Source organism: Capsicum annuum, chromosome 2, assembly GCF_002878395.1.
Source record: "Capsicum annuum cultivar UCD-10X-F1 chromosome 2, UCD10Xv1.1, whole genome shotgun sequence".
Classification (NCBI taxonomy): Eukaryota; Viridiplantae; Streptophyta; class Magnoliopsida; order Solanales; family Solanaceae; genus Capsicum; species Capsicum annuum.
In genome coordinates this window covers 64470680-64523667 of record NC_061112.1, presented here as the reverse complement: position 1 = coordinate 64523667, position 52988 = coordinate 64470680, and the positions used below count along the sequence as shown (strand labels likewise).

Genomic DNA, 52988 nt, shown 5'->3' with positions numbered 1-52988 from the left:
GCTAAATATACTCATTAGTTCACAATTGCTCAAGAACAAGAAAACCCTAGGTGATTAATTTCAAATCAAGAACTCAAGATTTCTCCATTAAATTTCCAAAATTCTTTAATAAAGGTATGTAAAGTGTTCATCCAAGGGTCCCTTCTACCCTTGGATCTCACGAAACCCTTTTCATAATATGAGTTTTGAATTCCATGTTGTCGGTTTGATTGTATACATGTAAATGCTGTGTTATGATTTCCAAGATTGAATCTTTATTGAATTTTCATGACTTTATGATAGTATGTGGATTGGAATCCTTAAATTTGAAGTGCTTGTTATAGCCATAATTTATTAGTTGTTGATTCATGCCCTAGAAAAGGTTATGCCTTCCATGTGTTTGTTAAAATGCCTAAGTGAATAAGAATTGTGTATTATGACCCATTTGTGATCCAAATGATGCTCATGATGTACCCACTTGTTCAAAATGACTTCCATGCTAAAGCTATGTCTTGTAATGATTTGAGGAAATGCTCATAAGATTGAAATTGTGAATTTATGATATATTGCATGCTTTCCTATCCATGTACAAGTTTATGACTTTCAAGTTCTTGTGAAATCCCTCAATGATTATTGTGAATTGATGACTATGGTCGTGTGTTCAAGAATGGTCATGTCTTATTATTTTCATGCTATCGAATCCTGGGGGTATTTAATACCCAATAATTTAGCTGTGTTCCTAGAGCCAGTGTCAGTTTTCAAGATACTCTCATTCAAGCCATGATCATTACAATTTAGTCAGCTATAGAACTCAAGAAAACTCAGTAATCTCAGTGTTAGTCCAGTCCCATTCAATAGTCAGTTAAGTCCTCAGTAAAACTCAGTCAGTTATCAGAATTCAGTAGTATTCCGTCAGTCAATGGAACTCAGGAAACTCAGTCCATTTCAGCTCAATATAATCAGTTCAGCATCTATTCAAATGGGAGTAGGATTCAGCACCAAGTAAACCCAAGGAAGGGAACTCACCTGCTAGCAGATGGTGTAATTCTTAGAAGCAATCCTTGCGTTCTAGAACTACGTATCTAGCGTAGGTTGAGATATCTAACCTTTTAGATGAGGGTTGATGAGGTGGCTTAACCTGTTAGGTTAGGGTCCCACCATTCTTATTAGGGTACCTGATAGATGAGGGTCACTCACAGCTTGTCCTTACTAGTGGCACAGTATTGACACCCTTTTAATTGGGGTTACAGATTGGACCCCTACTCAGCTATATTATCTTATTTAGGGAATGTTGGTTAGATGACTACCTCCCACAGTCCCAATCCCAGTCTTCAGAATAGAACTCTGATAGTTCTACAGATTTCAGGACTGTCAGATACAGTCACTCAGCTCAGTACGGAACTCAGCAAGTTACATCAAAATTAGGACTGTTAGACACAGTCACTCAGTTAACAGTATATCAGTTATCAGTTATATAAGTTATCAGTAACCCATGTTATCAGTATTCAGATTCAATATTCAGTGCTATCATGAATCTCCATTACAGTTCATGTATTCATACATGCATTCTCACGCAGTCATGTTCATGTTATTCAGTCAGGTATAGTTCATGCATACGAACCCTTGCACTCAGCCTACCTCACTTTTCATACCAGTACATTCTCACGTACTGACACATATTTTTCTCTTGCACTATGGTGTCTTATACCATAGGTTCAAAAGCACGTGCTCTAGAGCATCCTTAGTAGTTCAGATTCAGTCAGCAGCAGTAGATGTAGCAGTGAGTCCTCATCCTTTGAGGATATTCTTTCATTTCATTATTTTAGTACTTCAGTACTTAGTTTCTTTCAGTAGTTGGAGTTAGTTGGGGACATGTCCCATCAACTCCTTATTCAGACAGTTTAGAGGCTTTTTCAACTATAGCATGTTTAGACAGTTATTTCAGTTTTGGTATTGATATACCTTATTCCAAATTTATTACAGTATTGAACCTTATAGTAGTTCAGCCCATTATTTCGCATATTTCAGTATTATTTTACAGTTATTGCAGCAGGTACCAGTCATGGGTTAGCTTGTGGTCCTTCGGAATTATGAGCATCTTGTAGCATCTAGGATACCAGAATCGAGGCATTACACATGGAAGACCAGTTGAACCAAGCTCAAGCTAGAAGGAACTCCAGCTCATAAGAAACATTACCGATTCTTCGTAAAACCTCATAAGTACCAACATACCGGAGACTGATCTTCCCCTTCTTACCAAACTACACTACTCCCTTCATGGGAGATACCTTGAGAAAAATCTTATTCCCAATCTCAAACTCTAAGTCTCTATGCCAAACATCTGCATAGGACTTTTCGCAACTTTGGGTAGCCTTAAGCCTCTCCCAAATCACCTTCACCTTCTTCATAACTTGGTAAACCAAGTCGGGACCAAACATATCCGCCTCACCAAGCATAAACCAACCAATAGGAGACCTATACCTCCTATCATACAATGCCTCAAAAGGGGATAGCTATCATTTTAAGAAAATTCCACCAAAGGTAGATGCTCAACCCAATTGCCGCCATAATCAATCACACAAGCCCGAAGCATATCCTCTAATGTCTAAATATTTCCCTCCTCTTACCCATTCATCTGCAGGTGGAAAGCAGTACTCAAACTAACCTTAGTCCCCAACCCTTTCTAAAAAGAGCAACAGAAGTGAGATGTAAACTGCGAGCAATGATCAGAAATAATCAAAACAGGCAACCTATGTAGCTTCACAATTTCTTGAAGACACTACTTTATGTAATCCTCTACTGGGAAGGTAATCCACACTGGTAAAAAGTGCACAAACTTGGTCATCCTATCCACGATGACCTAGATCAAACCAGATTAATTCTTATACCAAGGAAGACCGGTAATGAAGTCCATATTGATCACTTCCCATTTCCACTCGGGTAATTCAATTTCTTGATACAACCCTTCTAGCCTCGTATGCTCAACCTTAAACTGCTGACACAACATGCAGTGGCCATAAAATCAGCCACATCTCTCTTTATGCCATTCCACAATTAGATCTCCTTAAGATCATGATACATCTTAGTTGAGCCAGGATTAACTACATAGCATGATTCATGTACCTCATCCAAAAGCCTTTTATCGCAAACCATCGACATCAGGAACAAACAACCTCTCTTGGTACTGCAAAGACCATTACTACCGATCTTTAATACCACTATATTTTGCTCATCAATGTCACTCTTGATTTTCATCAAGATAGGATCCAGCACTTGTTTCTCCTTAATCTCTACACCAAGAGATGATTCAACTAGTTCTTGCACCATCACACCACCATCCTTGGAGTCCAAGAGACGAACTCCAAGATTAGCCAAGCGATGAATATCCCTCACCAATTCCTACTTGCCTTTCTCCACATGATCTAAACTCCCCATAGATAACCTACTAAGAGCATCAGCAACCATATTACCCTTACCTGGATGATAGTGAAGACTCATTACATAGTCCTTGAGAATTTCAAGCTATCTCCTCTGCCTGAGATTAAGCTATTTCTAAGTGAACACATACTGTAGGCTCTTATGATCAGAAAAGATATCCACGTGCACACCATACAAATAATGCCACCATATTCTTAAAGCAAGCACAACCGCCAATAGCTCAAAATCATGAGTAGGATAATTCCTCTCATGCACTTACAACAGCTTGAAAGCATAGGAAATCACCTTCCCATGTTGCATCAACACACAACTAAGACCTACTCGAGATGCATCGCAATAAACGACGAACCCATCATTGTCTTTCGACAAGGTCATAATTGGATCTGAAGTTAACTTATACTTCAAATTCTCAAAACTCCCCTCACAAGCATTAGACCAAGAAATCTTGTCCTTCTTCTGAGTCAAATTAGTCAAAGGAGCAGCTATCAACGAAAAGCTTTCCATAAATTACCTATAATACCCTGCTAAACCCAAGAAGCTCCGAATGTTGGATAGAGTCGTGGGTCTAGGTCACCTCTTCACCACAGCAACCTTTTGCGAATCCACCATAATCCTCTCACTAGAAATAATATGACCTAAGAAAGTTATAGCATTCAACCAAAACTCACACTTGGAGAACTTGGCATACAACTGTTGTTCCTACGAAGGTGATCAGCATGATCCACCTCACTCTTTGAATAAACCAAAATGTCATCAATAAATACAATAACAAAGAGATCCAAAATACTAACGAAAAACCTTGTTCATCAAATCCATAAATGCCACCAAAGCATAAGTCAATCCAAATGACATCACTAAAAATTCGAAGTGCCCATACCGAGTACAAAAAGCCATCTTAGGGATACCACCTCCCTAATCCTTAACTGATGGTACCCAGATCGAAGATCTATCTTAGAAAAGAACTTGGCACCTTGCAACTAATCAAACAGATCATCTATCCTTGGAAGAGGATACTTGTTCTTAAGCATCACCTTATTCAACTACCTATAGTTAATGCACATCCGAAGGGAACTATCCTTCTTGCGCACAAATAACACCTGTGCACCCCATGGAGATACACTAGGATGAATAAACCCCTTATTTAGAAGATTCTTAAGTTGTTCCTTGAGTTCTCTCAACTCAGCCAGACCCATTCTATATGAAGGAATAGAAACTAGACGAGTGTCTGAAACCAAGTCAATACCAAACTCTATTTCCCTATCCAGAAAAACACCATAAAGATCATCCAAAAAGACCTCTGGAAACTCATTAACCACTGGAACTAACTAGAAAGAAGGGCCTTTTGAGTTAGAATATTTAACTCGAACAAAGTGATAAAGACAACCTTGAGAGATTAACCTCCCCTATGAGCTAAAACACCACCCTTCCATTCTATAACCGATTCATCAGGGAACCTAAAGATAACCCTACGAGTTTGACAATCCAAGAATGCGTAACAAGAGTGCAACCAATCCATACCAAAAATGACATCAGAATCTTTCATACCCAACTCAAATAGATCCACCAAGATCTGCTTGCCACCAACAGATACCACACACCCTCTATAGACTCTCTTAGTCATAACACAGTCACCTACTAAGGTAGAAATAGAAAAGGATCTAAAATAACTTTTGGACCAAAACCAATAGATACAACCACATTAGGAGTCATATAAGAGAGAATGAACCTCGGATCAAGCAAACAATAAATGTCATAAGAAAGAAGTTATAATGTACCAGTAACGACATTAGGTGATGCCTCGAATTCCTATTGGGATGCCAAAGCAGACAACCTATTTCGACCAATACTAGAACCAGGAGCAGTAACAAAAGTAAATGCAATACCACCAAGTGTAGGAGCAGAAGTTGAAGCCACATGAATCTTATTCGCCTCTATAACCACCTTATTAACCAAACAATCCCTGAGCCGATGGTTTGCCTGGCCATACTTGAAGCATTTTTCCTTTCCTTCATCACAATAACCCCAATGAGGACGACCACAGAACTGAAAAGGAGGGCATAAAGAAACAGACTGACCTCCGTTTGCTTGAGATTGGGCATCCTGCGCATGGAAGTTATCACCACCTTGATGATGCCTGTTGCTCGACTGGTAAGGAAAACTAGCAGAAGAGAAGGAACCAGAACTCCCCCACTTCTTTTTTTGCCATTTGCCATAATCCTGATTACCCTGAGACTGGGCACATTTCTGGTTAGAAAACCTGCTCCTCTTACCATGTCTATCCCTAAACTTTGTTTGATTCTTTTTTTCATCCTCTGCCTACTGTATATGAATAGTCAACCTAGAGATATCTATATATTTAATTAGTAAGGCAGTTTTGCTCTCCAAAATTAGATCTTGATTCAACCCAGAAGTGAACTTTCTCATTCTTGCCAGTATGTCAGCAACTAAATCAGGAGCATACCTTGACAACTGGTGAAACTTCATGGCATATTCCTTTATAGACATCCTCCCCTACTTGAGGTTCAAAAACTCTTTCATCTTTGCTTCTTTCAACTTTTGGGGAAAGAACCAATCTAAGAAGGCCTTAGAAAAAGTATCCCATAAGATTGATTCTTCCACATCACCCCTATCCATGTACCACTCTTTATACCACTGATATAAAATATCTTTCAGCTGATATGCTGCAAAGTTTGCCCTCTCCATATTGGTAGCCTGTATCACCCAAAATATCTTTTCCACTTTATCCAAGAAGATCTATGGATCCTCTTCCACTATTGCTCCAGAAAAAATGGGAGGACCCATCTTCATAAATTGGCCAACCCTTGAGGCCTTAATGAACAAAGCAATAGTCGCACCCCGCTTAGCCTGCGCAGCAACCATCTGAGCAATAACATGAAAAGACTGACAAAATTCTACATTAGTCACCTCACCTTGATAGGGACTAGTAGTAACCGGTGGAGCTCCAGACTATCAAGGACAGGACCGTAAGATCAAAGGTGAACCCCATAAGTAGGATACATCCCTTCATTATTACCTCCAAATGGGATAGAAGAATTTTTTCGTGTTCCAAATCTATGAGGCATGATCTTAAAGATGAACAAACAAGGATTAGAGAATATTCTAGGATTGAGACTCCAAGCTTGAAAATGAATACCAAGAAAGTGAGGCATTCTTAAATGCCTTGTAGCCTATCCTTTATGAGTGTAGCATGATACACATCCTTAAAAGAGACTCTACTCAACACGGATTTGTGGACTCCTAATTGACCATGAACCTAGTGCTCTGATACCAACTTGACACGACCTGCTTAAGGGCCTTGTCGTAATGGCCATCCCAAATCTGACCGAGATCAGAGACCACCCCCCATTACTCAATCCAACCTCAAGCTTCCTGTCCTAAATTGGATGAATTTTGAGTATAAAATAAGATAGTATAACAGCTCACATGAAAACTCTAGGATAGGATCAAAACTGTGACTGACCCAATCTAAGGATTGACTATCAGGCGTAAACTTTAGGTTAATAACCTCGTATTCCAATATTAAAAGTTCCATTAGCTCTGGAACGTCAATTTTAGGCTAGAAGGATCTTGGGTTTGGGTCCCAAGGCTTCCAAACTCATTTCAAGCTATTGGATAGATTTTGATAAAATGTCCTTTGGGTGTGGGGCCCATATTTCATCAAAATGACTTTGGATAAAAAAATTTAATAGTGTCATTGAATTTGAAATGTCAAATTTGATAAGGTAGCTAGTTCATTTGTGTTCATGGGATTCTGAATGCATCCCTAGGGCTTCATGGAAACTTAGCAAAATCCAAGTTTTAGCTAGGGCATGAACTCAGCTGATGCAACTGTTTAAGCATCCAATAGAGTCATTTTTACAGCCAAGAAAGGTCCCTACCTAGTCATTTTAGCAAAGAACTAATCACTTTAGCAAAATCACTTAAACAATGTATTGTCCACTTTAGCGAAGGTAAGTCTGGGGCATAGGTCGCTTACGCGCTTGGCGGTGATCGCTTAAATAGTCAAAGAGTCACTTAAACGGTAACTTCCAAGGAATTTATTTCACCTTTCACCCATTTTTCTCTCATTATTCTCAAGCTTTAAGTCCATCAAAATCCTAGAGAGCCTATAAAACTAGGAGATTGATCATTAGGTAATCGTGGGGTGTTGGTGAGCTTGAAAAAGTCATTTCCTCATCTTAATCCTTCCAAGTTCCATCTCATTACTGATTTAAATTCTTTAATTTAGTCTTAAATCTATAGTTTTTGGATGGGTTGAGTTTGGTGTCCTTTGAGGTTGAAATTTATTCATTATTGAGTGTATACAATCCCTGAGCATAGAGTAGGGATGGACATTCGGTTTGATTGTTAAATATCAATTCGGTTTTTTAGTTTTTGGATTGATGAAAATGACAACCATAACAAAACCAAAATTATTTTGGTTTGGTTCAGTTTTTACAAATTTAGTTTGGTTATTTTTTTATTTTGGTTTTAAAGATTAAAGTAGTGAGTATTTAAAATTGTTGATTTTTCTAGAAAAATAATCTTTTTTCAAACCTATTTTTCATTCCCAAATATAATTAATTCAACACACATAAGATAACCATAAATATCAACCTCATTGAGTGGTCTTCATTGGCGTGACAGCAGTGGCTGCACTCAGCAACGACTGCCAATAGCAGTGATGAACTAAGCAAATGACTGTAGATGGTCTTTGGAGATATCAAAATTTCAAATGAATGATGAACAGAGGATGGCTGAGCACCACTGTAACCTTCACGTTAATGTTAGGGTCTAAAGCAAAGCAATATATTAGGATTTAGGGTTACAAAATGATTATAATTTATATATTTATATGTTATATCATATTTAATGGTATTTTCAAGACTGTGAGAATGCCTAAGGCTTGGAGATAGAGTAAGATGATTCCATTTTATAAAAACAAAGGTGACCTTCAGAGTTGCAACAACTATAGGGGTATTAAGCTATTGAGTCACACTATGAAGATTTGGGAGAGAGTGCTTAAGCGGAGATTAAGGAGGGTTGTGTCTATTTTGGAGAACCAATTTGGATTTATGCCTGGCCGTTCAACGATAGAGGCAATCTATTTGGTGAGAAGATTGGTGGAGCAGTATAGAGAAAGGAAGAGGAACTACACTTGGTGTTCATCGACCTAGAAAAGGCGTATGATAAAGTTTTAAAAGAGGTTATTTAGAGGTTTTTGGAGGTGAGAAAGGTCCCGGTAGTGTACACCAGAGTTATTAAGAAAATGTACGGTGGAGGGAAGACCAGGGTGAGAACGGTGAGAGGAGACTCAGACCATTTTTTGGTCAAGACAGGGTTGCATCAGGGATTGACTCTTAGTCCGTTCCTATTTACAATAGCGATGGACGTGATGATGTGGAGTATTTAAGGCGTGGTGCCTTGGTGTATACTATTTATGGATGATGTAGTGCTGATTGATGAGATGCTGAGGGGCATGAATGACAAATTGGAGGTTTAAAGGCAAACCCTTGAGTCGAAGGGGTTCTGGTTTAGTAGGTCTAAGATGGAGTATTTGGAATGCAAGTTTAGTGACTTGAGGCAGGAGGACGATGTGGTGGTGAGGTTAGACTCCCAAGATATTTGTAAGAGGAATAGTTTTAAGTATCTTGGGTCTTTGATCCAGGGGAATGATGAGATTGATAAGGATATCACCAATCATATTAGAGCAGGTTGGATGAAGTGGAGGCTCACCTCGGGGGTGCTATGTGATAAGAAAGTGCCCCTTAAGCTTAAAGGCAAATTCTATAAAGTGGCAGTCCATCTGGCCATATTGTATGGCATGAAGTGTTGTCCAGTCAAGCACTCCCATATCTAAACAATGAGGTTGGTGTTAAAGAGAATGTTGTATTGGATGTGTGGGCTTACTATAGGGGAAAGAATTAGGGATAAGATTATCTGAGAGAAGATAGAAGTGGCATCGGTAGAGGATAAAATGCAAAAAAGAAGGCTGAGATGATTTGGACATGTGATGAGGAGGAATGCGGATGCCCCAGTGCTTAGGTGTGAGAGACTAGTGTTGGATGGATTTTGGAGGAGTAGAGTTAGGCCAAAGAAATACTAGAGGGAGGTGATCGTACATGACATGGAGCAGCTGTATCTTACTGAGGACATGACCCTAGATAGGAAGGTGTGGAGGTTGCGGATAAGGGTAGAAGGCTAGCGGAAGGGTGTGGGTTGTAGCAAGCCACTAAGAGAGATTTTGTGTAGCCAGGTTAGTAACCTTAGGTCTATGTCTATAGGTGTCTATGGCGGCGAGTATGTGTTACTTATACGTGGGTGTCCCTTTCATATTTTCTCAGTTGTTATCTGCTTATTTCATGTTGTTGTATCTCTAGTATTTTCGTATTACTCTGATTTACTTTTTATTATTCCTTACGCCTTTTCTGTTATGTAATCCATCTCCTTGTCACCTATTCTTTATCTTGAGCCGGGGGTCTATGAAAAGAGTCTCTCTACTTCTTCGGAGGTAGCGGTATGGACTGCGTACATCTTACCCTCCCCAGACCCCATTTTGTGGGAACACACTGGGTATGTTGTTGTTGTATATGTTATATCAGATTATATTATATTTTTAGTATATTTAAATATATAATAATATATATATATATATATATGTATAAACTATAATATATTATTTATATAATTTTGGTTTTTAGATTTACCCAAAAAAAAAATTGAAAATCCGAAAACCAAATAGTTTAACCGAATTTCTAAAATTTGAAATCGAAACCAATCCAAAAAAATAAAAAACCGAAGCAAAATTAAATTTCGATTCATTTTTTTGACTCTTTCAGTTTTAATCAAAATATGACTAGCCCTAGCATAGAGAACATGTTGACAGTTTCAAAATTGTGATTTTGCAAGTGGGCCCCACATGAAATTTTGACTCAATTATGGACCCGAGGCATTAAAATGTAATATGGATATCATTATTTGCATATTAATGTGTAGATCAATATTTTGATAGTGTGGCATTATGCGGAGGCTTCTAGATAGGAAAAATCTCCAATTTATTGTACTTTACTAGGCATTCTTCGGCGTCCAAGTAGGCAAGGCTTACTCTCCTTATAGATTGAGCTTTATCGATATGATATTATGTTACTCTTGCATTGGAAAACTATGAATCGGTTGTATATTTAGAAAAATTTAGGTTATTTAGCCGGTAAATTTAACCTATCCATCTGTTTCTTGGATTGAATGGCGACCTTAGGACTTAATGAGACTTATTTAGTACCTTGTAGTGGAATTTGGAACCTTAGTCTAGCATGGGGCCGAAAACGCCTTAGAATGGACTTTCAAGGTTAGAAGCGGGCCCCTCCGACCCACTTTAGATCACTATTATAATTAACTCCTTATAGACTTAAGAGGCCCTCTTCTATCATCCTATTTATATTTTTTAGCCTTAGAAGGATTTAGACACTTTCGCACTTTTGACTAGACTTGTACCATGAATTTCTATGAAGATCGGTTCAAGTCCGATAATTATCTATAATAAATTAAAAGTGTGAAGGCCCTTAGAAAAGTGATTTAAAATTTTTGCCCTTACTTAAAAAACTCCACAATAGACAAAATTGTCTTTTTGCTATTTTTAAGAAAGTTTCTTTGTTTAAAAATAATAATAATAATTGAAATAAAACTTGAATAGGTCTTGAATCCTATTTTAGTTCTATACCTCCATGTTTTTTTCTTTCCTTTTTTACATCAACTAAAACATCTTTTCTTCTATAAATTGCAGACTCAAACATAAATCTAATATATAGGACTAGGTAATTTCCCCTCTCAAGGTCAGCCATGGAACATAGTATGCTTTTTATTCGTCATGATATCCTATTTTTCATCTTTATTAGGTTATGTGTTAAATCTTTGAGATGATTTCAATCTGTTTTCAACCATGAAAAGTTATAATATGATTTCAAACTATTTTCTAGCCAATTCTATAGCCAGTCGTGTAATAATTTCTAGCAATATCAAAGTTCACCATGGCTTAACTGGTCAAAACTCACCGCTGATCAATAGAGATATATTCAATGTTGATATTATTGTGTTTCTTGACCTTAATGCAAATATATATATATATATATATATATATATATATATATAATACATAAGGTGTACATGTTTTTTCTTATCATGACTTTGACATATATATATAATACATAAGGTGAACATGTTTTTTCTTATCATGACTTTGACCAAGCTTTTTTTTCCTCCAAAATAGTCATTTTTAAGCTTTTTTTTCTCCAAAATATTCAATTTTTCTTAAACATTCTTATTTTTAAAAAGTCAGTGTTTGATCAAGCTTTTGGGAAAAAATTGTTTAGAGATTTATAATTTTTCAAATTATTTTCTTTGTCTCAATTTACGTGGTATAATTGAAATTTTGAGATTCAAATTAAATTTATTTTTTTTATTGTTTAAGTACATATAGCATGTATTTTAACGTTAATTGCAACCTTTTAATAATGTGTTCTTCTTATGGATATATTTTTAGTGATCGATGTGACTCACACGTGCAAAGCACGTACACTAAGCTAATGATACTAATACTGTCTGGTAGTTAAGATATTATTTCTAGTCTAAGTATGGTATTTACGATACTATTTTCAGTTTGAGTCCAGCATTGCGAGGTTACTTATGATGATTATGGAACCGGTTCGAGTCCGGTGTTTATGGTATGGGAGAATCCACAGTTACAGTTTTGAGGTTCGAATACTTTAAGATTATCATTATAAGTATTTCTTTCCTAATAGCATCCATCGGGCTTATGGGGGGGTAGATTGTATTATTTACTCTTATTTGTGCCTTCTGATCATATGAGGGCCTCATTAGACTATAGTTAGTTGCTTTTCTTATATTATCTACTCGGTTATTTATTTTTTGTATTTGGAGCATTATTCTAGTTTTATCCCTTTTCTTGACTCTAGTTTACCATCTCGCATCCTATTGTATTTTTATTATGATTTATCTCAATTGGACGATGATGCCTACTGAGTATCCAATATTTTGGTACTCATACTACACTTCTGTATTTTTTTTCTCATGCAAATTCGAGTACTAGCTGAAGTTGTTGTCGTCCGTACTAGTGCGGATTGAGAGTTCGAATATAGGGTGAGATTTCCAAGTCGGAGCTGAATTCTCTCCTTCTTCTATTTTTGGATGGTCTTTCTACTCAAGACTATTGCATATTTGATATTATTAGTACTCTTATTCTTTTGCTGGAGGCTCTAGTACCAACATTATTAGGTCATGAGATACTTTTGTTCTTTTTCTTATTTATCTCTAGTTGTGTTATCATTCTTATATTTATGGCTTGTAAATAATTACTTGAATAATTTTGATATTTACTCTACTTTCTACCAACCAGCCCATTACTTATCGTCCTGGCCTATGGTTTGGCTTACCAACTGGTGGTTAAAGTAGGTGCCATCATGACTCGTAAAACTGGGTCATGATATGAATCAAATTTTTCTGTACATATTGTTGGTTTTGTAATAAATGATCAATATTGGCCTCTTTTGATTAAAAAAATACATTTCTATCCAAATAATTCATTTAACCTAGAGAAATATATTATGTAGATACATAGGATTGTAAGTAATTCATATATGGAGTAAATGGACAATTCATTTTCAACCACTGTATTCATAACATAAAATAAAAAGGATAATTACACAAAAGTACAACTACTTTATATTTAAGTAACCAAAAATATACTTTACACTTTATAGCCCGTCATTCACTCTAAACTAACTTTTCTTTCTAGTTACATAGGGAACAACACTTCTAATACCAAATTCCCAGTTTCTTCTTCATGATATTTACTCCAATTCATTCTCAATTCTCTCCCAAGAAACTTCAAACAAATTAGTGAAAAAAATCAGCATTATTTTGATTTTTTTTACAATTTCAGGTTTCAGTTTTTTCATAAATACGCTCTATTTCGCGTGGTATAGTTGTAAAAGATTGGTTATGTATTGGAACTCAAATTTGAAATTTTTTATGATTTGGTGTAGTTTTGAGGTGCTCTTGAATCAATTTGATGCTTGAATTCGAGGAAGAAGTGGTCTGTTTTTTGCACAGTAGTGTATATATTTGTATATTGCATTGTATATTATTGTATATATTTGTATATAAAATACAATATTTTTTGTGTTAGTGATTTTCTTCTTCCTCTCCATTTTATATACACTTATACAATGTAGATACATTATAAACATTATATATACATACATATATTTTTGTATAATTTTCATATTATTGTATAATTGTATATACACTTATTATACAACATCATGTAAAAGTATATAAAAGTGTATAGTATATTCATATACAATACTATACAAAAACTATACCTGTGTCTTCTTCCTTAATTCCAAGTGGGCCATGCCATACGCAGTATTTGGAGTTACCCAACAAGGACAAGATTCATTAATGTCATACATGATATACTTCTAATCAAACTTTGATTCTTCTACTTCGTTCAATAATCGTTCATCTCGGACTAAAACCATGTTCAAATAGGGAAGGCTACCTCATGGAGCTAATAAAAAGTAAAATTTAGATTATGTTTATACTGTATAATCTTTAAGATATAATATACTTATGGAAGTCAATGATTCCCTACTTATGCTATTGGAAACTAATATAGATCATGGGGCAGAAAAACTAATTGAGTTCAACAATAAGTAGGTATATAATTTAGAAGGTTCCAGCTAAGGATTTGGCATGTTAAGTTGGAGATCCACCACAAAAATTTAAAAGGAAAAATATAGTATCAATTAATGGGAATCTAAAAGATTCAATAAGAATATTCATTTACATTCAATGAAAGGACTAGCGTGCCCTAATAGGAGTCGCAGGAAAAGAAAGATTTTATAAATTTTACAGCTTTTGTAAGTTACAACTTTTGATGAGAAATGTCTAACCTTGTGTAAATTGAAAACCAAATTCAGTGTCACAACCCGAACTAGGGCCTTGACGTAATGGGCATCCCAAGTCTAACCCGGACCGAGAACCGCACCCTTAACCCAACCATCCACCTTTCACAGCCTCAGATGAGCTGAATTCTAAAGATATAACAAGATAGTGTTATTGTTCACATCAAGACTCTAGGATAGGATCATGATCGTGAGCGACCTAACCGAGGCTAATCATAACAAACCCAACCATCCATACCATACCAAACCAAAGAGAAAATCAAAACATAACATGATAATTAATCCCAAAATATAATATGACGAAACAGTGAGAAATTATGTCTGATGATGCCAGCCTCCTAGATTATTCCAATGCCAAGCCGACACCAATATCAATCCCACTCATACCAACCCCCAGAAGTACCACAAAGACTCTATCCAAAAGAATACAGATATCCGATTGGGACATGCCCACAACCATAGCCAAAACCAATGTCTAAAATAAAAATAAAAGCAAAGTGTCTAAGAGTATCCATATCATGAAATGGAGTCTTCCAAAAAGGTGGGAGCTCACCACTTCAATCCAAATATTATCCTTGAGTTAATCACTATGTAGAAGAAGTTGAACGGCCAGTTCCTGTATAGCGTAGGTGTACAGTCGCCAGTAGATGGGTTAGCGAGTGACCACTAGCATGTATCTCAGGATAAGGATAAAGTAATGTCAATTAAACAACCAAGTAAAACCATTCATTATGCATACAACCATACATATATATAAGTGTCAGGAAAGGGAATCCATGTTTAACATATATTTAAAACCTTTACCTGGGATGTGTAACCTTGTTGTTTAACCATACCCATGGGCCATATGGGTTCAGCTCCCCCTGCTAAAAGAGTCCTAGTACATGTAGCCGCTTGACCAGGAGATATCCCATAGGATGACTAGTACATCCCTACAATATAAAACGTGACACTCACACATGGCCATCAAAGACCCCTCATATAGGCAAATATGAGTTTCTAGTTTCAGTTCCCCCAGAACCTCTACCTTCCACGGCTTAGTTACATATCCCACCATTAATTCCCAAATTAAAACCATATCCAAACAAATCCAATTACCATTTATTAACCAAGGCCATTTTATTAGTGGTATCATCATACCAATCATACTTACAAGATTTATCCATAGCCAAACAATTTAGGGTTAGGGGACTCTCAAGTGCCTTTTCCATTTATCATATTAACCTTTTGGGAGACTTTCATGTACTCCACAAGAAAAACCAATAATCCTTTAACCTTTGTAAACCATTTATAGTTTCATACATAAGCTGAAAACAAGCAAGAGTTTCATTTACAAAAGTCAATGCAATGGACATATCTTTATAAGCATTTCATCAAACACCTTGGGGATATAATATAACCAAAACCAATTCCAAAGACCAAATCTATTACCATGCAATACAATTGCCCAAAACCATCATTGATGCATATAAAAGCATAATTAAACCATAGGAAACCATAACCAAGCCATTATAAACAAAAACCCCAATTAATAGTTGAAACCATAAACCATGCAACACTGAAACTATGAAAACATCCATAAAATCCATGACTTTTTAGAAATAAGAAGTAGGAAAGAGAAACATGCCTTAAACCTAGAAAGATAATGGAATAAAATCACCAAAGTAATCCCCAAGTTGAAACCCTAGCTCTCTTGCCCCAAAAGCTCTTGAGAGAATTGTTGAATGTTTAGGAATAGTTTTCTCTGTGTTAATGAATAGAATAATAGGGTAAATAACCTCCTAAGTGTATTAGAAGTTGTGGGTCATAATTTGGAAAAGTAGGAAAATGTCCAAAATACCCCCACTTAAGTCCCTTAAAAATCGGGATACGACTGACCCTCTTACGAGTCGTACCCTTTCTTACGATTGGTTCCCACCAGTCGTACCAAGGTCGTAACCTTATATTAGACACTATCCAATATACGACTCATCCAACCAAGTCATAAAATCAGCATACGATCCGTATCCATGATCCGTATCCCTGGCAAAATGAATTACCAAGAGGATTAAATACTGCCCACCATACGAGTCCCTGATGCGACTCGTATCCAAGCCTTATGACTCATACCCTTAAGTCATGACCACTCCAGTGATCAAAATCATCCCACCAACTTACACTGGTCAGCTTATGACAGGACCATACCACTCGTACCCCAGCATACAGCTCATACCCTAGAGCCGTATTTGGTTCGGAGGATAGATTTCAAGAAAATTTTCTAAGGCCAAAACTCGGGATTTACATTCAGTTTTCTATTTGGTTGATGAAGATTGGAGATGTGTTTAAGAGAGAGTAATAATATGGCTAAGGATGTAAAGTATCTTTTTTTTCTATACAATTGAGTCATATTTGGTGATGTAACATAGACTGAGCTATATTTTATAATGCAGCATTAGTAGTTGCATTTTTTTGTAATTTTTCCAAAATAAAATAGTTCTAAACTATTACAACTCATATTTATAGTACTAGATATCGAGGAGCTCATGCTAGAACGAACCCAATATACTTTCTTGTCTCAATTTATGTGATACAAATAGAATTTGAATAGTCAACCATATTTTAAAATATATTTTTAGATATTTTAAGTTGTAAACTATTGTACTTTTAAATACTTTTTATGTAAATTTCAACTAATATATGTTACTTTCCTTGTCTCAACTTTTGTAGTATTGATACAATTTTGATAGTCAACTAAAATTTTAAATATTTTAAGTAGTTAATTATTGTGATTTATAATACTATTTCTTTTGTCTCAATTTAAGTAACATTGATAAAATTTTGAGAGTCAACTAGATTTTTCTTATATCTTTTAAATATTTAAGTTGTTAAATATTGTAATTTGTAGTCCTTGTTATGTATTTTTTTCAAATATATAATATATTTAGAAAAGTAAGATAAAAGAATTAAAATGGAGAAAAATATTTAAAAAAAAGGCAAGGAAATAGCCCATGAAATTGTGCTAAAGTATACATATTGACGTACTGAATGCTTTGGCAAAATTTTATTGGCCCCTTTTCCTTTATCCGCGGTGGGGCAATTCCATAAGCCCCTTACCCAATAATATATATTACTTTCCTTGTCTCAACTTTTTGTGGCATTGATACAATTTCAATAGTCAATAAATTTTTTTAAATATTTTAAGTTGTTAATTCTTGTGATTTATAATACTGTTTTTCTGTGCTAATGTAAGAGACACTATAAAATTTTGAGAGAATTAGATTTATTTATATATCTTTTAAATATTTCAAGTTGTTAAGTATTGTAATTTATAGTCTTTGTTATGTATTTTTTTCAAATATATAATAGATTAAGTAGGTGTTTGGCCATGGAAACTAAAATTTTTTGAAGTTGGAGTTGGAATTAAAGTTGGAGTTGGAGTTAGAGTTGGAGTTATGTTTGTCAAAGTCTTTTTGATACTTTTTTTAGACTTTTGGAAAGAACTTTTTAAATATAATTTTATACCCCCAAGTTTAAAAATTATCAAAAATACCTATCTTAACTAATTTACCTACAATATAAGATTAAATGTGAGAGGAGTTGCGTCTCTACGCACACGCAAGTGTATCCGATCGTGCAAGTAATATAATGACTTAGACAGTCGTTCCCACGAGGATCAATAAACTAGAAATTTATTCAATCTTTAGTTTAAGACAATTGGATATTAAGTTCTTGAAGGTATTAAGATGATTTTCATTTTATAAATAAAATGTAAATTACTAAATAAGAAATAATTAGTGACAACTAGAGCAAAGCAAGCAACGGTTGTAATCAATAATGAGGATGATTCCAGGGTTGAGATATTTCGAAGAATCATACAATTCTCTATTCTTATCACAGTCTAATTGTTTATCAGATTGATGATTCGCAAGGTTTATGCAATGATCTTGGTCTCCCGACCTCAAATCTTTTATCTATTGAATGTTGTAGCTACAACTCCCGCAGAGATACAACAATTCTTATAGATTCATTAAGTTGTCTTCTTGCAAGTGAACCAAGAAAGGCTTCTAGGTATATCCCTATCCTAGATGCTAATTCAAATCCCTTATTTCATAAAAGAATAAGAACCTTGCTCCCTAATTTCTTCGTTCTATCCTACGATTCTCCTCTCGAATGTACATAGAAATATAGATTTATTCTAATGGTGTCCAATCATTAAAATAGTAAGCTCAATAAATTAAGAACAACTCAGATGATAATCCAAAAAGAAACTATGAATAAGAATATAAAAGAGTAATCATGCTCTTAGCCTCAACCCCAGAAATAGGGTGTTTAGCTACTCATGTTTAAATTCATCATCCGAAATAAGTAATAAATCATACCCAAAACAAGTCTTGAAGTAAAGGAATTTAAAAGAATGTCTAAGAACCCTAAAAGAGAGATTTCTCCTTTTCCGCCACTGCTATCCTTGCTAAAGTCCCCCAAAATTATCTTAGATTTTTCCTTTTATAGCTGGGACAAAATACTTAACATATTCCTGATTTTTCCACACGGCGCGTCGCGTCATGCCTTCAATTTCTATTTTTCATTAAAATCTGGGCAATCGCGGAGCTCAAGTATTCCTTGACAATTGTAAAATGCACCCTCACCGCGACGAGCCACAATTGTGGTGAGCCACTGGATTGGGACAACTGTGAAATATTCATCCTCTGCGACGCGCTAAACTTTCAGGTCATAAAATCTGATAAGTAGAACTACTCCTTTCTTGGTGGTTTCACAGACCTTTACTGGAATTTGACCATTGTTATTTTTTTGGTCAGCGCAACACGGAGTATCTTCAAATGAGGATTCCTACTTTCCAGCTTTCATTTTTTTAGCTTTATTTCACTCCCTTGCATTCCTTCAATCCTTCCATATCATCGTTGTATCCAAATGCACACAATTCTTCATGATTTTTATCCTGAAAGTAATAATCATATCCATTAGGCACGAAATGGGATAAAAGTTGAATTATACTAAAGAATTAATACAAAAGTCCTTGAACTAAATCTAAATCTAGGTGCATATTGGTGCTTTGAGCAAATAAATATGCCCAAGATCACCACCCCACACTTAAAACCTTGTTCATCCTCGAACACATGAATTCAAAAGCACAATTACTTCCTCTTTGCATCATAAATTAAAAGTTATGTTGCAATGGGCACTTACACTTTGCAATAGCGTATTCTTGCATCATCTTGTCAAAATAATTTTTAGCAATATGAGACAATTTAGTACAAATTTTTCTATCTCAATAATGAATTTATAACATGTGGGCAAACTCAATCAAAGAAACACAATAAGTAATTCGTCTTTCATCTGCCTGCATCCTCACTCAAGAAAATTTTCCCATATTAACTCACACTAATATCTATGAAAAATAGGGAGTTTCAACATCTAATCACTTTCTCTCAACAAAGAATTCATACATGCTAGTGAATGAACCATAAGTTTTCCCTTAGTATCCTACTCCACTAATAGTTGGATGTTTGGGTGAAGGATCAACTAGGTCGTTTTCGGGTTGTAATAAAAGCTTAGGGACAAGTAGGTACTATTTGGGGAAATAATAACTATTGCTCCTAAGCGTTTTAGTACAAGAATTATCAGTTAACTCTGTTCTCCAACACCAATTTATCCTTCTATTTTCTCCTCATTCTTTTATTTTTCAACTCCTCTTTCAATTAGCTTATTTACTCAAACCGGGTTGGGAGTAATAGTCATTCCTTCCACATACTTCTCTTTTTTCGTACCAATTTTATGTTATGCACCCCTATTATAGCCATCCTTAACTTAAGCGAAGCCTACGTTAAGGTGCACATTATCCATCTGGACCAGGGCCAAAACAGGTTCATTGTAATATTTCTATCTACTAACTCCCAATTAACCCAGAATCATCAAACATCAATAACAACTACTTTAGGGGCATCAAATTTTTACCTTTTCTCCTCCTCATTTACGCTCTTAATCTCCTCTTAGTTTTATATTAAAACGCTTAGGAGCTTATTTGGATCAAATTAAGATTTAGAAAAGAAAGGATCGGGTTACATAACAGGCTGCCAAAGAAAGAGGCTAAAGGCTCAACGGGGTTGACTAAGACTATGCACCAAGGTAGGTCTATTTAAGTTAGAAACAAGGCTGTTAAATAAATGCCTACATCACTTCCTAAACCCAACACCCTTTATTTCGCTTTATAGACACACCAGGTAAGTTCTAGTTATTTCTATTCATGTAGAATATACACAAATCCTCACACTCACAGTGTATGCACAGAATCAAACCAAGATTCCCAATCATGTTCTTTATTGAATTCAAAATTAAGCCAACACATCAAATTTTATTTAACGAGATTAAATCATCAGTAATCAAATAAAAACACTTTTATGTTTATTTATACTCAAATTAATTTCCATTACTGCAAAGATGGCCCATTCCACACACTCCTCTAAGATAGTGATTAGGTTCTCGTATATTTCTTTAATTCCTATGACCACTCCCCTTAAGACGGTCGTCATCCATTTATCATAGGGGATGTCAACTAACTATGACTATTTATTCCTAATTACCAAAGAGGGCAAAGGCAAACATAACTACTTGAAACTAAAACTTGTCAATGAGGGTAAAAATAACAATAAAATAATACTTTAAACTTAAGCAACATGCGATAAATGCCAAAGAGGGCAAATTGCAATCCACAAAGTTACTAACTATTACAGACCAGTGTTCCGAATAGCTAGAACTCGTAAAATCAAACGAATAAAAAATAAAATTGTTCAACCATAATAAAAGAACAAAAATGAAACAGAATACCAAAAGAACCCACCACCCTACACTTAAATAAAGAACTGTCCCAGTGCTTCCAAATAAGCCTATGGTAGAGTGGCAGTATACTCCCTGGTCACTCAAACGGGACTATAGTAGTCATATCCTCAGGAGTCCCGTCCACATCATCGCCATCATCATCAGCTCCATCATCATCAGATTGGTCCTCTTCATCCGACTCCATCTTTGAATCCTTGTACCTGTGATCTTCATCAGTTGGTATATCATCATCAACTGACTCAATAAAATCTGGGCCAATCCTTAACATAGTCCTAGCATAGCGCCCAAGTGAATAATCGAGCTCTACGGCATAGAGCTCTTTTAGTATAGTTAGTCTATCTCCCATCTTTGACAGCATCATCATAAAACCATACAGCCTGCCCAGTAACTTATAAGTCCTCGTCTGTCGCTCCAGCATGGTCAAAATCGGGCCAGCTACCACAGATGTACTCCTTGCAGTAGTTATATCCACAGGGCGAGTAATAAACTTGGGCTTATAATCCAGCTCCTCTTCATCCACCCTGTGCCTTCGCAAAAATCTAGTAACCAAACCTCCAAACCCAAAACTGCGCCCTGCCGGGGTACGTGTCTTCTTCATAGTAGAAAAAAATCATATTACCCACATTTATCGCCACATCAGGACACATCAGGGTATAGATCAAACATACCCTATACCGAGTAACCTTCGTCATATGCTTCTCTTGAATCAAGCATGAATAAATAATACGACCCCATATCCTTGCTTCCTTGTTCATATTAGTATAAGGGAAGGAAGAGTGCAAACCTGTAACACGATGCCTAGTCCAACGAGCTAAGGATCGCTGACCATATAACGGATGCTTGATATGCGCATACGGAGGAGAAACAATAAACTGCCTCAAGAAATTTGGGTTGGCTTCTGGTATACCCAATAAATCATTAATATCAGCAGTAGTGAATCGAACCACTTTCCTGTGAACCTTCAACAAATGTTCAGGATGACTGGGGCCCCAATTGGGGTAAAATTTTCTAACTAAGTGCAAACTACACTCAGTTGGCTGATAGAAGATGAAATTCATGTTAATTTCATCAATTCTTTGTACCATAGATGGACATTCTCTCATGAGGCTAAAACGATCAATGTACACCTCCGAGATATATTTGGCATCCGTATGCTTGGAATACCACTGCTTTCCATCCTTGCTACAGCTTTGAACCCAAATTTGTGAACCTACCCCCGCTGAAGTGGTGGGCCCTAGGCACTCTAGTCAGTTGACCCTCAATGGTCTGCTCCTCTTCCTAGAAGGTGCAGAAGGTCCAGTCTTTGCCTTGCCTTTGACTGTTTGTGGTTACAAAATTCCTGTAATACAGAAAATGCAATAAATATTTGAGTATGTTAAACTTGGGACTAGCTAAACTAAGTGTGCATTACGGATGACTTTCCACCCCATACTCAGTTGTTAGCTAAGCACATGTGTCAATATCCAAGGTACTCAAACTTCCCTTTTATTGGTCTTATTATCATATTTAAAGACATCATATTACTCTTCGGGATACTTCAGCGTTAATCATTTCCTCAGCATACAACACCGTCTCATCTATTCCCATCTAATTACTCATTAAGAGACTATGAACGAGATCATGTTGCTACAACATCACGCATCAAAGGAGTATTTTCTTAGAATTCTACTAAATCAACTAACATCAAATAGTAAGGGTATATGCATGGTGGACAGTAGGAGCATAATCAACATGGTTCCATCCAAAATAAAATTACCCCTAACTTTCTAAACCTTCTTGCTTCACACATCTAACTACAATGCCCCTACACTTCCTAACCTCACAACTAACTTTTGAAAAACACTTTCCCCAAATACAAACTGCATATAACCATTCGATTATCATAGAATCAATTCAGAATTATGAAGACTAGATTAAGATGTCACAAAGATTGCAAGACAAAATATCACGGGCAATGCTAAAATTTACAACTACTATAATAGGGATATTGCCCCAAAATGCTAGCCAACATCATAAGATACAAAAAGAAAGAAAAAAATTAAATTTAAATTTAAAGCACATACCTCAAAAGTTGAGAGAAGGATGAAAGTTTTGGGGAAATTTTAGATGATTAGTAGGAGGAAAGGCTGAAAAGACGGCGCTTGTGGAGGAAATAAGAGGGTTTAGGGTTTTGACGGGGTATTTATAGAGGGGCGGGTCGGGTTAGCATTAATTTAGTATTAATGCCCGATTTTAACCCCCTTCGCGATACGGTAAGATCGCATAGAACTACTGAAGAATGACAATTTCCATTTAACTAACCACCGCGACGCGCTAAATTTCATGTTAAGTCACTGTAAATTGATAATTGTCAATTTTCCAAGTTACGCGTCGCACTAAAAATTGCAACAGGCTACTGGAATTTGACAATTGTCAAATCACAGCTCTCCGCATCACGATGGAAATCGCGAATCCTTACTGGAATTTGACAATTGTCAAACTACCCAGTTCTGCGTCGCGCCATTCTTCAAAATCAGATTTTCTTGTGTAATTTTCACTCTTTTCTTACCTGAGAAAAATCCCCACTTACACATATCATTTTGCAAACCTAGTTGTTTTCCTCAATTGTGGTAATTTCCTCATTTTCACTTTGAATTTCCCTTCAATCTCAAATAAAAACAACAAATATCATAAGTAAAAGTGGGTTGTCTCCCACTCAGTGCCTCAGTTTTGGTCATGGCACGACTCATTTTTTTATATTTTTCTTTTCATTTTGATTTTACAAGCTAAAAATTAAACTACCTATTACAATACATGTGTGGTTTGCCTTCCACATAGCACCTTATTTTACGTCATGACACGGTTCATCTCATCATCACTCATCCGTAAAAGTGATAGATTCCTTGTGCTTATCCAAATGATCCGCCCAATAATGCTCTACACGATGTCCATTCACAAGGAACTTCTCTGCCTTCTTTTTATTCCATAACTCCACAGCTCTACGGGGTGTCATACACACCACCCCAAAAGGTCCGGACCATTTCGATCGTAATTTACCCAGAAACAACTTATGCCGTGAATTAAACAACAACATAAGTTGTCCGAGTTCAAATTCCCTAGCTTGAATTTGCTTGTCATGCCATCTTTTGGTCTTCTCCTTATAGAGCTTGGCATTTTCATAGGTGTGGAGTCTAAACTCATCAAGCTCATTCAGTTGCAATAACCTTCTTTCCCTGCGGTAGTCATCTCATAGTTCAGCTTCTTCATCGCCTAATATGCTTGGTGTTTCAATTCTACAGAAAGATGACACGTCTTACCATACACCAAGTGATATAGAGATGTCCCAATGGGTGTCTTGTACACTATTTGATATGCCCAAAGTGCATCATCTAGCTTCTCCGCCTAATCTTTCCGTTGCCCGTTCACGATTTTTTGAAGTATTTGCTTAATTTCCCAATTGGATACCTTTACTTGTCCATTCATTTGAGAATGGTGTGCAATGGAAACCTTGTGCCTAACACCATACTTAGCAAGAAGATTTTTAAACCAGGTGTTAATAAAGTGCGTACCTCCATCACTAATTATTGTTCTTGGCGTACCAAATCTGGAAAATATGTGCTTCTTCACAAACTTCAAAACCACTCTTGCATCATTAGTCGGACTCGCCATAGCTTTCACTCATTTAGAGACATAGTCAACCACTACAAGAATGTACAGATTACCTTTTGAAGGAGGGAATAGGCCCATGAAATCGATCCCCCAAACATCAAAGACTTCCACTTCTAAAATATTATTGAGGGGCATCTCATGACGCCTAGATATAGTACCCAACCTTTGACATTGATGACAATTCCTTACAAAAGCCATTGCATCTCTAAACAGAGTAGGCCAGAAAAAACCTGATTACAACACTTTTCTCGCAGTCCTCTTACTCCCATAATGTCTACCATAAGAAAATGAGTGGCAGTCTTGTAACACCTTTGAAAATTTAGCCTCTGGGATACACCTACGAATAAATCCATCTGGACCCTTCCTGAAAAAGTATGGTTTATCCCAAATGTAAGCACAAGAATCATGGAGTAATTTCTTCCTTTGTTGTGTGGTGGTTTCAGGAGGATACACCTCACAAGCTATCAAGTTCACAATGTCAGCATACTATGGGAACTCAACTGCATCTAATGACAACCACTTCTCATCAGGAAACTCTTCCTTAATACTCAGAAAGTCATCCACAATATGGCTTCGATTTTCCAGCCATGACAAGTGATCAGCAACTTGATTTTCAGCTCTCTTTCTATCTCGCACCTCAAGATCAAATTCTTGAAGTAGAAGAATCCACCTAATTAGTTGTGGCTTTGCATCCTTTTTGTTCACAAGATACTTAATGGCAGTATGTTCTATATGAACAATGACCTTGGTACCAACTAAGTAAGATTGAAACTTGTCAAATGCATATACCATGGACAATATCTCTTTCTCTGTAACTGTGTAGTTAAATTAAGCATCATTCAGCACCTTACTAGAATATTAAATTAATCGAAATACTTTCTTTTTTCTCTGACCCAACACTTCTCCCACTGCAATGTCACTAGCATCACACATCAGCTCAAAAGGTAACTCTCAATCTGGTGCGATCAAAATAGGTACTTCCGTCAACTTCTTCTTAAGATTTTTAAAATCTTCATGGCAATCAGCTCTGAACTCAAACTTGGCTTCTTTATCTAACAATTTGCACATGGTACTTGCAATCTTTGAGAAATCTTGAATGAATTATCTATAGAACCTAGTATGTCCCAAAAAACTCCACACTCCTTTGACTGTGACAAGATGAGGTAACTTTTCAATCATTTCAACCTTTGCTTTATCCACTTCCAGCCCTTGGAATGACATTTTATGGCCTAAGAAAATTCCTTCCTTAACCATAAAATGGCACTTTTCCCAATTCAACACCAAGTTTGTTTCTTCGTATCGATTTAGAACTTTGTCGAGATTTCGCAAACACTTTTCAAATGAATTACCATACACAGAGAAATCATCCATGAATACCTCCACAAATTCTTCCACCATGTCTGAAAATATCGCTATCATACATCTCTGAAATATAGCAGGTGCATTGCATAAGCCGAAGGGCATGTGTCTGAACGCATATGTACCGTATAGACAAGTGAACGTGATTTTCTCTTAGTCTTCCGGTGCTATGCTTATCTAATTGTAGCCAGAGTACCCATCCAGAAAATAATAATATTTTTGTCCCGCCAATCTATCCAGTATTTAGTCAATGAAGGAAATTGGATAGTGATCTTTATGAGTTATTTTATTCAACATCCGCTATTCTATACATATTGTCCAATCGGTCACTGTACGTGTGAGAACTAACTCATTATCATCATTGGTTATTACTATCATTCCTCTCTTCTTTGGTACACAGTGCATCGGACTCACTCATTTGCTATTGGAAATTGAGTAAACAATACCACTATCTAACCAGTTGATCACTTCTTTCTTGACCACCTCCTTCATCACAGGATTCAATCTTTGTTGTATTGTACTCTAGGTCTATGCCCCTCTTTCATGTAAATATTTTGCATGCAAAATGCTGGATTCATTCCTAAAATATCAGACATTTGCCAGCCAATCGCCTTCTTTCTCCTCTTGAGAACCACTAAGGCTTCCTTTACCTGTACATCTAATAATCTTGTAAAAAATATAACAGGCAAGGTATCTTGATCAGCAAGAAAAACATATTGTAAGTGAGGAGGAAGAACCTTAAGCTCCAAGTTAGGAGCTTCTTCGACTGAAGGCCTGGGTGGTAGACCAATTAGTCTATTCAAAGGCTCAATCAACACTTTGTTTGTCTCAATTACGGCCAAATTCATAACCTGGACTAATTCTAATACTTCCACGTCTCCATATAGATCATAACCCATCAAAGCTCTCTCTAATGGATTATCAGACAAAAACAACTGCCAATCTGAAGCAAGATCAATAAACGATATAGAAGACAACTCCTCATATATGGCTGGCAGTTTCAATGATCTGTACATATCAAAAACCTCTACTTTATCATGCGCTTTCATTTTCATTTTTCCAACTGTCACATTAATGAGTGACTGTCCTGTTTCTAAGAAGGGTCATCCCAAAATAAATGGAACAACTGGATCAACCTCAAAGTCAAGAATCACAAAATCCACCGGAAAGATTAAAGATCCTACTTGCACCAATACATCTTTAATAATACCATCTGGTCTAGCAAGTGGCCTATCTGCCAACTACAACACAATAGTCATGGGTTTGGCATTCCTAAGACCCATCTTCCGGTACCATGACGTGGGCATGAGATTTATGCTAGCACCCAAGTTACACAATCCACGTGCACAAATAGTCTGACTAATGGTAATCTGCAAGGTGAAACTACTCGAATCCTTCAACTTCATGGGCAGTTTATTTTGAATTTTAGACGTCTACTCTTGAGTAAGTGCAACTGTAGCATATTCAGTCAATCGGTTCTTATTTGCAACAATATCCTTAAAGTATTTAGCATATTTTGGCACACTCTGTAGAATGTCAACAAGAGGAAGGTTTACTTGAACTTGTTTCAGAAGATCTAGAAACTCTTTAAAACTGGCTTTCTCTTGATGCTTCCTTGCCCTTTGAAGAAAGGGTAAAGGGATAGTCTTCTTCTCCACATGAATCTCTTCACTTGCCTCTTTTTTCTTGACTTCTACTTCTGCATTCTCTTACAAACTGTCATCAGTGACTGCGGGATTATCCTTCTCCTAAACCGTCTCCTTAGTTTGTAGCCCACTTCTTGTTGTAACCGCATTCACCTGTTTAGGATTATCCTCAATTTTGCTAAGCAATGCTCCTTATGGCCTTGTATTCTGTGATCCTACAATTTGACCCAACTACAACTCCAGATTTCTTATGAGCAATTGTTGACTTTTCAACTCAGCTACAAATTATGTTTGTTAAGCCTTTATGTCTACCACAAACTGTGCTTCTTGAGCCATAAACTGCTTAATCAACTCCTCCACATTACTATTCTGAGAAGTCGCCTGATTATTCTGAATCGATTATAGATTTGATTGCACTGGTTCCTTATACTGATTTGTATTCTGTGTCTGATATCCAACCCATGAAAAATTAGGGTGATTCCGCTAATTTGGATTATACGTACTACCAAAATTCTATTGACCTTGACGATTTACATTCCCCACATAGTTGACTGAATCTAGATTAACAGAACATACATCTACTTTATGCTCACCACTTCCACAAACTTCACACCACAAATATACCTATTGAACCACATTTGTTATGGCTGCTGGTTGTGTTGCACCAAACTTTAAGTTGTTAAGCTGAGTAGTCATATTAGTATACATTGCTATAATCTGTGCTTGTAATGCAGTGAACTGATCAACCTCCAAAACTCTTGTAACCTTTTTGGGAGCATTCCTTGAGTTTGCATGCCAATTAGAATTCCCTTGTGCGATTCGATTCAGCAAGGTATACCGTTCTTCATATATTTTGTCCAAAACTTGGCCCCCTGCTACTGAATTCAAGAGAATCTTGGTATTACACTCAAGGCGTTCTATAAATATTTGCATCAAAACATCATTCGATTGATGGTGATAAGGATAATTTCTGAGCATGCCCTTGAATCTCTCTCAAGCTTGGTAAAGATTTTCTCCATCTTTCTGTTTGAAAATCAATATCTCACTCCTCAATCATGCAGTCTTCTAGGATGGAAACAATCAAATAAGGAACTTCCGAGTACAATCTTCCCATGAAGTGATGGAGTGATGTGGTTTAGCATGTAACCATCTCTTTGCTTCCTCCATTATAGAAAGGGGAAAGAGTGTCAATCTGACATAATCAGCATTCACATCTTCAGAAATATATGTATCGCTTATTTCCAAGAATTTTTGTAAGTGCTGCTGCGGATTGCCGTGTGAAAGTCCATAAAATTCCCCACAGATTTCAATAATTACACTGTATTTTATTTTAATTCCCACCGACCTCCTGGTTCAGGCTTCCAAATGTTGTTAGTCACATGGTTCGTAAGTGAAATTACCACCTCACGAACAGGTCTTGCGGCTGGTTGAACAGAAACAGCTGGAATAACAGGAGCTGGAATATTTCCAACATTTGGATCAACAATAATTGGATATCATATTCATCCATCTGTCCCTGTTAAATGTAGTATTGAGCTCTTCGCCTCTGATGAAAAATTACTTCTGGTTCTACAAAGGGCTCTACTAACTCTTTATCCCTAGCCAGTCCAGTGTTCAGCTAAACCTGCAAAAATTCAGTCGCTAAGATCAAGTTGTTAACACTTAAACTTATTATCAAAAACCAAAAAATTAAGCAATTTACTAATTCTATTTGATCCCCGGCAACAACGCTAAAAACTTATTATGTCTCTATGCACACGCAAGTGTACACGATCGTGCAAGTAATATAATGAATTAGACCATTAGATATCGTTCCCACGAGGATCAATAAACTAGAAATTTATGTAATCTTTAGTTTAAGACAATTGAGTATTAAGTGCTTGAAGGTATCAAGATGATTTTGATTTTATAAATAAAATGTAAATTACTAAATAAGAAATAATTAGTGACAACTAGAGCAAAACAAGCAACGGTTGTAATCAATAATGAGGATCATTCCAGGGTTGAGATATTTTGAACAATCATACAATTCTCTAGTCTTATCACAGTCTAATTGGTTATCAGGTTGATGATTCCCAAGGTTTATGCAACGATCTTAGTCTCCCGACCTCAAATCTTTTATCTATTGAATGTCGTAGCTTCAACTCCCACAGAGATACAATAATTCTTCTAGATTCATGAAGTTGTCTTCTTGCAAGTGAACCAAGCAAGGCTTTTAGGTATATCCTTATCCTAGATGCTAATTCAAATTCCTTATTTCATAAAAGAATAAGAACTTTGCTCCCTAATTTCTTCACTCTATCCTATGATTCTCCTCCCAGATGCACATAGAAATATAGATTTATTCTAATGGTGGCCAATCATTAAAATAGTAAGCTCAAGAAATTAAGAACAACCCAGATGATAATCTAAAAAAGAAACTATGAATAAGAATATAAAAGAGTAATCATGCTCTTAGCCTCAACCCTATAAATAGGGTGTTTAGCTACTCATGTTTGAATTCATCATCCAAAATAAGTAATAAATCATACCCGAAACAAGTTTTGAAGTAACGAAATTTAAAAGAATGTCTAAGAAACCTAAAAGAGAGAGATTTCTCCTTTTTCGTTGCTGCTATCCTTGCTAAAGCCCCCAAAATTATCTTGGATTTTTTCCTTTATAGCTGGGACAAAACACTTACAATATTCTCGATTTTTTCACACGACGCGTCGCGCCATGCCTTCAATTGGTATTTTTCATTAAAATCTGGGTAATCGCGGAGCTCAAGTATTTCTTGACAATTGTAAAATGCACCATCACCGCGACGCGTCACAATCGCGGTGAGCCACTGAATTGGGACAATTGTGAAATATTCATCATCCGCGATGCGCTAAACTTTCATGTCGCAAAATTTGATAAGTGGAACTGCTCCGCGACGCGGTGGTTTTGCGGACTTTCACTTGAATTTAACCATTGCTATTTTGTTGGTTAGCGCGATGTGGAGTATCTTCAAATGAGGATTCCTACTTTCCAGCTTTCGTTGTTTTAGCTTTATTTCACTCCCTTCCTTTCCTTCAATCCTTCCATGTCATTATTGTATCTAAATGCGCACAATTCTTTATGATTTTTATCCTGAAAGTACTAATCATATCCATTAGGCAAGAAATAGAATAAAAGCTAAATTATACTTAAGAATTAATACAAAAATTCTTCAACTAAGTCTAAATCTGGGTGCATATTGGTGCTTTAAGCATATAAATATGCCCAAGATCAAGAGGAGAAACAATAATATTATCCTTGTTGTTGGTGTTGCATTAAGAGTCGCGAGAGTGGACGGATAGAGGTCTCGTTGTATCATGAGGAGATTTTGAGAAAAAATACAAAAATTGAAGTTGCATTCAACTTTAAGGTCTTCTTTCAATGAAAGTAGAAAGAAGTGGGTGCATTTAACTCCAGTTGTTGTTTTTGTAAAAGTAAAAAGAATGGGGTCATTCGTAATAATAAATAAAGTTGAAACTGAAGTTGGAAAAAAGTGAAAATAAGTAAAACTTGTTTTCACTTTTTCAAAAATAATTTGGAATTGAATTTGAAACTTTCATGGCCAAACGTTCCAATTTTCATAAAGTAAAATAATTTTCCGAAACAAGTAAAAGATTCTTAAGGCCAAACGGATCCTAAAAAGTAAGATAAATAAATTAAAACGGGGAAAAACATAAAGAGACACAAAAAATAATAATTAATGCCGCTCAAGATTACTTACACCTCCAAGAAAGTATAATGCAGTTGCTGTCAAATATATAACCCAACAAATATTGAGGTCAAACCCACAGAAATAGGCTGAATCTTTATCACGGATTTGTTGAGGTAGCCGAAAACTGTAGAAAAGTAAATGGAGAGATTTTGTGAAAATAGTAGCAGTAGTAACAAATCTTGATCACTTTACGTTGAAATCAATATGAGATGAATACTAGGAATGTGTTTCCCCTGACTTCCTAACTCCGCAGACTTGTCATGCTAATTGAACTCTCTCAATGCCTTGAATGAAGAATCCAACAAGATATGTATCACCAACCGTCTCGTGAATGCCTTTGGTGAATTTCACTCATCACCTTTTTAGTCTCAGAGTGTCATTTTACTAACCCTTATCCTAGCTCCCAGATTAATTATCTCCTTTTAGGTCTCCAGTTGATTAGATAAAGGTTGATAGCTTCAAATTAGTATTATGATTTTTTTTTCCTAATCTTAACTTCGCTTGTGGAGATAGTATATAATACAGGTATGTTCTAAACTTCTGCAGTTGTTAAGAAAGCAATCAAACTGAAGAAAATCAGAATACATGCAAGAACATCATCAAGAAAGACTTTGCACTTCCTCTACTTCGTTATTCCATCAGGGTTCCCACAAACCTAGTTAAGAGGTTTATCTATTCATGTTTTCAAAAACATCCATTGAATTCATGAAAGAAAGCATATGAATAATCTTACAATAATTGAAGAATAAAAACCAAAATCTCAAATTAATATCCAATCGTAAAAACCAAGAACAATGAATTTCGTGATCAAAAGTGTATCCTAGAATCAATATAGTATTGTAAGTATAAAGAGTGCATAAACTACTAACAAAACATCAATAGAGTATTCATGGCATATATCAAACCCTAAAAATTCTAACCAAAATAAAAAAGAAAAACAAGGTCGACAACTACCAGTAAGCCCACTTACGGGTTGTAGGTACTACCTACGATCCTAGGTGGGTCGTAGTTCTCATAGGGGTTCAGTAACTTTCAGAACTTTCACTTATGTGGGTACCTATGAGGGTTGTAGGTGCCACGTACGCCCTTGTAAGTTCCTTCATAGGTGTAAGGGTCAAAATTCAGATCTTTAGGAACTTTCTCCGTCTCTTACAGAACATAAGTCCCACTTATGGCCTGTAAGTGGGCCCTCTGCATATTTAAACTTCTTTTTCTCCTATTTTGCTCCACAACCTAGTTTCCTATAATACAAACATAAAAACACGTCACATCTAAAAAAAAGGACCTAAGTACTTGCATATTTTCCGGTTTTAAGCATCGAAAACGCCATGAAACCATGGCACATCAACACCCTCAACTTAGAAACTTTACATGTCCTCAGGCAACTAACATATAACAAACACAACACGATGTTTAACTAAGATAAACCTAAGGCACCTACAATAATCAACTCAATTTCAGCTCAAAAACTTTTGTCTGCTTCTATTTTTGACTTTTCAAAACCAACTGTGTGGATCCATATAGCAAAATAGTATGACATAAATGAATCAATCAATGGAATAACATTAGCAACGAACAATCAAGCAAGTATGTAAGTTACACTACCCGAATAAGTAAGTAGTTAGTGACACAACCCATGTACCCTCACAGAAAGAAGCCCCATCTCTCATAATGTCATTGCGCATGTCAATGCAAGGGACTGTGTCAAGATACTTACTCTCATAGATGAAGTTACAATCAATGTGCATAGAATACCATAAGCTTGCTCTTGTTTTCTATACCTTAGTTTTTCGAACAGTCGGACTAGGATCACTATAGGACTTTACTCAGTTTGTAATGTAGGCTTGGGGGCGGGTATGGTACATTTGGGAACTAATCAATCACCCTCTTTGACACTACACTTACATTTTGGCTTCATTACTCAACCATTCCTCTTTAATTCCTCATTTTTGTCCTTTATTGATTTTTGGATTGGGTGTGATTTTCTTTTTACTATTTATTCATTTTTCTCTTTTTCTTTTCAAGTTTTTCATTTTTTTCCTTTCTCTCTCTTTTTTTCTACCCTTCCCAACCTTACTTGCTTTTTCTTTTACATTACACCCTTTTGCATACCCAATTTTAACCATGCACCCCTATGATAGCCACCCTCAACTTAGGTAATTTGCTGAGTTAAGATGCACAATATCCAAAGAGGAACCAAGGCCAAAACAGGTTCATTGTAATCAATTTGGGAAAAGGTGAAAATAAATAAAATAGGTCCATGTAGGCTCAAATCGGGAATCAAGGGATACTTATTCATATTTGGATGGTTATTTAGGGTAAGAGTGGACTAATTCAAAACCCACTTATGATCATGTCCTAACCAACTAGGCGATTAAACTAGGCAAGACTAACCGAGCAAGTTTTGGATTAAATGCACAAAGAAAACTAGGTAACTATCTTACATGCACATGATACAAGGTTATATTACAAATTACTAACTATCCAGTTCATGCAAATCTTAAGCTATGATTATTTTGTTCCTAATACTAATTCCATGACAAGATTCAAATGATGGTCACACGTATATTCTCATCACACAATTCACAAAATTTTACGAGGGGTTTCCTTTTTCAAATACTTAAAAACAGAAACAAAACATGTCAACTGCACTTGGGTTCCTTATTTGTCTCCTAATTAAACAAAACAATACCTAAACATACCAGCTCTACTAAGAATAGACTCTGGGGAAAAAAGGCACGATAATAAAAACCCCAAGAGGACATCTAGACCCACAAGTAGCCTCACTCCCATTAAATAAGCATGCATTGGGCCGCTATAAAGCAAGAGAGTTAGGAACATACTTGTGGAACCTTAGGTGCATAGATCTGACGGCAATTATACTAACACAAATCATTACAAATATATAAATAACAAGATATCTTGGGTTGCCTCCTAAGTAGCGCCTGATTTTTTAACATCGCAGCACGACATAGGTATCTTAATTACTTAGATTTCATCAAGGTATCCATAGGGTTGGCCTACAGGGTCATCAATGCAGTTTATTACCAAAAACACCCTCATGTCATTTTGTTTCTTCATAGTTTTGCGAACATTGAACATGACTTCCTCATCATCCAACCTAAACTTAAGCCACCTCTTTTCATATCAATCAATACTCTTCCCATAGATAAGAATGGTCTCCCCAAAATTATGGGCATCTCAAAATCGACCTCACAATCCAAGACAACAAAGTCGACTGGAAAGATAAAGTTATCCACCTTTACTAAAACATCAAACGATATGACCACGAATTTTTTAAGTATACAATCTACTATTAATAATCGCATCATCATGGGTTCGGGGGGTCTTAAGCCCAGTTGTTTGGACAATGCAAACGATATCAAGTTAATGTTTGCACCCAAGTCACACAAATCTTTTGCAAATCTAGATGACCCAATAGAACAAAAAATTATGAAGACATCGGGATCACCTTTATTTTGCATAAGATATATAGATGTAATCGCAATACAATGATGCAAACCACCAATATACTCATAACTGATAGTTCTATTCTTTATAACCAAATCCCTCATAAACTTTTCATAACCATGCGTCTACTCATAAGCCTCAAGGAGAGGGATTTTCACACTCAATCTTCTAGCATAGCAATAGACTTTTATACTTCCCGTCTTTCTTTTTCTATTTCAACCTTTAAGGAAAAGTTAAGGGAGTTCGTGGAATAGACTTTAAGAGTAGGTTGACCTCCTTACCCTTATCTTTATCTTTCTCAACTCTTTTTCTACACCTTTTGATTTTTATGACGTTTCAGCATTAGTGACCAATTTCTCAATTTAAGCTTTGGGTGCATTAACAAGATCGACAATATCATTCCCCACCTCATCAACTACTGATATGGGAGGATCAATAGTAGTCTTACCACTCTGAATGGTGATGGCTAAAGAGTGATTGTCATTCTTCATATTTTGTATGGTGTTACTCGAAAGGATGCCCAATTGATATTGATTCAACATAACCGACATCTGACCAAACTGGTGCTCTAGTTGCTTAATCGCAATAGCATAGGATTTTAACTTCTAGCTCAGTCTGGAAATATCTATCTTAATATCCTTAAGGAAACTCTCTTAATTCTCTAAACCCTTGATAAACTTTGCAAGTAATGCTTCCATCCTCAAATCAGTATCACGGTTCCTCGGTAGAACGTATGCTCCACTCTTCTCCTTATAATCATTCTTTCTTCTTTAGTCACTATCTCTCTCTACTTCAATTCCCATATTTGTCTCCATAATAGTTCCAACCTGGATTCTCTTGCCTTGAGTTACAAGAGTCTTGATTGGACCCTTGGATCCTTGGCCCTTGGATCGAAAACCCGCCATCTCTCTATCCAGATACTTAGCTTCCTCCTCAGAGTTAGACTCTTAATATCTAGCCAACCTACCTCATACGCCCATTGCATTTACTTTCTCAGCATTCATAGTTTCAAACTGCTTAGTAAGTAATCCAATTTCTGTCCTCACTTGTGACACTTCTTGAGCCATTGTATCATCTAGGGATCTCTGCTCACTGGAAGCACTAATAGCGTAAGTACCGACTCCTTTTTCTTTCTCTTGAATATTCTTCGAGCTTATTTAGTCGCCACTTTATCCATGATTAAAGAGATCGCCTTTGCGGGATGCGATTTTGTTAGTAAAGTTAGGATGGCATTAGAACCTGGTCTAAGATTTCTGTAGCTACCTCCCAACAAAGGCTCATGAAATCTCCAACAGTAATATTATCGCCAGCAACTTTGGTGTTTGCATTCAGGACTCTATAGAATATCTCAAGCAAATTCCTCCCTAAAATTTTATGATTGAGCATAGTCATCAACTTCTTCTTGAACATCAACCATGTCTCGCATAATGCCTCAGAATGCAATAGCCTGAAATTATAAATCTCATCTTTCAACCTCAGCATTCTAGAAGGCGGGAAGAATCCATCCAAGAACTGGTTTTGCAACTCATTCCAAGTAGTGATGGACCCTCAAGGTAGTTCCCTTAACCATAATATCACTTCGCCTATAAGAGAGAATGAAAACAACTTGAGTCATAAAGTTTCCCGACTCACCCCAAGTAAATTATACGTCGTATCGATCCCAATGAAATTTATGATGTTCATATTTGCGTCATCAGTCGACAAACCAGCAAACACACCCATCAAATTGAGCAGATGAATCATAACACTCATAATATCAAACTTTACCTCTTGGGGAAAATCAGGAGGAATTATAGCTCATATATCGATAGGCTCAACATACCTTAAATCTTCTTTCGAATTATCAAACCTGGCAAGTACGAAAAAGTTGTGGGCGCTTGAGCTCTATCTCTTCCATCTCTATCGAGTGTTGCTCAATGCTCTTCTTCTATTTTCACTCTTTTCTCTTGAGCTGCACGACGGGAAGCTACATCTCTCATCGTATTCTCTTCAGCCAATAATCGAGTAATAGTCTGTGCGGCTATTTTAGAATACTATACGGAGGTGGCAGAATCAGATTAGGGTCATCATGAACCCCATGCTCCTGCCCTTTCATCTTACAATTCTATCGTAAGGTCCTCTCCAACTCAATATCAAATGGGATAAAGGGATTACCTTGACTCCGAGTACTGGGCATACATTAGTGTACGCCCCAAGAACAATAGAAAAATAAAAACCAACAATCTCAACAACTCCAATCGAATTAATCTGTAATCGCATTCCTAGACAACGATGCCAAAATTTAATGTCGCCCAAGATTATACCTCCAAGAAAATATAATGTGGTCGCTAAAAAATATATAACCCAACAGAGGTTGGGATCGAACCCACAGAGAATAGACCAAATTTTTATCACGAAGTTGCTGAGGTAGACGAAAATTATAGAAAAGTAATGGGGAAATTTTGTGAAAACAGTAGTAGTAGTAGTAGTAGTAGTAGTAACAAATCTCGTTTGGTTTAGGGTGAAATCTATATGAGATGACTACTAGGACTGTGTTCCCCCTAACTTCCTAACTCTGCAGACTTATTGTGCTAGTCGAACTCTCTCGATGTCTTACATGCAAAATCTAACAAGATATATATCACCAATTATCTGGTGAATGCCTTTTGTGAATTTCACTTACCACCTTTTAAGTCTCAGAGTGTCTCTTTACAAACCCTTGTCCTGGATCCCGTATTAACTATCTCTTTTTGGGTTTTAAGTTAATTAGATGAAGGTTGATAGCTTCAAATTACTATTATGATTTTATTTTCCTAAGCTCAACCTCTTTTGTGGATATGGTATCGAATACAAACAGGTTCTTAACTTCAGCAGTCATTAAAAAAGCAATCAAATCAAAAAAAAAATCATAATACAAGCAAGAACATCAATCAAGAATAACTTTGCACTTTCTCTACTTCGTTATTCCATCAGGGTTCCCACATCCCTAGTTAAGAGGTTTAGCCGCTCATATTTGCCGAACATCCATTAAATTCATAAAAGAAAGAATATGAATAATCTTACAATAATTAAAAAATAAAAACTAGAATGTCAAATTAATATTGAACGTAAAACTAAGAACAATGGATTCCAAGATCAAAATTGTATCTCGGAATCAATATAGTGTTGTAAGTATAAAGAGTGCATAAACTAATAGCAAAACATCAATAGGGTATTTATAGAGTACATCAAACCCCTAAAAATACTAACTAAAATGAAAAAGGAAAACTAGGTCGGCAACTACCTGCGGACCCACTTACAAGCTGTAGGTAATACCTACGGACCCTAGGTGGGTCTTAGGTCTTAAAAAGATTCAACAACTTTCAAAACCTCCACTTATAGGGGTACCTGCGAGGGTCATAATAGGTGCCACTTACACCCCCGAAAGTGCCTTCGTAGGTGTCAGGGCCAAACTTCAAATCTTCAGGAACTTTCTCTATCACCTACGAAGGAGGTAAGTCCCACTTACGGTTCATAAGTGGGTCCTCTGCATATTTCAACTTCTTTTTCTCCTCTTTTGCTCCAGAACCTAGTTTTCCGCAATACAAACATAAAAATACATCACATCTAATAAAAAGGACCTAAATACTTGCATATTTTTTTATTTTAAGCATCGAAAGTGCCATGAAATCGTGGCTCATCAATAGCCCATGATATTATGCTAAAGCAGACATATTGACATAATGACTGCTTTGGCAAGGCCCCTTTCCCTTTATCAACAGTAGTGCAATTCCATTGATCCCCTATCTAATAATATATTTTACTATCCTTGTATCAACTTTTGTGTCATTGATACAATTTCTATAGTCAATTAAATTTTTTAAATATTTTAAGTTGTTAATTGTTGTGATTTATAATACCTTTTTTTATTCCCAATTTAAGTGATACTAATAAAATTTTGAGAGTCAGTTAAATTTTTGTATATTTTTAAATATTTTAAGTTATTAAGTATTGTAATTTGTCTTTGTTATGTATCTTTTTCAAATATATAATAGATTGAAAAAAGTAAGATAAATAAATTAACATAGAGAAAAAGATAAAAAGCGACAAAGAAATAGCCCATTAAATTATACCAAAGCAAATATATTGACATAAGCTTAAGCAAACATATTGACATGCTTTGCCACAATTTTGTTGACCCCTTTTCCCTTATCAGGAGTGGTGCAATTCCATTGGCCCCTTATCCTTTTATAAGTAAATGAGTAAGAGCCCATTTAGATAAGATTAAAAAAATAATTTTTTAACTTATGTAATTAAAAGCTGAAAATAAATGTTTATAAATTAAGTAGACAAGTGTTTGGATATAAGTGCTGAAACTGAAAAAAAAACTGTTGATGTGTTTGGTAAACAAGTATTGTTAAGCATTTTTTTTTATTGTTAAAATGACTAAAATATCCTTAAAGTTGTTAATACCATAAATAAGTTGAATTATATATAATTTTTAAATCTAATAATTCAAAAACAAAGGGAAAAAATGAAGAGAAAATTGAAAGAAATAGAAGAAGAGAAGTGGCAAACAAAAAAAGCAAGAAAGAACAATATATTTAAAAACTGAAAATTCAAAGTATTGTTGAAATTGAAGAAAAATATAAAGGATAAAAAGACAAATATCTTATCAAACGTAAAAAAAATTTAATCATAAAAATAAAAAGGTGTCTAACTGGAAAGAAAATTCTCGTTATTCCATCCTTGGTATTCTTTGTTAAATGGTCTCTTCAAGTCTACTTTGTAATTAAATAGACTACAATTTTTTTAAAAGGGAAATGACCCACTTTTGAAAATTTAAATTTATTTGTGATTTACAATTTATTTACTAGTTTTAAAAGTTACAAATTAGTCCACAAATCACTAACTTACAAAATTTAAACAAAACCCTCTCACAAAAATCTTTTACACATTTTACGAATTAGTTCTAAACCTGATTTGTGATAGACAAATTTATTATTGATCCACTCGATACATGGCCAGATCGATTATCGATCCGATAGATTAATTATTGATCTGATCAACATATGGACAGATCCGACAAATTGATTATCAATCTGACCAATATACGGATAGATCGATTATTAATGTGACAAATCGATTATCGATCCGAACGATATATGAAAAGATTGATTATCAATCCAACTGATATATGGACAGATCGATTATTGATCCGACTGATTTTATATATATATATATATACACACACACATATATATATATACACAAACCTTTTTCTTTTTTTTTAAATGGCGAAATGGTCTCGTCGACCTTTGTACCTATTTTCGTTTGTAAAGTGAACACTTCTACTTAGCCCTTTGTCATTTGAACCCTTCAACCCATCAAAATCCAACATTTTAAACCCTTCTGACCATGTGTGTGACTCACCCTCCTTTAAAAAATTCCACATCATCTCCACGTCAAATAAATCAATGACATGTCATAATATCTTCATTAATTAATTTTTAAAATTATTGATTAACAATATTAAATAAAAACTAAAATAATAAATTAAAATTTTATTTTTTAAAATAAAATTCATCTCCATCATTATTTAAAAATAACAATTTATATCATATTGATATAACTTAATCAATTTATAATATAAATCAGAATTTATATATCATAAAATTATGATTCAAAATCTCATAATTTATATTACAAAATCAAAAACTTTAACAACGAAAAAGAAATTTTAACTCGAGATTTTGCTATATATATCCTATAATCAAAAACTTCAAGAACAAAAAAATTAATCTCCACCATTATTTTTTAAAAATTATCTCTACCATTAAATAAATATAAAATAAATTAAAAATTTATGTTTTAAAACAAAATTCATTAGCAATTAATATTATATCGTTTTTTTGTGTGTGGGTGAGGGGGGTTGTTTTGGCAGATTTAGGGGTGATATATGTGTGTGGGAAGGGGGAAGAGATATTAGTTAGTGTGCTGGTGGTTGTGCTGTATGGGGGAGGGTAGGGAGATGGGGAGAGGGTGGTGGACAGGATGGGGAGAGGGTGGTAGACGGGGTAGGGGACAGGGAGAGGGTGGTAGATGGGGTGGGGTGGGGAGTAGGGGCGTAATATAAGACTAAAGCTATGAATCAAAAATGCACCTAAAGAAGGGAGATGAACATAAGACTAGCAACATAAGAAGAAAATACCAACGGATTTAGAGACAAAACAACAAACTAAAATGCAATAAAAGAAAGATATTTAGTGAGACATAAGAACTACAATACTGTAGGAACTAAGGTGTGTATCAAACACCAAAACCCACTAAAGCTTGTAATTGATACACCACACTCTAACGTTGACACGAAAGGGACTCAAACCTCCCCAAAGCACCAACATTTCTAAGCCGATTTGCAACCCAAGTGATTCCACACTTAAGGATGCCCTAGTTTCAATGATCTTTCCAAGTCCTACACTATAAACACTCCTCACAAGAGAAAATGTATTTCAAGTTTCAATATTCATCAAAATCTAATGAAAAATAGAAGTCTAAATGTCTATTTATAGTTATTACAATCAAAGACCAAAATGCCCTTAATGAAGCTTAGGAATAGATGCCCCTTGAGTGTAGGTTTTGGAGTGTAAAAGACCACCATGCCCTTTAAGTGAGGCACCCTTGGAGTGTAAGATTCTTTCTCCTCTCTTCAAGTTGAGCAATCTTTTGAATTGGTTCAAAAATCCTTCAACCACTTCATAAACCCGAGTTTGGTCCTTTGAGAAAGATTTTGTACCCTTTGCACTCATTTCAGGGCGGAGGAGTAGGTGGGGGATGAAGAGGGTGCTGGACGGGAGAAGGGTGCTAGACGGGGTTCGGGAGAAGGACGGGAGAGGGGGATTTTAGATTTTTTTAATTTTCTTAAATATTATAAATGTCTTTTTTAATCACTCTCCCAAAAAAATGTGTGGAAACACGCGTTTTCCACCCCAGTACTTTGATGCCACATATGTATCTAAAGGGTTTAAAATATTGAGTTTTATTGAGTTGAGGGGTTTAGATGACAAAAGTATAAGTAAAGGTGTTCACTTTACAAATCAGGACAAGTACAAGAGTCTGTCGGACCATTTTACCTAAAAAATGGACTAAAATTAAAGTAGAGTAGAAAACTTATAAATTTGAAAGGAAACAGAACATTTAGGAATAAAATACTAGCTTCAAAAAGGAGAAAGTTGAAGAAATAATGAGTTTTTAGTATGAATGAAAGAGAAAAAAAATTGGACAGAGGAAAAAAATAATTTGAAATTGGAAAAATAATTTAGGATTTTACGTTTTAAATATATTTAAAAATTGCTCTCATAAGTTTTAATATACTAGTTTAGGTGTGCGCGCCTCGCGCGTATATCTCACTTTAATGAGTTCAAACATTACACTAAATAGGATATTTGTTTAAATAGTAAACATGAATACAATAATTAAATTCAATATCTTTTGAGTATGTAAAGATGAAGAATTTATTTATTAAACCTAACCTTTACCAATTATATTTCTAAAAGTCGATCAACATTCATCTACCACCTGTAAATTGCAATAAAATAATATAATGATAGAGACATCAAAACAATACAGTTAAATCTAATAGTTACACATAAAAATTTTCTCAAAGTCGTCTGACACTGATCTACCACATGTAAACTATAACAAAATAATATGATAATAGCGATATCAAAATAATACAACTAAATCTAACCTTTACATAAAAAAAATCTCAAAGCAGAGATATTAAAACAATACAATTAAACCTAACCTTTACCTAAAAAAATTCTTCAAACCGACCGATATTTATCTACCACCTGTAAATTATAACAAAATAATATGATAAAAGAGATATCAAAACAATATAATTAAACTTAAAGTTTACACACCAAAAAAATCCTCAAAGCCATTCGTGATAGCTAACAGCCCCTGAAGATACAAAACAGTCCACAAAACGTCACAAAAATAGTCCACAAACTCAACAAGAACAAGGACACAAACGTATACAAGATGACAATAACAAAACCAATGAATTGCAATAAATAAATAGGATATATAGTTAGACAAATGAAGGTATAAATCTTAAGAATCCTAAAATATATCAAACTCTAGGACCCTTAACTAACACCTACACATGACAATCACTAAACTCCTACATAGACACAAGAGGGGCGTGACCTCCCCAAGCACCAACGTCTCAAACCGAGTTGCAACTCAAGTGATTCTACACTTGGAACCCCTAGTTACAGGTGGAAAGTTACTCTCAAACCTAGAGAGAACTTTGGTGTTACAATGTTTCAAGAACTCACAACAATAATCAACTAAGGAGTAAATAACCTAATACTAATCCATTTATAGTCTTATTACATAAAAAGATGAAATTACCAAAAGACCCTTAGTGAAAGGGGGTGCCTCTCTAGTGTAGCAAAGGAGCGGCTTTAGTGTGTTTAGGTCCTTAGTCATCCTTCAACAATGTATTTCCTTGGACGAGCTCTTGTCACACTTGCACACACATCGATCTTCATGGTCATGCCCGTATCAGATTGACATTCATTTACGAACTGTAAACTGCCACAAAATAATAAACTAATAGAGATACTAAGACAATACAATTAAACTTAACATTTACATAAAACAAATTTCGAAGTCGACTGACATTCATCTACCATTTGTAAATTAAAATAAAATAACAAGATAATAAAGATATCAAAATGATACAATTAAACCTAACTTCTACACAAGAAATTCTTCAACGCCAACCGACATTCATCTACTACCTATAAACTAAAACAAAACAATACTATAGTGATCACAAAACTTCAATTTTGATGAAAATAATTCTCGTATGAACGAAAACTTTGACCCTAAATAATGACTTGAATGAAAACAAAGAAGATACATATATACACACACGTTGAATTCTATTATGTTGACAAAAACAGTGAAGAAGTTGGGGGATAGAAAATCAAGAATCCATCAATATAGACCTGCAACCGAATCAAGTTAGATGAGCATCAATCATATTCTCCTAATAAGCAAAAAAAATTAACCTTAATTGATCAAAGTATAACTGCAAAGTTAAAATATCAAGAGAGCATCAAATTGACAAAATACTCCATAAGAACATACATAATTCAACGAATATAAATATTAACATGACATACTTACAACGTCAAGATGCATATAACAAAGCATTAACCTCAACTTCCATGACAAAGCAAAAACAAAAGAACATATATAAATGTGAAATAGACCATACAAATATTGAGAATTATATTAATTAACTTGAAGAAAAAAAAAGTAACAAAGATGCAAATTGAACCCAAATCTCAATTGTCCATGGACGAATTTATCTTTACCATATATAACAATTCATAGAATAATTTCATAAGGAAAAAAAAAAAGAAAGAAGGCTTACTTACAAATTCAAGAGGTGCTTATCTTATTACGTATATTTATAGAAGTATTTTCTTAATAGACTCTTATTTTAGGAGTATTTTTCTAGTTTAACAGTAGAAAAAAATATTAATTAATTATATTTTTGGGAGTCTTATATATATTAGCAGGTTTAGTTAATATAATAAAAAATAATTAAATAATAAATTGAAGAAAATAATGAAAAGACAATTTTATCTAAAGAAGAGTCTTTTAATGAAGGGCAAGAAGTTAAAATCACTATTCTAGGGTCTTCACACTTTTAAGGTGTGTTTGGTATGATGGAAAATGTTTTCTGGAAAACATTTTCCTATTTTTCCTTATTTGGTTGTAATATAACTTTGGAAAAATATTTTCCAAAGGAACTCATTTTCCTTCATTTAAAAGAAAATGACTTCCCTTATAGGCCAAGGGAAGTCATTTTCTAGAAAATATTGAGATGTGACTTATGGAAACTTGGAACCAAAATATGAATAAAGTGACCAAAATAGGTCACATATTTAATAAGTTATCAAAATAAGCTAAACATAATAATTTATTACGTTTTATACCTTTTCTAAACAGTTTGATAGCGGATATGTACAGTAGAAAAGTTTTCGTAAAACGTAGTAATAATTTATTACGTTTTACAAAAAAAATTTATGAAACGTAATAATTTATTACGTTTATATGATTTGACATAAAGAAGCTATGTGATAGTACACTGAGTTTTTTTAAAAAAAATTATAAATTAAAACTTTACAACTTTTTAAACTTTTATAAATTAAAACTTTTTATTACAATTTATAAATTATAACTTTTTATTACGTTTCTTATCATTTTTTTAAAGTTATTGCTTTGTTTTGTCAAATCAAGTACCACCTAGCTCACTCTTTTTTACTTTTTCTTTTATAAATTGTATTAAGAAGTTTCTTTTTAATAAATAAAAAAATAAACAATACGTAATTATAAATTTATTTTATTAATACATAATAAAAAATTAAATTATTTTCTAAATTTGGTCAGGTTAATGTATAATTGTTGATGTCATATCTCAAACAAACTGATTGGATGATTAAAAATGTGTATTTAAATATTATGTTTTAGAAAATATATTATATTTTTTATTAGAGGACCACACGCTCATGTAGAGTTAAAATTTAGGTAGAAAAAAATATATTTTCTATTCACCAACCAAATACCATAAAATATTTTTTGAAAAATATTTTTCACTCAGCAACCAAACATAAGAAAATAAGTAAAACACCAACTTATTTTCTATGAAAAAATTTTCCATGGAAAATATTTTCCATCATACCAAACACACCCTTAATATATTAAAGATGTACTACTATTAATAAGCGTAAAGAAGCAGGTAGCTCTTCGTCAACATTTTTGCTTCTTCCCTAATAAAAATATTTTAATATTTTAATATATTATCCCTAATTAATTATTTTAAGTCATTTACATATAAGAAAATTAATAAAATTTAATAAAAAAAGTAAAATAGATATTTATGACATGTCTATTTTAGCTGCTTTAACCGTAGTTCTATTATATCATCCTAATTAATTATTATAAGTCATCTAGGTATTGAAAAATTAATAATATTTAATAAATAATAAAATAGACATAAATGATAAATTAATTCTTGATGTTTTAAATTAATAGGACATATTATATGACACTCCTTTAAATTTTTTTCACAAATACTTTGCTCCTTGATTTTACTATAATACCCTTAATTAATTATTGTAAATCATTTACATATAAGAAAATTAACAATATTTAATAAAAAAATAGACATTTATGACATATCTACTTTAGCTGCTTCAATCGTAATTTTACTATATCACCCTTAACTAATTATTATAAGTTATTTAGGTATTAAAAAAAGTAATATTTAATAAAAAAAAGTTTTAAATTAACATGACATCTTATATGAGACTCATTTAAAATTTTTCTACAAATACTTTTTTGTAGTAATTTTGTTGTATAACTTCTAATTAGGTATTATAAGTCATTTAGGACATATCCGCTTCGTTGCTTCAATCATAAAATTTGGTTGACGCTCAAAATTATATTAATGTCACTTAAATTGGAATAGAAGAAAAAATATTATAAATCATTATAATTAAAAATTTAAATTATTTTAAGAATATAATTGACTATTGTAACGACCCGGGACTACCCCCTAGTCGTCACACGGTGCTTACAGTCCTGAGGGACCACAAGCTAACCCATAAAGTGGTACTTGTTGTGAGAACTGGGTAACATGATCATAAATGCGAAAGAATACTGACATGCCATAAGGTTTTAATAACTGAATTTAAAACTAAAATATGAGTCTATAGAAACACTGACTGAATTTGATAAAATAATGATAAACTGAATAATTAACTATAATATCTTAATACTGAATAACTGACTCTAATGTCTGAAAAGCCTCTAAAACTGATTGACTGAATATGAGTTGATGGGACAGGCCCCAACTAACTCCAACTAACTACTAACTAAGATATGAAATAAAGTAAGCCTGTCCTCGAAGTATGAGGACTCACCACTGCTACTGTTGAGGATTTGATTAGTCTAATCGCGAATAGGGAACTAGGCGTCAGAACCTATGATATAATGCATCATAGCACAAAAGAAAAGGTATGGGATCAGTACTTTGAATGTACTAGTATGCTAAATGAGGTAGGCTGATAAGCATGGTTTCATGAACAGAACTAATAATTAACTGGATATGCATGTAAAGCATGAAGTACTGAATAAAGAGCATGGAATCTGTAGATACTAAAAATGTATGAAAATCTATAAATACTGAGGATGCATAACCAAGCATATAACATAAACTGAGTAAAATCTGTAAACTGAAATACTGAAATAACTGAAATCTGTATGTTTTGGTCAAACAACACTAAGACTGAATAACTGGGTTGGGACTATAACTGAGACTATATCTGAGACTGTGGGAGGTATCATCTGACCGACATTCCCCAATTTGAGCTAATCGGGGTCTAACCTGTAACCCCAGTTGGAAGGGTGTTAATATCGTGCCACAGTACTAATGATGGTTGTGTGTATCCACTAAATTGATACAATGTCCAAAGGACTAAGGATGTCAAGCTTGAACTAACGGGTGACCCCTGCGAGATAGTCAAGCCTAATCTGATGGGTGACTTCTCATATCCTACGCTGGCTACGTAGTTCTGGAGTAAAGGGACTACTACTAACGACTCTGCCTATCTGACAGGGAAGCCGCCATCCCTACACTTGCTCGGTGCTAAATCCTACTCCCAACTGAAAGAAATTGAAATACTAGACTGTTCTAGTTCATCTGACAGGTAACTGACTATTCTGATAATGCTCATAGTATGTTCTGAAGACTATTCTGTAATGTACTGATACTAGAACAAGTAAACAACTATGGATTTCGGGTATTCAATACCCCCAGGACTCAAAAGAATAATAGTAAAATGACACTAAATCTTGAAGATCAAAACATAAAGGCTTTTATTAAATAAATCACTCTTGTAGGCATTTTATCAAACACTTGTAGTTCATGGTTTAAAACAATCAAAGGAATGCCATGGAACTTACAAAAATAGCATGAATTCAATATAATAGTACTAAATCATGGTTTAATTCAATAAATAATAATATTAACACCTGGAGAATTGAATAGTAACGATAATTTCATTGTAACATGGTATAAAATCAATAGTGCATGGAGATTCATGGATGAAATCATAATTTAAAACATAATAACATGAAATATTATAACTTGGTGATTAAAATAGGTTATTTGGGATTCATGGATGAAAGGAATTCATGGATGAACATCTAACATACCTTAACTAATGAATTTCCTAAAGTTCTTGGTGAGTTCTTGAGGATTGGCCTTGAAATTGGAGAGCTAGGGTTCCTGATTTGGGAGAGAAAGCTTCTTGATTTGGAAAAAATAATTAAAATAATGAGTTTAAAAATGTTTTTAGGGCTTAAAAGCACACCTGGGCGGATTAAAATTAGGGGAAAGGACTGTTTTACCCTTGGACGAAACTTTTAATTTTCATCAATTTTTTTCGAAATGGGCACCTGGTGCGACGCGATGCTATCACGCCGTGTCACTGGAAACTGACAAATGGGAACTGGGCTGAAGGCGCAATGCGAAGAAATTGCAGTGCCCCTTTGATTCTAATTTTCACGATTGGCGCGGCGCGCCATGATCGCGCTGCCTCACTGGAATTGGACAATTATGAACTGAGCTTACGGCGTGATGCGCCACTATCACAAAGAAACACTGGAAATTGAAAATTGCTATTTACATTGACCCCGCGACGCGCTAAGGGTCAAAATGACGGTGTTTAACGACGAAAGCTTAAAATCGTCATAACTTCTTACCCGATTATCGGATTTGGGAAAATTTTATATTGTTGGAAAGCTAATTGAATTTTTTACATAATGGCAGTCGCTAAAATTAAAAGTAATGAGTTTTTCAAAATTTTTATATATGAATAATCATGTATTAGGACTTAGATTATGCTAGAAAAATACGGGGCATTACAACTATCAATGCCACAAAAAATTAGACAAAGAGAGTAATATATAGTATTTGAAAATTACATAAAAAATATTATAAATTACAATAGCTAATAATTTAAAATATCTAAAAACATATTAAAAATATAATTAATTATCTAAATTATATTTGTGTCACATAAAACCCTGGGGTAGTTTTGATATTGTATAGTTTACATGTTTTAATTTAGTAATTTGTTGATCCAAATGATGTTAGCGAATTTACAATGATTTGAAAATTTAGTACTTTGTTTATTTTGATTTATTTCTTTTATTTTGGTAAAATATTATTAATTTAAAAATTATGCAAAAAAAATTATAAGTTGTAACTATTAACATCTTATAGTATTTTAAAAACATATATAAAAAATATGATTGACTTTTGAAATTCTAACAGTGTCACATAAGTTGCAATAAAGCAAGTGACATAAATTATTTGAAATTATATTAAAAAAATACTATAAATCACAATGATTAACAACTTAAAATAATTAAAAAATATATTAGTAGAAATTTGATTGACTCTCTAAATTATAAAATTGGGACAAAGTGAGTAACATAAATTGTTTGATAATTACGCAAAAATACTATAAATCACAATGATTAACAACTTAAATTATTTAAAAATTCATTTTACTAAAAGTTTGATTGACACTCCAAATGCTATTTATACTACATAAAGTGAGATAATGCAAATAACATATGTTGGGCCCGTGCTGGCATAGGCTAAGTATCTAGGGCCCATTTGGATAGGCTGAAAAAAATGGCTTTTAAAAAGTTTTTTAAAAGTGCTTTTGAAAGTGTTAAACTTATTTTAAAAATAAGCAGTCATATGTTTGGATAAAAGTGTTAAAACTGAAAAAAAGTTATAGATGTGTTTGGTAAACAAGTGCTTTTAAGCATTTTTTTTGGTCAAAATATTTGAAATATCCTTAAAGTTATTTTTTTTTGTTTAAACCACCCGGTGTCCGATACCTGCTTTTTAGGAGTCCGAATATATGCGGATTTGCCCCGCGTCGGGCCCTATTTGGGGGGAAGAGCTCCCAACAAAGTGTTTGACTATACCCAGGGTCGAACCTTCGACCTCTGGATAGGTTGGGGCAGCCCCTTTCCGCTACGCCACCACTGTTGTTGGTACACTTAAAGTTGTTAACAATATATAGAGTTGATTATTATTAATTTTTATTTCTAAAATGATATATACAAGTGCTTTCAAGCACTTTTTTTGGTCAAATATCTGAAATACCCTTAAAGTTGTTAACAATAAATAGAGTTGATTATTATTAATTTTTATTTCTAAAATGATTCAAATTACAATTAATATATATATATATATATAATATTTTCAAGTATGACTATTAATTTGTGTGCTAAAAAACCTTTTTTTTTTTGTTAAAAGAGTTTAAATCATTAAGCAAAATATATATGTTACTAATCATTATAATGACATTAATAGATAAATAGTTAGTCACAAATGATACTATTTGTTTGATAAAAAGACTCTTAATTAGAAAATATATTACCCGTTGATTGAGTAATGACTATCACTATTAAAACATTGGCAAATACGAATGTTACGTCGTGAAATATAGATGGATCATTCACTAACCTTCCATGAAGTTGTATATTTTCAATGAGTATTCTCCATATATTTTGGTTGGTGAATTAATTTTTTATTAGAGAAATTCATATGTTGTACAATAATAATTGTCCAAATTTAAAAGAATATACTCCCTCCATCCCAAATTACCCATCTCAAATTTCTTAATTTGATTTCTCATTTTACTTTTCTTTTCTCATTAATCAAGAAGAGATAATTTTTTTCATGTTTTACCCTTTGCATTAATTACTTTTTCTTTAAATTAAAATGTAAATATCATTTAATAGGGGTACTATGGTAAACTAGTCATGCTATTAATTATTTTTCTTAATCAATGTGTCATCTCAATTTGGGACGAGTAATTTGAGACGGAGGGAGCATTAAAGAAGAGAATAATATATAAAAATTCATATTTCATAAATTAGAAGTTTCATACAAAAGAAGTACTAATATAGCTAGAGTTAAGTTTGTCATAAATACAAAAAATGGAAATATTCAATTAATACAAGCATTAAAAGCTATTTTGGGGCTACATAAGGGTTTGGAATAAGGGAGAATTTCGAGGGACAGAAATGTCTTTTAATTGGTCAAACTACAATGGCTTAAAAGCCAAAAAAATAAGTTGGGAATTGGAGCTTTTAGTTTTTGACTTATAAAAAGCAAATTTTGACTTTTTAAAGCAATTTTGGAACTTGCCACTCCTAAAAGTAAAAAGAACTTATAATCTTATCCAAACACCCTCCTAATATAGATATAGACTATTATAATTCAATTCTTTCTTAAAGTTATTTTTTTATTACTACTATAGTAGAAGTGGGCTAAGTTTCAACATGCCTGCTTCAGCAGGCTGCTTGTTCCATAATTTTACTATATCACCCCTAATTGATTATTTTAAGTTATTTATATATTAAAAAATTAATAATATTTAATTAAAAAATAGACATTTACGACATGTCTGTTTCAATTGTTTCAACCGTGATTTTACTATATCATCCCTAGTTAATTATTATAAGTCATTTATGTATTGAAAAATTAATAATATCCAATCCACGATTTTACTATATAATCCCCAATTAATTATTATAACTCATTTATGTATTAAAAATAAATAGTATTTAATTAAAAAATCTAAAATAAACATTTATGACACATCTGCTTCAGCTGCTTCAACCGTGATTTTATTATATCACCCCTAATTAATTATTAAAAATTAATAATATTTAATAAAATAAATAAATTAGATATTTATGACATGTCTGTTTCAGCTGCCTCAACTGTAATTTTACTATATCACCTTAATTAATTATTATAAGTTATCTAAGTATTAAAAAAATTAATAAAAAAGATAAAATGGATATAAAATGATAAATTAACTCTTGACGTTTTAAATTAACTTGACGTCTTATGTTAGACCCATTTAAATTTTTTTCACAAAATTTTTTATAGTATTTTGCTATATCATTTCCAATTAGTTGTTGTAAGTCATTTATATCTGCTTCGTTGCTTCAACCATGAATTCACTGTATCACCTCTAATTAATTATTGTGGTAATCTAAGCATTGTGCCACTTAAATAGACATTTGTGATTTATTACCCCACTAATAAAGGATGATAATCACGCATCTGATCAACATGTTTGCTTGTGTTGCCTACTTACATATTTCTTTTTTACATTTGTTTGTTTTGCTTTTTTTTTTTTTAGTTTGTTATATATTTGAGAATTACGTAAAATTATTATAAATTATAATAATTTACAACTTGAACTAATTAAAAAGAAGTAAAAAAAATTATGTGACTCTCTAAATTTTATTACTGCATATAAATTGGGATAGAAGAAAAAGTACTATAAGTTGTAATAATTAATAATTTTAAATATTTAAAAAATTTAGTTAACTCTTAAAATTATATCAATATCACATAAATTGAGACAGAAGGTGTAACATATATCATTTAAAAGTTATGTAAAATATATTATAAACCATAATAATTAGCCTAAAAATATCGGGAAATTGCATATCATAGACCCAAATATGGGTGGCTTTAGATATTTAACCCCAACAAAAAATATCTTTAAAGAATAAACTTCCTTATTTTTTAAGTATAGTACAACTACCATTTTGCCTCTCTACACCTCAAATATATTTTTTTAAACTTTCCATATTTATTTTCTCACAAATTTTATTTTTTATTATTTTCACTTTTTTTATTTTTTCCTTTAACTTTATTATTCTATTTTTTTTATTATTTTCACTTCTTATTTTTTTCTTTAATTTTATTTTCATGTTTTAATTCATTTGTCTCAACCTTAATTTTTT

General features: G+C 34.1%; 1 non-coding gene across 1 annotated transcript; it reads left to right on the top strand.

The window, feature by feature from the left end:
* Positions 1-28835: 28835 nt before the first annotated feature.
* LOC124896362 lies at positions 28836-28942 on the top strand. The gene has a single exon (XR_007052723.1). It is a non-coding gene; the product is annotated as a small nucleolar RNA R71 (small nucleolar RNA).
* The last annotated feature ends 24046 nt before the right edge of the window (positions 28943-52988 follow it).